Source organism: Elephas maximus, chromosome 20 (assembly GCF_024166365.1).
Source record: "Elephas maximus indicus isolate mEleMax1 chromosome 20, mEleMax1 primary haplotype, whole genome shotgun sequence".
Classification (NCBI taxonomy): domain Eukaryota; kingdom Metazoa; phylum Chordata; class Mammalia; order Proboscidea; family Elephantidae; genus Elephas; species Elephas maximus.
Window position 1 is genome coordinate 76850057 of NC_064838.1, and position 67226 is coordinate 76917282.

The 67226-nt window shown below is 38.0% G+C and overlaps 2 protein-coding genes and 2 pseudogenes across 2 annotated transcripts; all 4 read left to right on the forward strand.

Moving 5' to 3' along the window:
• Positions 1 to 13186: 13186 nt before the first annotated feature.
• Positions 13187 to 14118, forward strand: LOC126063712 (olfactory receptor 5D13-like; annotated as a pseudogene).
• A 1201-nt stretch (positions 14119 to 15319) lies between these two features.
• Positions 15320 to 22514, forward strand: LOC126063713 (olfactory receptor 5D13-like). The gene is given in 4 exon segments (XM_049862112.1): positions 15320 to 15460; positions 21049 to 21118; positions 21600 to 22279; positions 22281 to 22514. Coding segments are annotated over 4 exon segments (1125 nt in total).
• Positions 22515 to 26363: 3849 nt separating this feature from the next.
• On the forward strand, positions 26364 to 27308 carry LOC126064078 (olfactory receptor 5D14-like; annotated as a pseudogene).
• A 3379-nt stretch (positions 27309 to 30687) lies between these two features.
• LOC126063714 (olfactory receptor 5D18-like) lies at positions 30688 to 56549 on the forward strand. Its single transcript, XM_049862113.1, has 2 exons — positions 30688 to 30781; positions 55609 to 56549. Exons 1-2 carry the CDS (start codon positions 30688 to 30690, stop codon positions 56547 to 56549), a joined length of 1035 nt encoding a protein of 344 aa, XP_049718070.1.
• Positions 56550 to 67226: the final 10677 nt, after the last annotated feature.

Here is a 67226-nt window from a genome sequence, read left to right on the forward strand (position 1 = left end):
GGGCTGTGTGTTGCTGTGATTCTGAAAGCTATACCAGCAGGGTCACCCATGAAGGACAGGTTTCAGCTGATCTTCCAGACTAAGACAGACTAGGAAGAAGGACCCGGCAGTCTACTTCTGAAAAGCATCAGCCAGTGAAAACCTTATGAATAGCAGCAAAACATTGTCTGATATAGAGCCAGAAGATGAGCTCCCCAGGTTGGAAGGCACTCAAAAGATGACTGGAGAAGAGCTACCTCCTCAAAGTGAGTCGACCTTAATGATCTGGATGGAGTAAAGCTTTTGGGACCTTCATTAGCTGATGTGGCAAGACTCAAAAGGAGAAGAAACAGCTGCAAATATCCATTAATAATGAGAACCTGAAATGTAGGAAGTATGAATCTAGGAAAATTAGAAATCATCAAAAATGAAATGGAAGGCATAAACATCGATATCCTAGGCATTAGTGAGCTGAAATGAACTGGTATTGGTCATTCTGAATTGGACAGTCATATAGTCTACTATGCTGGGAATGACTATGATGGGAACTTGAAGAGGAATGGTGTTGCATTCATTGTCAAAAAGAACATTTGAAGATCTATCCTGAAGCACAACCCTGTCAGTGATAGGATAATATCCATACACCTACAAGGAAGACCAGTTAATACGACTATTATTCAAATTAACACACCAACAACTAAGGCCAAAGATGAAGAAATAGAAGATTTTTATCAGCTGCTCCAGTCAGAAACTGATCTAACATGGAATCAGGATGCATTGATAATTACTGGTGATTGGGATGCAAAAGTTGGAAACAAAGAAGGATCAGTAGTTAGAAAATATGACCATAGTGATAGAAACAATGCTGGAGGTCGAATGGTAGAATTTTGCAAGACCAATAACTTCTTTACTGCAAATAACTTCTTTCACCAACATAAACAGCAACTATACACATGGACCTTGCCAGATAGAACACACAGGAATCAAACTGACTGCATCTGTGGAAAGAGATGATGGAAAAACTCAATATCATCAGTCAGAACAAGGCCAGGAGCCAACTGTGGAACAGACTATCAATTGCTCATATGCAAGTTCAAGCTGAAACTGAAGAAAATCAGAGCAAGTCCACGGCAGACAAAATATGACCTTGAGTATATCCCACATGAATTTGGAGACCATCTCAAGAACAGATTTGCCCCATTGAACACTAGTGACCGAAGACCAGATGAGTTGTGAAGTAACATCAAGGACATCATCCACGAAGAAAGCAAGAGGTCACTGAAAAGACAGGAAAGAAAGAAAAGACCAAGATGGATGTCAGAAGAGACTCTGAAACTTGCTCATGAAAGTCAAGCAGCTAAAGCAAAAGAAAGAATTGATGAAGTAAAAGAACTGAACAGGAGATTTTAAGAGGCATCTCAAGAAGACAAAGTAAAGTATTTTAATGACATGTGCGAAGAGATGGAGATAGAAAACCAAAAGGGAAGAACATGTTCAGCTTTTCTCAAGCTGAAAGAATTGAAGAAAAAATTCAAGCCTTGAGTTGCAATAGTGAAGAATTCTCTGAGGAAAATATTAAATTATGCAGGAAGCATCCAAAGAAGGTGGAAGGAATATACACAGTCATTAAACCAAAAAGAATTAGTTGAGGTTCAACCATTTCAAAAGGCACCATATGATCAGGAACCGATGGTACTGAAGGAAGGAAGAAGTCCAAGCTGCTCTGAAGGCATTGGCAAAAAACAAGGCTCCAGGAATTGATGGAATATCAATTGAGATGTTTCAACAAACAGATGCAGCACTGGAAGTGCTCACTCATCTATGCCAAGAAATATGGAAGACAGCTTCCTGGCCAACTGACTGGAAGAGATCCATATTTATGCCTATTACCAAGAAAGGTGATCCAACTGAATGTGAAAATTATAGAACAATATCATTAATATCACATGCAAGCAAACCTTTGCTGAAGATCATTCAAAAATGGCTGTAGCAGTATATTGATAGGGAACTGCCAGAAATTCAGGCTGGTTTCAAAAGAGGACGTGGAACCAGGGATACCATTGCTGATGTCAGATGGATCCTGGCTGAAAGCAGAGGATGCCAGAAGGATGTTTACCTCTATTTTACTGACTATGCAAAGACATTTGACTGTGTGGATCATAACAAATTATGGATAACATTGTGAAGAACTGGAAATCCAGAACACTTAATTGTGCTCATGAGGAACCTGTACATAGATCAAGAGGCAGTTGTTCCAACAGAACAAGGGGATACTGATTGGTTTAAAATCAGGAAAGGTGTGTACCAGGGTTGTATCCTATCACCATAAAAAAAACCTACTTTATATACTTAGTGAATAATCCGAGAAGTTGGACTATATGAAGAAGAACAGGGCATCAGGTTTGGAGGAGGTCTCATTAAAAACCTGCATTATGTAGATGACACAACCTTCCTTGCTGAACGTGAAGGGGACTTGAAGCACTTACTAATAAAAATCGAAGACCACAGCCTTCAGTGTGGATTAGAGCTCAACATAAAGAAAACAAAAATCCTCACAACTGGACCAATGCGCAACATCATGATAAATGGAGAAAAGATTGCAGTTGTCAAGGATTTCATTTTACTTGGATCCACAATCCAAACCCATGGAAGCAGCAGTCAAGAAATCAAAGGCACATTGCGTAGGGTAAATCTGCTGTAAAGGACCTCTTTGAAGTGCTGAAAAGCACCAATGTCATCTTGAAGACTAACATGCACCTGATCCAAGCCATGGTGTTTTCAATCGCATCATTTGCATGTGAAAGCTGGACAGTGAATAAGGAAGACTGAAGAAGAATTGACACCTTTGAATTGTGGTTTTGGTGAAGAATATTGAATATACCAAAAAAAACAAACCCAAAACCAAACCCAGTGCCGTTGAGTCGATTCCGACTCATAGCGAGTGTATAGGGTAGAGTAGAACTGCCCCATAGAGTTTCCAAGGAGCGCCTGGCGGATTTGAACTGCAGACTCTTTGGTTAGCGGCCGTAGCACTTAACCACTACGTCACCAGAGGTGTTCCTTCTTTTGGAAGCCCATGATGAAGTAATATATCATGGGCTTCCAAAAGAAGGAACAAATCTGTGTTGGAAGAAGTACAGCAAGAATGCTCCTTAGAAGCAAGGATGCCTAGGCTGCGTCTTACATACTCTGGACATGTCAGGAGGGATCAGTCCCTGCAGAAAGACATCATGCTTGACAAAGTCTAGGGTCAGCGGAAAGAGGAAGACCCTCAAAGAGGTGGATAGACATAGTGGCGGCAGCAATGAGCTCAAGCGTAACAATTGTGAGTATTGCGTAGAGCGTGGCAGTGTTTCGTTCTGTTGTGCATGGGATCCCTATGAGTCAGAACTGACTCGACGTCACCTAACAACAACTTCAATTTAGTCTATACATTTTTTTTGTATTTTTTTCAAGGCATGTGTTATTAAAAGAAACATTTGTTTTTATTTACCATTATTATTTGTTCGTGTATTTATGCATTAGTTTACACTTTCATATAGTTACTTACTACACAACTTTGGTAGCTAAAATTTTCAGTGCAGTGATTGACAAAAATAAGGACAGCCTGCAATATTACGTTTTCTGCGATTTCAAATATGTAAATATATACATTTACATGTTTTTTGGTATTAAAATCACATATTTTCATCAAACTGTAATTGTACCAATTACAGTTATTGGGTAGATTCTTTTTAAAAATTTTTATTGGGTTTTAGGTGAAAATTTACAGCACAAATTAATTTTTCATTCAAAAAATTTTACACAAATTGATTTGTGACATTGGTTGCAATATCCACAATGTATCATCACTTTCCCCCTTTCCCTTTCTACACAGGGTTCTCTGTGTCCATTCATCCAGTTTTCATGTCCCCTCCTGCCTTCTAGTCTTTGCTTTGGGCAGGTATTGCCCATTTGGTCTTGTATACTTGATTGAACTATGAAGCACATTCCTGACAAGTGATATTGTGTGCACAGTGATTAAGATTGGTAATCAAAAGATTGGCAGTTCAAGTCCACCAGCTGTTCTTGGAAATTTAATTTTTTTATTAAGTAGGTGATAATTTTTTTTTTATAAGCCCTCTTCAAACTATTAAAAGTATAAATAAGAAAGGAAAGCATTTATATTATAATAAAATGCTCTTCACGGGGTAACTGATATTTTGAATCCCAGAGAGCATGGTGGAACGTTATCAGTGCATAGAAAGAGGTAGGAGATACATCAGAAATCATGAGCAACAAAATTATATGAAGATTAGCAAATGGGTGATGGGGGATGTCCCAAGCATTTCTGGGCTTCAGTGAACAACTAGCCTCATAGATATAAAGGGTATAATGAGATTAATTTTCAAAAGCCCAATATTATTGAGAAGTATCTATAAATATTGAGGGGGGTGGTGAGTTTCAGATTCAGAAAGATTCTGGAGTTCCCCTGTCTGTTCTACTCTGTCCTACAGGTTTGCTTTGAGTCATAATCCACTTGATGACTATGAGTTTTAATCTTTGGCTGCAACAATGGACTCAAGCATAACAATGATTGTAAAGATAGCATAGGACCCTGCAATGTTTCCTTCTGTTGTACATAGGGTCACTATGAGTTGGAACTGACTAGACAGCACCTAACAACTATCTTTGACTGAAAGGTAAATTTCAGGAGTGGTTTCAGTCCTGAGTTAGCAAGGTGTCTGCAGGCTACAGTCTTGGAGGTTCCCCCACTCTATCAGACCAGTAAGTCTGGTCTTTTGTGTGTGTCTTGGCGGGGGGGTTGAATTGTGTTCTATATTTTTCTCCTGCTCTCAGAGACCCTCTATTGTGATCGCTGTGAGAGCAGTAAGTTGTGGTAGCCAGGCATCATCTAGTTTTTCAGGGCTAGACTGGTGGAGGCTGTGGTTCATGCTTGGTTCATTAGTCCTTTCATCTAATACTGTCCTTGTGTCTTTGGCTTTCTTCATACTGTTTAGGCCAATAGATGTATATTAGATGACAAGTGGCCAGCTTTTAAGATCTCAGATGCTACTTCACCAAAGTAGGATGTAGAACATTTTATGAACTATGTTATGCCAATTGAGTTAGATGTCCCCTGTGATCATGGTCCCCAGCCCTCAGCCCCAGTAGCTTGGTGTTTAGATGTGTCTAGGAAGTTTCTATGACTTTGCTTAGGTCAAGTTGTGCAGACTTCCCTTGTATAGTGTGTTGCCTTTCTCTTCCCCAAAGTTAACCTGCCTACTATTTAGTTAGTGATTTCCCAGCCCCACCCCTCCCCCATTCATAACCATCAAAGATTTTTTTTTGTCCTGTGTGTAAACCTTTTTTAAGTTTTTATAACATGGTCTCATAGAATATTTGTCCTTTCATGATTGACTCATTTCACTCCACATAATGCCTCCAGATTCATCCATAATGTGAGATGTTTCATTTATCATTTCATAGTATTTCGTTTGTGTGTACATACCATAATTTGTATATCCATTCATCTGTCATGGACATTTAGGTTGTTTCCATCTTTTTGATATCGTGAATAACGCTGCAATAACATGGGTCTATTTGCATGTGTCTATTTGTGTGATGGCTCTTACTTCTCTAGGTTATATTCCTAAGAATGAGATTGCTGGATGGTATGGTATTTCTGTTTCTCGCTTTTCAAGGAGGTGCCATATTGTGTGTGTGTGTGTGTGTGTTTTTTTTTCTTCCTTCCATAGTGGTTGTACCATTTTATATTCCCACCAACAATGCATAAGAGTTCCAATCTCTTTGAGAGCTCTCCAACATTTTTTTTTTCTTTGATTAGTGCCAGTAACGCTAGGGGTAGTGTTGATTTGCATTTCTCTAATGGCTAATAATTACGAGCATATCCTTATGTGTCTGTTGTTAGCTGCCTGAAGTTTTTTCTTTGGTGAAGTGTCTGTTTATACCCTTTGTCCATTTTTTTAATTGGACTATTTGCCTTTTTGGTGTTGAGGTATTGAAGTATTTTATACTTTTTTTTTCCCCTAGTCTGTAGGTTCTCTTTTTACTGTTTTGGTAAAGTATTTTAGAGAGCATAATTGTTTAATTTTTAGGAGCTCCCAGTTATCTAGTTTATCTTCTGGTGCATTGTACAATGTTGGTTATGGTTTGTATTGTATTTATGCCGTGTATAAGGGCCCCTAGCTTTGTCCCTGTTTTTTCTTCCATGATCTTTATTGTTTTAGGTCTTATATTTAGGTCTTTGATCCATTTTGGGTTAGTTTTTGCGTATGATGTGAGGTATGTGTCCTGTTTTATTTTTTTTACAGATGGACATCCAGTTTTGCCTGCACCATTTGATAAAAAGACTATTTTTCCCAACTTAATGGACTTTGGTCCTTTGTCAAAGATCGGCAGACTGTAGGTGGATAAATTTATATCTGGGTGCTCAATTCTGTTCCACTGACCTGAGCAAACACAAGGATTTACATGTTCAGTCAACAGTTCAATTCCACAGAACCAATTAAAAGAAGAATTTGTGCCGAAAGAAGTGAGATATAAACTTGAACAGATGAGACGATTCAAATAGGACTTTGAATGTAATAGGAATAAACATAAAATGAAAACCTTTGTCAAAAAACCTAAATGTATAAACACTACTGGGGTTGTAGCTTACTAGCAACACAGCAAAAAGACTTAGAGGTGTCAGGTAACTAAACTCTATCTGCTTCTAATATTTGCTTACAAGTTGTAATTTTACAGGGAAGAGTATGTTTTGTTCTCAGTGCTACATTCAAGCTCCGACAGGCCAGTGTAAACATAAATATTAAGAGTATACAGAAAAGGCAAGGCTAAAATTGTGCCAGTTTTTCCAATATGCTCAAGGTGGTAGGGTCATTTCTATTGTGACTGCAGGCTGATTTCCAATGTTCAGTACTTTGAGATTATGTTTATGTCATTTTATTTTGTATTTATCCTCTGAGGAAAGGTAGCTTTTTGTTGTTGTATTCTTTATTTCTGTTTTCTTAATATTGCATATTTTACAGTTCATAATTTCTGATAAGTACAATATTGTTTTTCCTTCTTAAATATAGAAAAGTAGATAAAATAAGCAGATGATATTTACTTTTATCATAGATACAGATGTAGATATAGATAGATGGTAGATAGAAATAGGTAGATAGACTAATACCAGACTAATACACACACAGGAAAAAAAAAATTAAGAAAATCCCAACCATACTTCCTCAGGAGGCTGTTAGTTAACTTTTGGAATCTTTAGAGATTGTCATAGGGGGACATTGAGGGGACACAGACTAGACAATTTGAACATTGATCTGTCCAAGTCAAGCATTTCATGAATTTTTGACTACAGGTATTCTTAGAAAAGTTAACACTTTAAAAATAGTCATACAGAATTGGGAATGACTTCTCAGAATCTTTTTTCTCTGAGGAAATTTACTGCTGCTATTTTCTCTTCATTATTTTAAAAATAAGAAACTCCAGGATGGAAACACACTGTTAATAGTCACCATGGCAAGCTTTGTTGAGTGATTTCTGTTATAATCTGTTCTATTGCCTTGAACTAAGGTATATTTTCCTCTTACTCCTCTTTTCAATGTAATTGACTTTAAAAATGTAATTTACGTAAGTATAGTAGTATCTTATAATTATTGATCGTTAATAAGTGGGAGAAAATGTAAGCATTTTGCATGCATATGTATGTGTGTATGCGTATATATGTACAAATATTTAATTTGCAAGACATAAGAGAACAACTACATGCTTTGTTTAATAAATAAGGGAACTAAGATGTAAGGGTAAAGGGAATTATCCATGTTTAACCTATTTAAGGTCTAATTATTTTCTCCTTTAAATTTTTTGTTGATATTATGTGTGTTCACTAACGAAGGGATGTTGGTTAAAGGACCAATTCAGAATATTTTTTATGAGTTACAGATTTTGATATCCATTATCTTGAATCACATATGTCCCAGTGGCTTCTGGATGACATAAATCTTGCTGATATGAGCCAATGATAAAATCATTTTTTAAATTTTATTTCTTGAAAATTTGGAAAACAAGAGGTAAAACATGAAGATACCTGGCAGTGACTGCATATACATCTTATTCTAGTCTCCTTCTCAGCCTTTTTATTTTTTGTGAAAATTTTCAAAGCTTGGTACAATGCATTTCTTACTGCAAAGGCAATACTTACAGCCCAAATACATAAAACCAAGGTTTTTTTTTTTTTTTATCTCAGGAAAACTACCACTACAATGCATTCTTCGTTAATACAAAAGTAGTACTTAGAGGCAAAATAAATAATGCTGTAGGAATTTGAATTTCAGGAAAATTACCACTACTATGTATTCTTCCCCATAGCAAAAGCATTACTAACAGATAAGCAGCAGAAACAACTGTCCTGGAATACTAAAATCTACTCCATCTGTTACATGTGGAAGCAATGATTGGGCCTTAGGATTAAATGTAGGGTAAGAATAACTTATAGGCATTCCAATCTCTTGAAAAGTACCACTGCAATGCATTATTATTTATTGGAAAGTCATTATTTACTGTTCATAATGTAGAAAAGAAAGGAGCCAGTAGTACCTGGAAACGATGAATGGCATAAAGGAGAAAATGACCACTATGACTGAAGTTTGTCAATAGCTTATTCTTGTGATAAGTACATTCTCACAAGAACATAGTAAATGGGAAACATGGTGAAGAGGCTTATCTCAAGTAAATAAATGCATACCTGTCAAAAGTTTAGAAAATTCACACATCCAGGAGGCATCACCTAAAACAATGCTCAATCTACACAAAAATAAAGCTCACACTCATATTGAGCTTTTCCTTCATCTCTTTCCATAGATGTAGTCAACTTGATTCCTGTGTACACCATCTAGCAAGGTCCATGTGTACAGTAGCTGTTTATGTTGGTGAAAAAAGGTATTTGCAACAAAGAAGTCATTTGTCTTGCAAAATTCTACCATGCAATCTCCAGGATCATTTCTCTCACCAAGGTCATATTTTCCAACCACCGATCCTTCTTTGTTTCCAACTTTTCGTTCCAATTACCAGTAATTATCAATGCATCCTGATTCCACATTCGATCAATTTCAGACTGCAGAAGCTAGTAAAATTTTTCAATTTCCTCATTTTTGGCCTTAGTGGTTGGTGCATAAATTTGAATAACAGTTGTATAAACTGGCCTTCATTGTAGGTTTATGGGTATTATCCTATCACTGACAACACTTCAGGATAGATCTTGAAATGCTCTTTTTGATGATGAATGCAAAGCCATTCCTCTTCAAGTTGTCCTTCCTGGCATAGTAGACCATATGATTGTTTGCTTCAAAATGTCCAATATCTGTCCATTTCAGCTCACTCATGCTTAGGATATTGATGTTTATGTTTTCCATTTCATTTTTGACAATTTCCAATTTTCCTAGATTCATACTTCATACATCCCATACTCCAATTATTAATGGATGTTTGCACCTGTTTTTCTCATTTTGAGTCAGGCCACATCAGTAAATGAAGGTCCCAAAGGTTTGACTCCATCTATATCTTTATGGTTGACTCTACTTTGAGTGAGCAGTTGTTCCCCAGTCGTATTTTGGGTACCTTCCAACCTGGGGGGCTCACCTATGGGCACTATATCAGAAAATGTTTCACTGCTATTCATAAGGTTTTCACTGGCTAAATCTTTTCAGAAGTAGACTGCTTTGTCCTTGTTCCTAGTCTTAGTCTGGAAGCTCAGCTGAAACCTGTCAGCCATGAGTGACCCTGCTGGTATTCGAATACCGGTGGCATAGCTTCCAACAACAGATCAATGGGCAAGCCCCCACAGTATGACAAATGACAGACACATGGAATATATGCATATGAATAGATTGAAAATAGAATGGCTTGATTCAATTGTACCTTAGTCATCAAAGTGATATGTTTGCTTTTTAAACTTTAAAGAGATGTTTTGCCACAGATTTTTCCAATGCAACGTCATTTCATTTCTTGAGTGCTGCTTCCATGGGTATTGATTGTTGGTGTGTTAGTATTACTAAACTCCAGACTGTGTTTAAATCTCTCAAGTTTTTCCATCAATGTCCTCTCTCTGTTTCATGATCCAGTTCAGCGTATCACATGGCATTTAGCTATAGTCTCTCCAGTGTCATCTGGTCTGTGACAGTTTCTAACTTTTTTCTCATTTTTCTTGACTTTGAAAATCCTAAAGAGCACTGGCTAGATATCTTATAGAATGTCCCCAAATCTAAGTTTGTCTGATGGCTTTCTGTGATTAAGTTGGGATTTTGAGTTTTGAGGAAGACTTTCACAGAGGTTAAGTGCCTTTATCATCACATCATATCAGGGAGTGCATGATATGCTCATGGCATCACTCATGATGGTAACCTTCATCATTTGGTTAAGGTTGTTTTGCCACATTTCTCCACTATAAACTTAAATGTAGAATTTCAAATGCAATACAGTTAATAGCAGCTATTTATTTTTTATATGTTCTTTTTTCAAACTCTGTAGTTCATGTTTTCTTAAGGAAATATGAATTCTTTTAATAATTTAATTTCTAAAGGAAGACTAATGGAATAGATTCAGTAATTATCCTTAATTATTTTAAAGAAAATACATCCACCACAAGGACACAAGAGAGAATTTCAACTAATTGCTTGGTTTGTGGCTCACTGAGTAATGTTTTAGTTATGATTCTCTAGGGTCTATATCTCCATGGTCATGGCAACCCAAACCCCCCATGCCATCGAGTCAATTCCGACTCATAGTGACCCACGGTCATGGCAGCAGATATAAATCCCAGAGACTGGGAAGTTTTGGACTGTGGATTTGGGTTCAGTTTTTTTTTTTTTTTTTCTTTTTAATCTCTGATATTTCTTATATCTGGGAAATAAAATGCCGTTTTCCTGGCACACTCATTTAAATGTACTGTCACTTGTATTACAAACCTCAGGTCTGTTAGTTTTTTAAAGAATGTTCGATTACTAAGAAGAAAAATGCCTGAAATTCATTAATCTTAAAAGGAAATCCTCATTAACATAATTAATCAAAAGCTCCTGGTTTCAGGTCAGTTCAGTTCTCTTCTGGTATTTTTCTGTTAAGGTAGAAAACATGGAACTCCAGCTTATATGGATTAAAAATGTAATAGATCCCTTTTTATGATTGGACCTGATTGAATTTTCACTAACAGGGCATGAAATGGTCCTGAGAATTATACTGTGTGTTGCAGAAACTGGCAGTGGTGACACTATTGAGAATTAATAGAGAAAAGTGGCAGAAGACTTTGGAGAGGTTTGCTGATTTTGAACTCCCCTCGTCCTAGTTTCAATTTGAATAAAATCCTAATTCTAATCCATGGGTTTTCAACAAGTTTATTTGAAATTGCTAGGGCACAATGTCAAAGTTTTCTCTGTGTATCTTTTTGTTATGGACCTAATAAGTGTTTTAAGTAGTAGCAGGGATAGTAGCCATCTCCCTAACTTGCCAGGGTTTTGCCTAGTTAAAATAGGGTACATGTTCAAATGCTGAGGGAGAGCGTAATTATTAAAATAGCATGAACAATAATGGATGTTTAAAATGTATCTGCCCAGTCCCTTTTGTTATTGGGAAGAATATGCTCACGACAAATACTCTGTGTCGGGGCTACTTGTAGTGCATGTAAAGTAGGCACTCCTGGGGCTGAGTCCAGGCAAAGCTATAAAGTTGAGACAGATCACTGATGCGTTTTTGCTCCAGCCTCATGTCTATATCCTGGGGACAGTCATTTTGTGATGTTACTGTTCCCTTTGCCAAGTTTGTCTCATCATAAAAGAGGGCTTGCTTCTTATTGGTTAAGAAAATATATAATTTGCAGTATAGAATTTTTTTTAATGGAATTATTGTTGGTGAATATAAGATAGATGTGCTTTCTTGAAACTATGTATATATGTATGTGTATACACACATATGCATATGCATAAGAAAGAAATTACTTTAATTAATTTTTACTACTCATAAAATTTTAATTAATTAAATTTAATTAATAATAAAAGTTAAGCACAACAATCAATAGAAACCCCATAAAATATTCAGGAGTCAGTGTACCACTGATGGAGGTTTTGATGACAGAGACTACATGAGCATCTCAGGGATGAGATTATGTGTAGAAATCTGAACTATTAAGTGAAAAGTTGGGCTAGATACATTTTAAGGTATATTTCAACTCAAAAATTCTATAAGTATTTAATTCCATGCTATGCCTAGACAAGGTGGAAAATTTAAAAGTAAATAATTCTAAAATTTATAAAGGTTCTTTGTGCTTTTGTTATACCACCCTTGATTCTGGTTTCTTTAATTTTCTTATATGCCCTATATGTATATGTTAGTTTCATATTAATAATACTAACAAATACTAGCTTTTAAATAGTTATATGTATATGTAATTTATATAGTAACATATAATAAGGAGTAATATATTAAAAACCCACTGCCGTCGAGTCAATTCCAACTCATAGTGACCCTGTAGGACAGAGTAGAACTGCCCCATAGAGCTTCCAAGGAGTGCATGGTGGATTCGAACTGCCTACCTCTTGGTTAGCAGCTGTAGCACTTAACCACTATACCACCAGTGCTTCCTAAGTTATAGAGAGAGAGAGAGAGAGCCCTGTTGTTGTAGTGGAAACTTTGGTGGTCTAATGATTGACCTTAGAAACTCTCCTTGGAAACTCTATGTGGCAGTTCTACTCTGTCCTATAGGGTCGCTATGAGTTGGAATCTATTCAGTGGCAAAGGGTTTGGTTTTGGATTTCCTTGGTGTCGTGGTTGAGAGATCGGCTGCTAAACCCTAAGGGGCAGTTCTACTCCGTCCCATATTGTCACTATGAATCTGAATCAACTTAATGGCAACAGGTTTTTTTCATTTATATATTTTTCACACCAGTGTTTTTCACAATTTAGCATGCAACAAAATCACCTGGAGGCCTGATTTTGCCCCAAATTATGAGTCCCATCTCAGAGTTTTTATTTAGGAGGTTGGCAGTAGGGCTGAAGAATTTGCATTCCTAATAAGTTCCCAAATGATTCTGATGTTGCTGATTTGGGGGCCACACTTTGAGACTCACTGTTTCATATCACTCCCCACAGAACCGCATGAAACCTCTTTCCTCTCTCTGCTTCTTCCTAGTCAACTTGTGTTTTTTCTCCAATGGGAATCATGTTATCGGAAGGAAATCAAAGTATCATACCCACGTTTATACTGTTGGGTTTTTCAGAATACCCAGAACTCCACGTTCCACTCTTCCTGACTTTCTTGTCCACCTACACAGTCACCGCGGTGGGGAATCTAGGCATGATAATTATCAGGATCAATCCAAAACTCCACACGATTATGTACTTTTTCCTCAGTCACTTGTCTTTTGTGGATTACTGTAGTTACACCCAAACTGCTGGAGAACTTGATTGTGGAAGACAGAACTATCTCTTTCTCTGGTTGCATCATGCAGATTTGTCTTGCTTGCATGTTTGGAGTGACAGAAACATTCATGCTAACGGCAATGGCTTATGACCATTTTGTGGCAGTTTGTAACCCCTTGCTGTATACTACTACTATGTCTCAGAAGCTTTGTGTTCTGCTGGTGGCTGGGTCCTACACATGGGGTATAGTGTGCTCTCTAACACTCACATACTTTCTTCTCACATTATCTTATTGTGAGTCTAGCATTATAAATAATTTTATCTGTGACCACTCTGTAATTGTTTCTGTCTCCTGCTCGGACCCCTACATCAGTCAGATGCTGTGTTTTATTGTTGCCATATTCAATGAGGTGAGCAGCCTGAGGATCATCTTTACTTCCTATGTATTCATTTTTATCACTGTCATGAAGATGCCTTCTACAAGTGGACGCCATAAAACCTTCTCTACCTGTGCCTCCCACCTGACTGCCATCACCATCTTCCACGGGACCATCCTTTTCCTCTACTGTATCCCTCACCCCAAACTTCCTGGCTCATAGTAAAGTGGCTTCTGTGTTTTATACTGTGGTGATTCCCATGTTGAATCCCCTGATCTACAGCCTTAGGAACAAGGATGTGAAGGACACATTCAGAAAATTAGTTAAAACAAAACTCCTTTTTCAATCACCGTGATATTGCTAGGTTCAGTATTTTACATTCCAAAAATAATTTGATTCATTGTGCTAAAGATTGTTCAACTCGTGTAGTATAATTTACTATTCAGATTATTTTACCCAGTAGCCTGTGAGTTAATACATCTACAGTAGTATATGTATGATTTCATGATGACTGATGTTCCCATACATCAATGTTTAGTGAAATAGCTCTAAAGCACATGTAAACCAAAAATTAAAAAAAATAATAAAATAAAATTCTCAATTTGTTGCAATATATGTGAATTATTTTAAAATACTTAACCATATATGGTGTAATTTTTTTATGTGTGTTCCCAAAGTAAATCAAATTCCTAGTTTATCAAATATGCACAAATCCAGGATGTTCCCCTTAAATTCTAAACAGAAATTCTATCCTCTAGAGGTGGCTTTAACAAGTGCTTCAGCTTATGGTGTCTTGTACACAAGGCAACGTTTTGATGGTTATTACACTGAATAGCAGAATTCATCTTTATTAAACAAAAAAATATGGCCTGCTCACGAGGAAACCCAATTTAATGAAAGTATTGTTTTGCCAGCCTAATATTCATTTTATCATTTTTTTTCTAAAGAAAGTATTTGAATAATTAAAAGAGTAAGCTATTGGAGTAAGGAGATACCTATAGATCAATGGAATAGAATACTGTCCAAATATACTCATATATTCTTTCTCATTTAAATTTCAAAGGAGAAAGGATACTTTTTCAACAAAATAGTGTTGGAACAATGAGATACTCCTATTGAAAAACTAACCTTAGGTCTTACCTCACACCATACACAAATATTAATTTGAATTAAAAGTTATAGGTCATAGACACAAAGATAAAAGCTAAAACTTAACAGAAATTAAAAAATGGCAGAAATATGGGAAAATTTTTGAACACTTGGTGTCAGGACTTTTTTACACAGAACAAAAAGAATGAATTAAAAATTGATAAAATTAATTTTATCAACTTGAAAAATGACTGCTCTTCAAAGACACCATTAAGAAAAAGGAAAGATCGGCCACAAACTGTGAGAAAATACTTGCAATATATAAGCCTGACGATTGATATATATGCAGAACATATACAGAAGTTATCCAACCAGCCAATGAGCACTTGAAAAGCTACTCGGCATCATTAGTCATCAGTGCAACGCATATTAAGGCTAAAATGAGACACCACTACTTACCCATTAGAATGGCTAAAGTTAAAAAGATTGAAATGTCAAACATTCCTGTGAACACGGATGAGGTGGAATATTCATGTGCTTCAGATGGAAATGTAGCAGGTAAAATGTATTTGAAAAATAGTTTAGTGGTATCTTACGAAGTTATACAGGTACTTTACATAAAATTGAGCAGTTTCTTCCCTAGGTGTTTATTTACCTAAGAGAAATGAAATCAAATATTTTAACTTAGGAGAAAATGGTTCTTGTTAATGTATGCAATTATATAGTGGAGGAAAAAAAATACCGTGGTGTGTGTGTTTGTAGGTGTGTGTATGTGTGTTTGTTTTCCTGTTATGAATATTTTTTACTCTTTTCTTAAGTGATATTTCAACAAGAGGTACATTTTCTTTCATGATGAGTTATCAAGCACAAACAGGAGAAGGCAGGAAGGATAAGACAACCTCTAGTCATTTTAATCCAGGGAAAATGAAATATAGTGGCTGGAAGGCACACAACAACAACAATGCCTCCAAAACCAAAAAAACAAACCCACTGCTGTCGAGTCAATTCCAACTCATAGCGACCCTGCAGGACAGAGTAGAACTGCCCCATAGAGTTTCCAAGGAGCACCTGGTGGATTCAAACTGCTGACCTCTTGGTTAGCAGCCATAGTCATTAACCACTATGCCACCAGGGTTTCCACACACATAAATAACATATATGTCTATAATAGGTAAATCTGCACCTGCGTTGTGCCTTTGCTGACCTTGATCTTCTCATAATTCAAATTCATCTAGGTTAAGAAGTTTTGGGAACTGTACTGATGAGGTATAATTCCCCTCTGATGTAAGTGTCTTGTTGAGATCAAAGGTGGAGTTGTGGTTTGTCTAAAAAGGGATGGCTTTTCAATTGCCATTACTTCTGATATAAGACAGAACACCTATATAACTCAATGTTTGGATCAGGACAAGAAAAACAATTCTTGCTTTTAAACGGACAGAATTTAGAACAGCAATCACTCATAAAAGTATTACAAGGTCCACTGGAGTAAAAAAAGATGCCTGAAAAGAAAAGAGAAAAAAAATCAGATCGGTTCATTTTTGTGGTGATACTAGTTTCTTATGACCCACTTTTCCTTCCGACCCTAACCACTCAGAGTTAGGTCAGGTCTCAAAGATAAAGAGCACAGTCCTCCAGACTCCATGTCTCCTCAAGACCTCAGATATCAGCAGCAAGTTAGGGGGTCTGCAGGCCCCTCACATCTAACCTGTTAACTCCCACAGCTCCCTGAGTTTCGAGAATTTGCTAAACTGACACACAGGACTCAATTCCAGTTTCATTACAGCAAAAAGGATCAAAATGAAGAAGCATATAAGGAAACGTCTGGATTTGTCATTGACTGCTAACCTAAGGGATGGCAGTTTAAACCTACCTAGCAGCTCATGGAAGAAAGACCTGGCAAACTGCTTCCATAAACATTGCAGTCAACAAAACCATATGGAGTAGTTTTACTCTGTAAGACATGGAGTTGCCATGAGTTAGAATCAAAAGGACGGTTTTTTCAGGGAAGGAGAGTTCTTAACACCCACATTGTAGGTTGTTAAGGAAGAAAACCCAGCTAAGTTGTGCATGAACATCTGCCCTACAGAAACTATGCAGTCATAAATATGTGTTGATTGAAACCATTAAGTTTGTGTAAATTTGTTATACAGCATAGAAAACTAGTACCTTCAGTGACACAGAAGGCTGTCAACTTTGAGTGGGACCCAGTATAGGAAAGGGCTCCATGGCTGGACCAGGTTGTAGAAGTGTCAGTGGTGAGATGAGTCACCGTGTGGAGCTGATGTTAATCCTAGTGGGAGAATAACAGTGCAGGTTCCTAGGATTCCGGAGCAAGCCCATGCTATCTACAATAAAGAATTTCATACCTTTTGAGAAATAATTCCTGTCATCTTAATGGGTTGTGGTAGAGACTCTGACAAGAGTTAGTTTGAGTGTCAGGAGTCCACAGAAAGCATAATTTGCTCTAACTGGGGTGGCATTTGGGAGCAGTAGAACTAAGTACAGACAGAATGCTCCTTAGGATTGAGGACGGTGAGACTTTGTCTTACTTACTTTGTGTATATTATCAAGAGGGACAGATCCCTGGAGAATGACATCATGCTTGGTAAAGTAGAGGGTCAGCAAAAAAGAAAGACCCTCAGTGAGATGGATTGACACAGTGTCTGCAACAATGGGCTCAAACATACCTACTATTGTGAGCATGGCAGAGGACAAAGCAACATTTTTTTCTCTTCACTATGAGCCAGAAGTGAATTGAGGGCAACTAACAACAACAGAATTAATTAAGCTGCTTTTCTTTTTTGAAATTAAAGAAGGTGTGGACATCAAAAGATTTTATGATTCCATTATACCACTATAATCTTGGAAAATGTGAGTCCATGTTTTGAAGAGACACAAATTAATTCCAAGTGAGTGGATCAAGGGTTTACAAGGATAATGATGATTATCTGATGTTAAATTGAAAAGCTAGAATGCAGTTTGCTTTGTCTATACATCCCAACATACATACAAACACACACACACACAAAGACAGAAAAGTCACTCAACAAATATCAACAGCAGTTATCTGAATTGTTGCATTTCAGTTGATTTTTACTTTCTTTTGTGTTTTACTGTAGTTACCACGTATTCTAAGTCAACTGGCGTATTTTATTTAATTGATTTTTTAAAAGAAATTCATGAAGCACGTTTGACGTGGCATTGTTTCCAGTGATTTGGAGGAAATTCTGTTCTTCCAGAATGGCTCATGGGAGAGTATTTCATCTAATTGATGGGTTTATGTTCTGAGAACAAGCATATCAGTAAATACTCTCTAGTGCCTAAATTACCAAGGCTCTGGAAGCATACATAAGCCTTACATTTTGTTCATAGAGTTCAGATTCTAATCCTCCCTGTCTCTCTCTTTTTCTGTGCTCTCTTGAGTTTTTCTGGGTATTAAGAAAGGAAAATCATATTCCTGGAAAATTCATTGAAATCTATTGTGGACTCCTGCTGTATTTACCTACTTAATATTTTTAAGAATGCTTGAATTCTGAGTGGGGGCTGTCCTGGAGAGTATTAGTAATAGGATCTGGATCTTCAGATGAACTGTCTTCAGGTCGGGTGATGTATCCTGTGTTATCTTTCAGAAGTGCATGGGGGGCTTTGAGGTTCTGCAACCTGTGAAACAAGGAACTCCCTGTGTTATTTTAAATGCCATATTATCTACCAGGTCCATGTACCTGTAGATTCAGGTTGCTAAGCTCTACTCCCTTCCTCCTTCCCTGAGGTGTCATTCTGAATTCTTCTTTAAAACTATCCATCATATGCCTGACATAATACAGGCACACTGAAAATATAGTTAAAACCAAAAAAATCAAAATGTGGATATGTTCTCAAAACCTCACTATATTGTAAAGAAAAGAATACTATGCATAAAAGAATCATGAACATAATACATCATAAAATTTTGTTTTCCTAAAAGTAATGTCTGGAGGTATGTAGAGAACATGGAAAATATTTCTGGATTAAAGACAGAACGTCTCCTTGTGGTATTCATTTTGATGTAACATTTTATCTGTTACAAATGCTGCAGTAGTAGACCAGAAAAGAGACTTTTCAAACTAAAAAAGAATAATAAAATAAGCAAATGAATGAATGAGTATGTGTTGTTGATGCCGGCCTGATACTATTGGCATGACTGCAAAAGGACGAATAGTGGGGAAGAGCTAGAGTAAGGCTTTAGGTAAATAGAGCAGAGAAAGTCAGATTTGTTGTGATAGGTAATAAAGAACAAGTGAGGTCTTCCGAGCCATAGACTCTCATAATAACCACAGTAATCCAGGGCGAGAGAAACTGATGATTTCACAGTGTTGGGTAAGATCACTACAGGGAGTTGGACCGTGCATCAGCTACCACAATGCATCAGATGAGTGGTTGATGTTTGATATCCCTACTGTAGGAACCAACCTGAGATGAGAAAAGGAGGACCAGAGAGAGCCAGATAGTGATACGAAATCAAAGGGGAGAGTAGGGAAAATATATTGAAGGGTAGGAATTGTTGACTTAAGGTTATAGAGGCCAAAAGTCCAAATTGTACCCTCTTGTCTATTGCTAGAAACTTTGGCCTTTCCTCTATTTCTAATCAGTTTTATAATAATATAAAAGTTTAAAAATCATATCAATTCATAACAACACTAAAAATTAAACAAATGGAGAAAGTGGGGAGCCTAGATTTATTGAATTCCACAACTATTACACTGAGTTAAGTATTTACCACTATTTTCCAATTTAACACTCTCACTCTTATGAGCTATGTATTATTTAATCTTTTTTTTTTTTAATATTACTGGTAAAGAAACTGAGGCTCAGAAAATTTGAGTAATTCATAAAAGATCACATAAAAAAAAAAGCTGATGGCAATTCTGAACCTGAAATTAATTTTTTTCCAAAGCCCATCCTTTTTCCATTATGCTGACTCAGGGGCTCTTTGTCAATCTCCAGCCTATTCCTCTTCCTCATATAGGGAATACATTTTTTTTTTTTTGAGTCAGAAATAATCTTTTAACTCTAAAGAATATAATAATTCCTTTCAACCTTGAGCTATACAAAAACACTGGCATGCTGTCTTTATTTACGGAATTCACATTAAGAATCTCTTATTAACCTGGAAATTTCAGAGGTGTGTTTCTTCTTGGTTACTCTTTTTTTAAATTACTATTGGCCCATTCCATGTTTCGATTATAAACTGTGGTTACAAGATATTTCATTTTCTTTCAAAATAACACTTACAAAGATTACCTAAAAAAAGATTATCACAAATGTAGCTTTAGTCAAAATCCCTGAAAAATAACTATAAAAGTAGTATTCCTGTGAGTCAGAGTGGACTGGTTAGCAATGAGCATATAACTATTGGTAAACGTGCTCTGGAAAATATGAAGAACATGGGGAAATACACTGTACCTTCCCCTCTTATTCAGGGAATCTATAAGCATTGAGGTAACCCTGGTGGCGTAGTGGTTAAGTGCTACAGCTGCTAACCAAAGGGTAGGCAGTTCGAATCTGCCAGGGACTCCTTGGAAACTCTATGTGGCAGTTCTACTCTGTCCTACAGGTCTCTCTGAGTCGGAATCGACTCGACAGCACGGGGTTTGATTTTGGTTTGGGTATGAGCATTGAATGAGATCATATTCCCGGTATTGTTGTCAGTTATAAATAAATAAATAATGGAGAGTTAAAAATGGTGCTGAAGTGGACTGCATGAGTATTTGAAGGGTATCAGATGACTAAATAAGAAAGGACTAAAATGAGAACGAAAACACAGGACTGAAAGAGCAATATGCCAAAAAAATGTAAGCTCATTGTTTTTACCAGGGTATTACATTAATTTTAGAACCCTAAAGTAGTTGTACATTCAGGAGAGAATCAAAAATAACTTGTAGATATACAAGGCTGTATCTCCTTTAAGCAGGTCTGGTGCAGCAGTGGCTAAGTGCTTGGGTGCTAACTGAGAAGTGAGTGGTTCGAACTCACAAGCCTAACAGCAGGAAGAGATAGGACAGTTTGTTTCCTTAAAGATGACAGCCTCTGAAAACCTGTGCCAGCCATTCTACTATGTCCTTTAGGGTCACTATGAATAGGACTCGACAGCAATATGCGATCTGTGTATCCCCTTAAACATCCATGTATTTTTTGCAAAATTCAAACAATATTGTAGGCATTTACAAATGCTGTTTTCCCGAGCCAGGCTATCTCTTATGATTCTCAGTCTCAGTATTCTAATGATGGTGGTCTTATGTCTCCTACCTCTCCAGATCTTACCTTTATAATTTTCCTTTTAGCACTAAATTTACATTCATTGTTTTCTTAGTGCTATTAATAAACATGAACTTTTAGAATGACAGAATGGTGAAATGCCCATGTTTTCTGAAACTGCTATCCTGAAGAAAACTACTTAAGTTCTGTCACTCGAGAACAATTTCCTGGGTTCAAAATCCAGCTCATCACTGACTATACTGTGTAATCTCAAACAAGCTCCTTAACTTACATATACCTCAGTTTTCTTATGGAAATTATGGGGCTACTTGTTTTATAGTTTATGGTGTTACTTGGAGATGTAAATTAATTAATTAATACACTTTAATGTTTTAGCTCAATGTTTGAAATGGTAAATGTTATATAAGTATGTTATCATCATTAATATTGTTACTAATTTTTATTATCTTTACTTCAGAATTTCTTTAGTAACAATCATGGTGTTAACCGAAGGAAATCAGAGTACTGGAGCCACATTCATCCTCTTGGGCTTCTCAGAATACCCAGACCTCCAGGTGCCCCTCTTCACAGTGTTCCTGGCTATCTACATGATCACTGTGGTGGGGAACCTGGACATGATTGTGAGCATTAGGATCAACCCCAAATTCCACACCCCCATGTACTTTTTCCTCAGTCACTTGTCTTTTGTTGATTTCTGCTACTCCACTATAGTTGCACCTAAACTATTAGAAAACTTGGTTGTGGGAGACAGAACCATCTCCTTCACAGGGTGCATCATGCAATTCTTCTTGGCTTGTATATTTGCAATTGCAGAAACATTCATGTTGGCAGTGATGGCCTATGATCATTTTGTGGCAGTTTGTAACCCCCTGCTTTACACTGTCGTCATGTCCCAAAAGCTCTGGGCATCATCAGCCAGTGGGCCCTATGCATGGGGTGTAGTTGCTTCCCTGACACTCACTTATTTTCTTCTGGCATTATCCTTCTGTGGTTCTACTATCATAAATAACTTTGTCTGTGAGCACTCTGTCGTTGTTTCTGTCTCCTGCTCTGATTCCTACATCAGCCAGGTGCTTTGTTTTGTCATTGCCATATTCAATGAGGTGAGCAGCCTGGTGATCATCCTCACTGCTTATATTTTCATTTTCATTACTGTCATAAAAATGCCTTCCGACGGGGGGTGCCGAAAAAGCCTTCTCCACCTGTGCCTCCCACTTGACCGCCATCACCATTTTCCATGGGACTGTCCTTTTCCTCTATTGTGTACCCCATTCCAAAACCTCATGGCTCAAGGTCAAAGTAGGATCTGTGTTTTACACAGTGGTCATCCCCATGGTGAACCCCCTGATCTACAAAGATGTGAAGGAGACTGTCAGAAAGTTAATGAGCTACACAATACAATCTTGAAGATTGATTTATTTCTGGAGAGAATTTGCTCTATGATGTTGTATATTGATTGTTCAGTGTCCCTAGAAGAGATGCTAATTCAGATTATCTAGTCAATATACCCATCTAAATTTTACATCTATTGCAATATACCAGTTATCTGATAATTTGATTTCTAATCACTTGAATCTTTAGTAAAATAGTTTTGAATCATATGTGAAGTGAATCAAGTGTAGTGGATTGAATAGTGTCTCCCCCCAAAATATTCATATTCACCTAGAACTTCAGAATATGACCTTTTTGGAAATAGGGTCTTTGAAGACATAGTTAAGCTTAAGATTAAAATACAATCGTATCTCCTTAAAATAAAAACTGATTGCCACGGAATCAATTTCCACTCATACCAACCCTATAGGACAGAGTAGGACTGCACTATAGGAATTCCAAGGCTGTAATCCTTATGGAAGCAGACTGCTACATCTTTGTCCTGTAGAGCAGCTGGTGCATTCAAACTGCCAACCTTTGGGCCATGTTCTTAACTGCAGTGCCACCAGGAATCCTTCATACTCTCTTAGGCTGGGCCATAAATCCAGTGAGAATCTCATTATGAGAAGTAGCCAAGGACACAGTCACATAGGGAAGAAGGCCATATGGAGATGGGGGCAGAACTTGGAGTTATGCTGCTACAAGCCCAGGAACACAAGGAACCATCGGAAGCTGGAAGAGTCAAGGAAGAATTTTCTCCTAATGCCTTCAAAGAGAGCATGTCCCTGCCAGTACCATGAATTCAAACATTTGGCTTCCAGAACTGCAAACAAATTAATTTCTGTTGTTTTAAGCTACGAAGCTTGTGGTGATTTCTTTTGGCAGTCCTAAGAAACTAATACAATAAGTAAACTTCAAACTGTAAAACTCAAATTCCTTGATTCACATATTGACATCGTAAATGATTAAAACACAAAAAAAGTTCTTCAATCCGACTTAAGCAATATGGGTGTCATAGTTACAGAGAAATCCTGAAAAATTATAACTGACTAGGGGTATGCATATAGAAGAATTAGCAATAAGAGCCTGGAGGCACTATCCCTAAACTTCAACCAAGTTCTTTATTCCTTTTTCCCCAAGGCTGCACACATGTTTGTTATCGTACAGGAAGTGATGGTAAACATGATATCACTGAGTGTGAAGACAAAATGTTGATTTTTATGTGACGGTCCTGATGGGTAACAAAAATTAAAAATCATAATTATGAACCTCACAGTCTGATGTGTCAAACTCTCTCCTTCCTAACACCAATAGCCTCTTAGTAACATCATTTTAGAAAGAATACCAGCTACTAAACACATAGAACCTTAAATGTTGATATCGACCTTCTGATATCATACATATCAGAGCAAAGAAACACACTGAAAGAGACAGAAAAGCAGAAAATGGACATGTAGAGGCAAATGTAAAATAACCAGCATGATAAGATATTAAAACATGTGTTGACTTAATGGATGAATGAGTTAAACGAATTAAATATACCAAAAAAAAAAAAAAAAAACCCGTTGCCAGTCAAGTCAATTCCGACTCATAGTGACCCTATAGGACGGGGTATAACTGCTCCACAGGGCTTCCAAGGAGCACCTGGTGGCATCGAACTGCTGACCTTTTGGTTAGCAGCGAAACTATTAACCACTATGCCACCAAGATTGTTAAAAAAAAAAAAAAGCACCAGATCTTACCATCTTACCAATGTGGTTTTAGCACTTAGCAGTGGTTTTTACACCTCAATGTTTATACGTGTCACCCAAGCTCCTTCTTAAATGTGGGTATGATTGTGTCTCATTCCTTGGAATTCTGATTTGAGCCTAGGAAAGTTCATAACCTAGAATTCTAGGCAATTGTATTATAGATGTGGTAAGAATCTTTGATGTGAGAAATCCTGCCTTAGCTTAGTTTTATTAATCCCATAGGACATTTAGTAATGTGCAAATAAAGCCTGGTAGGCAACTTCATGCTGCAACTTTTCTATGTGATTACAAGGAAATTTCAGTCATTAACAGTGGTACAAAGAACCTGGCACTTGCCTTAATTAATTGGCTTGAGGCACAGACGCTAGGGATTCCCCAGAGTTGGAGTCCCAAGGGCTGTAGAGGTAGACGTAATAGCTGCAATGCTCCCGAAATACTCGGCTTACCAAGAAACAGGACAGTGGTGGCCTGTTTCTCTGCAGCAGGTGAGTTGCCTCAGGTTTTTTAATGAACCGGTGAAAATATTATTTTCCTGATGTGATAACTGTGATCTTCTCTGATTTTTCTTTTAATATTACGTCACTGTAACTGCTAAGTCCGAGCCCCATCATATTAAAGAGAGAAGTTAATATGGAAATATTTATATTTATTATCCATTGACAGCAGTTTCACACACAAAAAAAATAGGAAAAGCTTTCTGTTTAAAAATGGATATTTATCCTTATCCTCTTTATAATGCACCTTAAATTGGTATATAAATTTTTCTAAGAATTGAGTTAACAAGTTATAATTCATATGCAAACATAAATTTCTAGTTAATCCTGTTATAACTCTAATTTGATAAATCTTGGAACCGCTAAAATATATATATACATGCATGTATACATGATACATGTGTGCATGTGTGCATGTACACATGTATGTGTGCATATACATATATATTTATCAGCTGCTGTTGAGTCGATTCCAATTCATAGCAACCCTGTAGGGCAGAGTAGAACTGCCCCATATGATTTCTAAGGCTGTAAATCTTTATGGAAGCTGACAAGTATATCTTCATCCCATGGAGAAGCTGGAGTTTTGAATCGCTGACCATTCAGTTAGCACCCGAGCACTTTAACCACTACTCTACTCAAACCAAAACTGAACCCATTCCCATCCAATTGATTTGGACCCATAGCGACCCTATAGGACAGAGTAGAACTGTCCCATAGAATTTCCAAGAAGCAACTGGTGGATTCAAAAAGCCCATCTTTTTGGTTAGCAGCCAAACTCAACCACCGTGCCACCTCTACTCTACTCATATATATATATATATATTTATTTATTTACATAAAATATATATATAAAATAAACATATACGTATTTTTTTTATATATATGTATAATGCCTGGGTTGTAACAGAAGATAAGCCTTACATCAAGCTAAGCCATAAACCCTAACAAAGTGGGCACTCCACTCATGTCAAAAGGAAGTCATTATCCCCCTTAGCCTCAACCACTGGGCAATCAAGATATTCGAAAGGAGTAGTAGCCTTCATGGAATAAAAAGTGCTAATGAAATTGCACTGCTTTTTTCCTAGGTTCTTTAGTATTTTATTTTCTCCTTAAAATACAAGCATATTCCTTTAAATATTTTAATTGATTTGAGAATACAGGCAAAATATAGCAGCAGTATATTTTATTCTTTGAGACAAACATTTTACATTTTTTTCACAGAATCTTGCTAGCTTATGTACTGTATGTATGTACTATATGTACGTATGTATTTGCTTAGTGTCAGTTATGTGCATTTGATGGTACTATGCAAGGTGTGCATGCAAGAAAAGAGCTAACCTACGTGTAAATATAACTCCTACACACTCAATATCACAAGTATTTCTATGGAAACCCGTATTCTAATATTTCAAAGGGCAATGCAAATTCATAAATGATTTAGACTTCAGCTTGGTTTGGCATACACATAGCAGCTATTTGCATAAAGTGTTCCTCATGGAAAGAACTAGTTCCAATAACTCTTTATTCTCACTTTCTTTTCTCTACCATAACAAAACGTATTTGTCATTCACCCCCATAAACCTTCTCCTTTGACAGGAACAATGCTCTCCTCCCACCCCTTTCCCTTCCAAGGAAGTATGGTGATGGCTGAAAGAAACCTGAGTGTGGAGACAACCTTTGCCCTCTTGGGATTCACACATTATCCAGAGCTTCAGATTTTCTCTCTTCCTTGTGTTTCTGATCACGTACATTGTCACCGTGGTAGGGAATCTTGGGATGATAGTGATCATCAAGATTAACCCCAAATTTCACACCCCCATGTACTTTTTCCTTAGTCACCTTTCTTTTGTTGATTTTTCTTACTCCTCTATCGTTACTCCAAAGCTGCTTGAAAACTTGGTCATGGCAGATAAAAACATCTTCTACTTTAGCTGTATGCTCCAGTACTTCCCGTCCTGCACTGCAGTGGTGACTGAGTCCTTCTTGCTGGCAGTGATGGCCTATGACCGCTTTGTGGACATCTGCAATCCTCTGCTCTATACAGTGGCCATGTCACAAAGACTCTGTGCCCTGCTGGTGGCTGGCTCATATCTGGGGGGGATGTTTGGCCCCTTGGTACTCCTTTGCTATGCTCTCCTTCTAGACTTCTCTGGACACAATGAAATCAACCACTTTTTCTGTGAGTATACTGCTCTCATAGCTGTCTCTAGCTCTGATAAATGCATTCCTCACCTTCTGCTTTTTGGGTTTGCCACCTTCAATGAGGTGAGTACACTACCAATCATTCTCACTTCGTATGTTTTTATTTTGTGACTGTACTAAAAATCCGATCTGCCAGTGGACGTCGCAAAGCCTTCTCCACCTGTGCCTCCCACCTGACTGCCATCACCATCTTCCACGGGACCATCCTTTCCCTCTACTGTGTGCCTAACTCCAAAAACTCTCGGCAGACAGTCAAAGTGGCCTCTGTATTCTACACAGTGGTCAACCCCATGCTGAACCCCCTCATCTACAGCCTGAGGAACAAAGACGTGAAAGATGCCATCTGGAAGTCAATAGGTGTAGAAGTCCTATTTCACTGACCCAAACTCAAAACACGGTTGGAGTCCCAATGAGCAACTGGGCCAGAGCCTACAATGCTTCTAAAATCTGTAGGATGTATTTGTACAAGATGTTTATGAATGTTTGTCATGTTAATATATTGTGAATTGAGAAGTTCAAATCCCTTGAATATGCCAAAGAAGTTTAATTCTGGAGTGAACTCCACAGGATTTTGATCCATGGAGTATCTATCTGCTTCTTCAAATTTTCTGAAAACTAACCAAATACTGCAAATCACAATAAAGACAAATAACAATAATAATAATATGATACTATTATTAATAATAACATATTTCTTTGATGCTTTTTATGTGATAGACACTGAGTTGTTTTGACAAACTTTATCACATTTAAGACCCAAGTAATTACATAACATAGCATACTATCAATATCCTGTTTCATATATGAGGAAACAAAAACTCTTAGAGGTTAAATTCCTCAATACTATATACCCCAATGGTTAAGCACTCGGCCCTAACCCAAAGGTCAGTGGTTCAAACCCACCAGTGGCTCTGTGGAAGAAGAGATATGGCAATCTACTCCTGTAAAGATTAGAGCCTATGTTTCAGGAAAAGACAACTTTCAGGGCAGTCAGTGAGACAGAGGCGTAATATGCTGACTATGCTACCTAGTTTTTATCTGGATTTCTAGACTAACAGCTGTGGTTTTGAGGAAAAACATGTTTTTCCTTGATGGTCAAAACAGGGATGTGAAACCATATGCCCCGAGCGGTTTTAACCAAGTGACTGTCTGCACCCCTCAGAACACATGTACTCAGGAAGAGTGCTGTCTGGGTGCTGTTACCAAGATACTTTTGCAAGACAGACAAAGAAAATACATGTAAGCATCCTGTGACCATGATCTAAGCATCCTGTGAAACTATTTGTAGTCACTAACTATATTAGTAATAATCAATAACCAACCAGAATGTGGTTATTACAATATTTATTGACTGTCCTGTAATTGCCCTCCCTATGGTTTAGTTCCTCTTTTTACCCCATAAGAATACATGTATAAAGAACCTGCCCCAGGACTACCTGGTTCCATTTTCAATAAGCTATGGAATTCCCTAATTGCAATTGTTTTAAACCCTTAAACCTCTCTGTTTTAACTTGAAGCAGCATTCAAGTTCTTTTCTACAATGCTAGGAAGACTTATGGAGCAGTTATAATCTATCCTACAGGGTTCCTAATAATCAAAATTGACACAACAACATTAACAGTAAGAGACGGTGAAATCTCAAAGAAGAATTTATTCTGAAAGACCATTTACTTAATGCAACATAACCTCAAGATGTTCTGGAGAGTACATGCAAACATTTTTACTTCTATGTGTTGTATTCTATGAGTTCATAAATCCCTTTCATGATCTGTAGAATACATGGCTGAGCACCTACTTTTTAAGCCTATGGAGTTCTTTGGTAAAGTGGTCTACCAGCTTTAGTGCATTTAGCCTCAAGATGAGTGCCTTTTGATATATGTAAAATTCAAGAAACCAGAGTTGGAGGCTCATTACTATGTAGATTGAGCATTGTATTAGGTGATGCATCCTGAATGTATGAATTTTCTAAACTTGTTACCATTTTTCCTTTATTTCTGTGAAATAAGCCTCCTTACTATATTTCCTGGTTACTGTGTTCTCGTGAGAATGTACTTATCCCAAGAATAAGCTATTCTTAGTTTTCATTAATGACCGAAGACCAGACAAGTTGTGGAGTGACGTCAAAAATATCATATAGGAAGAAAGCAAAAGGTCATTAAAAAGACAGGAAGGAAAGAAAAGACCAAAATGGATGTCGGAAGAGACTCTGAAACTTACTCTTGAACATCAAGTAGCTAAGTAAGCTGAGGAAGTGATGAAATAAAAGGGCTAAACAGAAGATTTCAAAGGATGGTTCAAGAAGGCAAATTAAAAAAAAAAAAATTAAAGTAGTATAATAAAACGTGCAAATACCCAGAGATAGAAAACCAAAAGGGAAGAACAAGCTCAGCATTTCTCAAACTGAAAGAATTGAGGAAAGAATTCAAGCCTGGTGTTGCAACATTGAAGGATTCTGCAGGGAAAATATTAAATGACGTAGGAAGCATCAAAAAAGATGGAAGGAATATACACAGTCACTATACCAAAAAGAATTGGTCAACATTCAACTACTTCAGGAGACAGAATATGATGAAGAATTCATGGTACTGAAGGAAGATGTTCAAGGTGCAATGAAGGCACTGGCGAACAACAAGGCTCCAGGAAATTGGCAAAATACCCATTGAAATATTTCAACAAACAGATACAGTACCAGAAGGACTCACTCGTCTAAGTCAAGAAATTTGGGAGACACTTACCTGACCAACCAACTGGGAAAGATTCATATTTATGCCTATTCCAAAAAAAGAGGATCCAAGTGAATGCAGAAATTATGGAACACTATCATTAATATCACATACAAGTAAAATTTTGCTGATGATCTTTCAAAAGTGTTTGTAGTAGTGCATCAACAGGTAACTGCAGGAAATCAAGCCACCTTCAGAAGAGTATACAGAATGAATTATATCATTGCTGATGTCAGAAGGGTCCTGACTGAAAGCAGAGAATGCTAGAAAGATGTTTTCTTATGTTTTATTGACTATGCAAAGGCATGCAACTGCGTAGATCATAACGAATTATGGACAAAACTGTGAAGAATGGGAATTCCAGAACACTTAATTGTGCTCATGAGTAACCTGTGCATAGATCAAGAGGTAGTCATTCAAACAGAACAAGGGAATACCTCATGGTTTAAAGTAAAGAAAGGTGCATGTCAGGGTTGTATCCTTTCACCTGCAACTGGTCAAGTGAATGTAACTGGTATTTAGGACTACCTTCTTCCACTCTGCTTTCAATATTCCCTTTGCCCTCAGCAAGCACCTCAGCTGGTAGTGGTTCTTTGCCTAGTGGGGTGACACAAATCTTCATTCCAAAAGGGTCTGGGCCATTCATAGTCATGTCAGAATTGGGTTGCCATAGTTTTCCATTAGCTTTAATCACGGGGCATAGTAGTACTAAGAGATGCCCTTACAGATCTCCTGCATTCTAGACATACTCTTCTTTACCTGCATTATGTAATAACAATGCAATTTTCTCTCCTTAATCAGGATCAGTCACACCAGACAATACGGCGACTCCCTTTTTTGCCTATTGATCCACAGGCATAAGGAGAACTAATATGGCCAGCTGGCATTCTTAACTTCCAGTTCAATGGGATCAGTGATGTGTCTCCAGGTGGGAGCATTCCTGTCCTGGGGACAGGAAGCAAAAATTTTGTGAGTGGGTCACTAGAGGTAATAGTGAGTGGTGCCACTCCCATTTCCACCCCTGATTCCTGGAACCATGAATCCTGGCTGTGGAAGAAACAACACCATGTATTGGATGCTGGTTAGGAGCATATACAACCTCCTGGGGAAGATGGCCTCAACCCTGCAAGGTATTGCCACCTAGCTGGTGTCATAATTGTGTCTTTAGAAGGCCATTCCATTATTCTATCAAGCCAGTTGCCTCAGTTTGATGGGGAACATGGTAAGACCAGTGAATTCCATGAGAACAGGCCCATTGTTGCACTTCATGTGCTGTGGAGTGAGTCCCTTGATCTGAGGTGATACCATGTGAAATACCAAGACAGTAGATAAGATAATCTGTAAGTCCATGGGTGGTATTTTTGGCAGAAACGCTGCGTGCAGGGAAAGAAATCCATATCCAGAGTGTCTATTCCAGTAAGAACAAAACACTGCCTTTGCCATGATGGAAGTGGTCCAAAGTAACCAACCTACCACCAGGTGGCTGGCTTATCACCTCGAGGGATGATGCCATATCAGGGATTCAGTGTTGTTTTGTCCTGCTGGCAGATTGGGCACTCAGCAGTGGCTGTAGCCAAGTCAAACTTGGTGAATAGAATTCTGTTTCTGAGTCCATATATAACTTCCATCCCTGCCACCAAGGCCACTTTTTCTTGAGCCCATTGGGAAATGATGGGAGTGGCTGGGGAAAAAATGAAGACTTTTTCACAGAACATGTCTTCCAATCCACTTCACATTAAAATCCTCCTCTGCTGAGGTCACCCTTTGATGAACATTCACATGAGGCACAAATATCTTCACTACTTTGACCCATTCAGATAGGCCTATCTGCATATCTCCTCCCCATAACTCCTTGTCTCCAATTTTCCAATCATGTTCCTTCCAATTCCCTGACCATCCAGGCAAACCAATGGCCTCAGCCCATGAATCAAAACATAATCAAATGCCTGACCATTTCTCTTTCCAAAATGCAATGGTGGAACAGGAACAAGGTAGACATTTCCGTTACGAATTGGAGGGAAAAAAGGGTAACAGGCACAAAGCAAGCCAGCAGAATACATTACATTAGTTCTCAAGGTTTAAAAATAATCCTCTGTTCTCTGAGTCCATTTATACACCTGTCCTGCACCCCAGACTCTGGGTGTTAGCAACACTCTCTGGATTCTGGGAGGACGTTCCTTGGCCCTGGGCTTTAGCTCCACTTTTCAGGCCCATTGGAACAGCAACTCTGCTTCCTCTACTGTGGGTGGCCTCATTTGTCTAGTCCTTCTGAGTGGTGACACTACCCCCTCAGCCCTGGCAGGCCTCATTCTTCTGCCCCTTGGGCATGGCATCCCTGCCCCTTCAGATTTGGGCAGCACACCCACCTCCATCCTGCTGGGACAAGTGAACAGTGGCCCCACACTCTGGAACCAAGTTGGTGAAGACCTTACTCTTTAAAACCTAAGAGACTGTAACTTCACCCTTTTAGATGCCAGAGGCTAAGGCAATGTTCTCCAGGAGGCTGTATATGCTCTAAGCCAGTGTTCGATATATGATGGTGTTTCTCCCATAGCCAGGATTCACAGTTCCAAGAATCAAGGAGTGGGTATAAGAATGGCACCACTCACTATTACACCTCAAGCTTTTAAAAACTTAGACACTACTCATTTTACTAGAATTCAGATCACGATTTTTGTGAAATGTTACGCCAGTTCATTGAGTTGTCCCAGGAAACTATAGTCCTAAGCCTGAAAACCCAGCAAATCAATGTTGAAAGGTGTTTGGTTATGTGTGTGGAGTATTCATATTTTTGTCTTCAATGAATATATGTGCCTGCACCCACATTTTTGTATTTACACATACCTATTTTTTTTTTTATAGATACCTCTCAACTCAACAGCAGTGGGTTATAGACACTTCTATCTGTTTTCATGTATGTACACACATATACGTACTCATACATCAATTTTCCTATATCTAGCATATGTGCTCAAACATTCTTTTTTACTTTGGTTGTAATGTGCTGACTATATTCACATTCAAGGCCACTTTTCTCATCACTGAAAATAACTAGTCTCTGCTACATAAACCTTATTTTCCCTAACCCCTTCCCTGGTAACCATCAATGGATATTGGTCTCACTATATTTATCTGTTCTTGTCATCTTATAAAGGAAGGACCATACAATATTTGTTCTTATATGCTTGATTTATTTCGCTTAGCATTATAACTTCCTGATCCATCCATGCTATAATACGATTCATGGACTCATTTTCATTATGGTTGCACAGTATTCCATTGTATGTATGTGCCACGATTTGTTTATCAATGGATCCTTTGTTGGGCAATTCAGTTGTTTCCATTTATTTGCTTTTTGAATAAAGCAGCAATGAACGGAGCTGTGCATATATCTACTTGTGCCATTATTTTTAAGTTTGTATGGTACACGCCCCCGACATGTCAGTTTGTCGGACTGTCAGAGCTTGGATATTGCTGTGATGCTGGAACCTATGCCACCAGTATTCAGATACCAGCAGGGTCATCCATGTCAGACGGGTTTCAGCTGAGCTTCCAGGTTAAGACAAACTAGGAAGAAGGACCTGGCAGTCTACTTCAGAACAGAATTAGCCAGTAAAAACCTTATGAATACCAGCAAAACACTTCTGGTATAGTGCCAGAAGATGAGACCGCAAGGTTGGAAGACACTCAGAAGACAACTGGAGAAGAGCTGCCTCCTCAAAGTAGAGTCGACCTTAATGACCTGGAGTCAAGCTTTTGGAACCTTCATTTGCTGATGTGGCATGACTCAAAATGAGAAGAAACAACTGCAAACAGCCATTAATATCTGGAATATGGAATAAGAGAAGTATGAATCTAGGAAAATTGGAAATTGTCAAAAATGAAATGGGATGCATAAACAGCAAAATGCTAGGCATTAGTAACTGAAATGGTTTGGTATTGGCCATGTTGAATCAGACAATCATATGGTCTACTATGCTGGGAATGACAACTTGAAGAGAAATGACATTGCATTCGTGGTCAAAAAGAACATTTCCTGATCTATCCTGAAGTACCGTGCTGTCAGTGATAGGATCATATCCATACATCTATAAGGAAGACCAGTTAATATTACTATTATTCAAACTTATGCAAAAACCAGAGGCCAAAGATGAAGAAATTGAAGATTTTTACCAGCTTCTGCAGTCTGAAATTGGTTGAACATTCAATCAGGATGCACTGATAATTACTGGTGATTGGAATGCAAAAGTTGGAAAAAAAAAAAAGGATAAATATTTGGAAAATATGGCCTTGGTGATAGAAATTATGCTGGAGATCCTGGGATAGAATTTTGCAAGATCAACGACTTTTTCATTGTAAATGTCTTTTTTCACCAACATAAATGGCGATGATACACATGAACCTCACAGATGGAATACACAAGAATCAAATTGACTACATCTGTGGAAAGAGATGATGGAAAAGCTCAATATCATCAGTCAGAACAAGGCCAGAGGTCAACTACGGAACAGACCATCAACTGCTCACATGCAAGTCCAAGTTGAAACTGAAGAAAATTAGAGCAAATCCATGAGAGCCAAAGTACACCCTTGAGTATATGCCACCTGAATTTACAGACTATCTCATGAATAGATTTGACACGTTGAACACTAACAGATGAATAGCAGACAAGTTGTGGAATGACTTCAAGGACACATACCTGAAGAAAGCAAGAGGTCATTAAAAAGACAGGTTAGAAAGAAAAGACCAAAATGGATGTCAGAAGAGACTCTGAAACTTGCTCTTGAATGTCTAGCAGCTAAAGCAAAAGGAAGAAATGATGAAGTAAAAGAACTGAACAGAATATTTCAAAGGGCAACTCGAGAATAAAAAGTATTATACTGATATGTGCAAAGAGCTGGAGATAGAAAACCAAAAGGGAAGAATTCATTTGGCATTTCTCAAGCTGAAAGGACTGATGAAAAAAATCATGCCTCAAGTTGCAATACTGAAGGATTCTATGGGGAAAATGTAAAACGATGCAGAAAGACTCCAAAGAAGATCGAAGGGATACACAAAGCCATTATACCAAAAAGAATTGGTTGATGTTCAACTGATTCAAGAGGTAGCATATGATCAGGAACTGATGACACTGCAGGAAGAAGTCCAAGTTGCACTGAAGGCATTGGCGAAAAACAAGGAGCCAATGACTGAGGGAATATCAATTGAGATGTTTGAACAAACGGATGCAGCATTGGAAGCACTCACTCCTCTAACTTCCAAGAAATTTGGAAGACAGCTACCTGACCAACTGACTGGAAGAGATAAATATTTATGCCTATTCCCAAGAAAGGTGATCCAACAGAATGTGGAAATTACAGAACAATATCATTAATACCATACGAAAGCAAAATTTTGCTGAAGATTATTCAAAACCAGTATATCGACAGGGAAATGCTAGAAATTCAGGCTGGATTCAGTAGAGCGCATGAAACCAAGGATATCATTGCTGATGTCAGATGGATCCTGGCTGAAATCAGAGAATCCCAGAAGGATATTTACCTGTGTTTTCTTGACTCTGCAAAGGTATTGGACTGTGTAGATCATAACAAATTATGGATAACACTGGGAAGAATGGGAATTCCAGAACACTTAATTGTGCTCATGAGGAACCGGTACATAGATCAAGAGGCAGTTGTTTGGACATAACAAGGGGATACTGAGTGGTTTAAAGTCAGGAAAGGTGTGCATCAGGGTTGCATCCTTTCACCATACCTATTCAATCTGTACACTTAGCAAATAATCTGAGAAGCTGGACTGTATGAAGAAGAACGGGGCATCAGGATTGGAGGAAGACTCATTAACAACCTGTGTTATGCAAATGACACAACCTGGCTTATTGAAAGCGAAGAGGACTTGAAGCACTTAGGGATCAAAGACCACACCATTCAGTATGGATTACACCTCAACATAAAGAAAACAAAAATTCTCACAAGTGGACCAACAAGCAACATCATGATAAACTGAGAAAAGACTGAAGTTAAGAATTTTATTTTACTTGGAGTCATAATCAATATCCATAGAAGCAGCAATCAAGAAATCAAAAGATGCATTGTTTTGGGTAAATCTGCTGCAAAGGAACTCTTTAAAGTGTTGAAAAGCAAAGACGTCACCTTAAAGACCAAGGTGCACCTGACCCAAGCCATGGTATTTCCAATCGCATCATATGCATGTGAAAGCTGAACAATGAATTAGGAAGACCAAAGAAGAATTGATGCTTTTGAATTGTGGCATTGGCGAAGAATATTGACTATGCTATGAACTCCCAAAAGAATGAACAAATCTGCCTTGGAAGGGGTAGAACCAGAATGCTCCTTAGAAGCAAGGATGGTAAGACTGCAACTTACATATTTGGACATGTTGTCAAGAAGGATCAGTCCCTGGAGAAGGACATCATGCTTGGTAAATTAGACAGTCAGTGGAAAAGAGGAAGACCCTCAGGAAGATGAACTGACACAGTGGCTGCAACAATGGGCTGAAGCATAACAATGATTGTGAGCATGGCACAGGCACAGGCAGTATTTCATTCTATGGTATATAGGGTCACTATGGGTTGGAATCGACTCGACTGCACCTAACAACAGGGTACATACAGTGGTTAAGAGCTTGGCTGCTAATAAAAGGTCAGCAGTTCAAATCTTGTTTTATTGCACTGGCTAGGACTTCCAGTAGAATGTTGAATAAGAGTGATGATAATGGGCATCGTTGTCTCATTCTCTTTCTGAAAGAGAAGACTCAGGCTTTTTTCTTTCAGTGTAAAGGTGGCTGTTGTTGCTGCATATATGCCCTTAATTATGTTGAGAAATATCTCTTTTCCTATTTTTCTGAAGCTTTTTTTAATCAGAAAAAGGATGTTGAATTTCATCAAATGCCTTTTTCCATAAATTGATATGATCATGTATTTATTTTCCTTTTTTTTTTTTATGTTGTGGTTTAAACTGATTTTCTAATGGTGAACCACCCTTGTAATACTAGTACAAATCTCAATTTATCATGGTCTATGATTTTTTTTTTATATGTTGCTTAAGTTTGCTGACTAGAATTTTGTTGAAAAGTTTTGTATATATTTTCATAAGGATATTCATCTGTAATTTTCAGTTTTCATGATTTCTTTACACAGTTTGTGTATCAGGTAATGCTGGCTTCATAGAGTTTGGTAGTTTGATAGTGTTCCTCTTTATTTTTTTTAAATAATTTTTATTGTGCTTTAAGTGAAAGTTTACAAATCAAGTCAGTCTCTCACATATAAACTTATATACACCTTACTCCATACTCCCACTTACTCTCTCCCTAAGGAGTCAGCCCGCTCCCTCCTTCCAGTCTCCCCTTTCGTGACCATTTTGACCGTTTCTAACCCCCTCTACCCTCCCATCTCCCCTCCGGACAGAAGATGTCAACATAGTTTCAAGTGTCCACCTGATGCAAGTAGCTCACTCCTCATCAGCATCTCCCTCCAACCCATTGTCCAGTCCAATCCATGTCTGATGAGTTGGCTTAGGGAATGGTTCCTGTCCTGGGCCAACAGAAGGTTTGGGGACCATGACTGCTGGGATTCTTCTAGTCTTAGTCAGACCATTAAGTCTGGTCTTTTTATGAGAATTTGTGGTCTGTATCCCACTGTTCTGCTCCCTCAGGGGTTCTCTGTTGTGCTCCCTGTCAGGGCAGTCATCAGTTGTGGCTAGGCACCATCTAACTCCTCTGGTCTCAGGATGATGTAGTCTCTAGTTCATGTACCCCTTTCTGTCTCTTGGGCTCTTAATCACCTTGTGACATTTGTGTTCTTCATTCTCCTTTGATCCTGGTGAGTTGAGACTCATTGATGTATCTTAGATGGCCGCTGGCAACCATTTAAGACCTGAGACGTCACACTTCAAAGTGGGATGCGGAATGTTTTCTTAATAGAATTTATTTTGCTAATTGACTTAGATGTCCCCTGAAGCCATAAACCCCAAACACCTGCCCTTGCTCCACTGACCTTCGAAGCATCAGTTTATTCAGGAAACTGCTTTTGGTCCAGTCCAGTTGTGCTGACCTCCCCTGTATTGAGTGTTGTCCTTCTCTTCACCTAAAGTAGTTATCTACTATCGAATCAGTAAATAACCCTCTCCCACACTCCCTTCCTCAGCCCTCTCATAGCCACAAAAAAATGTGTTCTGAGTTTAAACTATTTCTCAAGATCTTATAATATTGGTCTTATACAATATTTGTCCATTTGCATCTGACTAATTTCACTTAGAATAATGCCTTCCAGGTTCCTCCATGTTATGAAATGTCTCATAGATTCATCACTGTTCTTTATCGATGCGTACCATTCCATTGTGTGAATATACCATAATTTATTTATCCATTCATCCATTGATGGACACCTTGGTTGCTTCCAGCTTTTTGCTATTGTAAACAGTGCTGCAATAAGCATGGGTGTGCGTATATCTGTTCGTGTAAAGGCTCTTATTTCTCTACAATATACTCTGAGGAGTGGGATTGCTGGGTCGTATGGTAGTTCTATTTCTAGCTTTTTAAGGAAATACCAGATCCATTTCCAAAGTGGTTGTACCATTTGACATTCCCACCAGCAGTGTGTAAGTGTTCCAATCTCTCTGCAGCCCCTCCAACATTTATTAGTTTGTGTTTTTTGGATTAATGACAGCCTTGTTGGAGTGAGATGGAATCTCATCGTAGTTTTAATTTGCATTTCTCTAATGGCTAATGATCAAGAGCATTTCCTAATGTATCTATTAGCAGCCTGAATACCTTCTTTAGTGAAGTGCCTGTTCATATCCTTTGCCCAATTTTTAATTGGGTTGTTTTTCTTTTTGTGGTTGAGTTTTAGCAGAATCATGCAGATTTTAGAGATCAGGTGCTGGTCAGAGATGTCATAGCTGAAAATTTTTTCCCAGTCTGTAGGTGGTCTTTTTACTCTTTTGGTGACGTCTTTAGATGAGCATAGGAGTTTGATTTTTAGGAGCTCCCAGTTACCTGGTTTCTCTTCGTCATTTTTAGTAATTTTTTGTATTTTGTTTATGCCTTGTGTTAGGGATCCTAACATTGTCCCTATTTTTTCTTCCATGATCTTTATTGTTTTAGACTTTATGTCTAGGTCTTTGGTACATTTGGAGTTAGTTTTTGTGCATGGTGTGAGGTATGGGTCCTGTTTAATTTTTTTTTCAGAAGGATATCCAGTTATGCCAGCACCATTTGTTAAAAAGACTATCTTTTCCCCAATTAACTGACACTGGGCCTTTGTCAAATATCAGCTGCTCATATGTGGATAGATTTATATCTGGGTTCTCAATTCTGTTCCATTGGTCTATGTGCCTGTTGTTGGACCAGTACCAGGCTGTTTTGACTACTGTGGCTGTATAATATGTTCTCAAATTAGGTAGAATGAGGCCTCCCACTTCGTTCTTTTTCAGCAATGCTTTTCTTATCTGGGGCTTCTTTCCCTTCCATATGAAGTCAGTGATTTGTTTTTCCATCACATTAAAAAATGTCGTTGGAATTTGTAACAGAAATACATTGCATATATAGATAGCTTTTGGTAGAATAGACATTTTTACTGTTAATCTTCCTATCCCTGAGCAAGGTATGTTTTTCCACTTATGCAGGTCCCTTTTAGTTTCTTGAAGTAGTACCTTGTAGTTTTCATTGTGTAGGTCTTTTACGTCTTTGGTAAGCTTTATTCCTAAATATTTTATTTTCTTGGGGGCTACTGTGAATGGTATTGATTTGGTGATTTCCTCTTCGATGTTGTTTTTGTTGGTGTAGAGGAATCCAGCTGATTTTTTTATGTTTATCTTGTAACCTGAAACTCTGCTGAACTCTTCTATTAGTTTCAGTATTTTTCTTGAGGATTCCTTAGGGTTTTCTGTGTATAAAATCACGTCATCTTCAAATAGAGATAATTTTACTTCTTCCTTGCCAATCTGGATGCTCTTTAATTCTTTGTCTAGTCTAATTGCTCTGGCTAGGACCTCCAACACAATGCTGAATAAGAGTGGTTATAAAGGGCATCCTTGTCTGGTTCCCATTCTCAGGGGAAATGCTTTCCGGCTCTCTCCATTTAGGGTGATGTAGGCTGTTGGCTTTGTATAAATGCCTTTCATTACGTTGAGGAATTTTCCTTCAATTCCTATTTTGCTGAGAGTTTTTCTCATGAATGGGTGTTGGACTTTGTCAAATGCCTTTTCTGCATCGATTGATAAGATCATGTGGTTTTTGTCTTTTGCTTTGTTTATTATGGTGGATTACATTAATTATATTTCTAATATTGAACCAACCTTCAATAAAATTTTTTTTTTTAACCTGGTATAAATCCCACTTGGTCACAATGGGTTATTTTTGTGATATGTTGTTGAATTCTATTGGCTAGAATTTTGTTGATGATTTTTGCATCTATGGTCATAAGGGATATAGGTCTGTAATTTTCTTTTTTTTTTTTTTTTTTTTTGTGGTATCTTTACCTGGTTTTGGTATCAGGGATATGCTGGCTTCATAGAATAAGTTAGGGAGTATTCCACCCTTTCCTATGCTTTGAAATACCTTTAGTAGTAGTGGTGTTAACTCTTCTCTGAAAGTTTGGTAGAACTCTGCAGCGAAGCCTTCCGGGCCAGGGCTTTTTTTCGTTGGGTGTTTTTTGATTACCTTTTCCATCTCTTTTTTTTGTTATGGGTCTATTTAATTGTTCTAATCGTGTTAGTTTAGGTAGGTAGTGTGTTTCTAGGAATTCACCCATTTCTTCTAGGTTCTCAAATTTGTTAGAGTACAATTTTTCATAGTAATCTGATATGATTGTTTTAATTTCAGTTGGGTCTGTTGTGATATGGCCCATCTCATTTCTTGTTCAGGTTATTTGTTTCCTTTCCTGTATTTCTTTTGTCAGTCTGGCCAATAGTTTATCAATTTTTTTAATTTTTTTCAAAGAACCAGCTTTTGGCTTTGTTAATTCTTTCAATTGTTTTTCTGTTCTCTATTTCATTTAATTCTGCTCTAGTTTTTATTATTTGTTTTCTTCTGGTGCCTGATGGATTCTTTTGTTGTTCTCTTTCTATTTGTTCAAGTTGTAGAGACAGTTCTCTGATTCTGGCTCTTTCTTCTTTACGTATGTGTGCATTTATTGATACAAATTGACTTCTGAGCTCTCCTTTCGCTGTGTCCCAGAGGTTTTGATAGGAAGTGTTTTTGGTCTCATTGCATTCTATGAATTTCTTTATTCCCTCTTAATGTCTTCTATAACCCAGTCTTTTTTGAGCAGAGTATTGTTCAGTTTCCAAGTATTTGATTTCTCTCCCCTGATTTTTCTGTTATTGATTTCTACTTTTATGGCCTTATGGCTTGAGAAGATGCTTTGTAATATTTTGATGTTATGGATTCTGCAATGGTTTGTTTTAAGAGCTAATATGTGATCTATTCTAGAGAGTGTTCCATGTGCACTAGAAAAAAAAAGTATACTCTGCCGCTGTTGGGTGGAGTGTTCTGTATAAGTCTATGAGGTCAGGTTGATTGATTGTAGCACTTAGATCTTCCGTGTCTCTATTGAGCTTCTTACTGGAATTCCTGTCCTTCTTCGAAAGTGGTGTGTTGAAGTCTCCTACTATAATTGTGGAGGTGTCTATCTCACTTTTCAATTCTGTTAAAGTTTGTTTTATGTATCTTGCGGCCCTGTCATTGGGTACATAAATATTTAATAAGGTTATATCTTCCTGGTCAATTGTCCCTTTAATCATTATGTAGTGTCCTTCTTTATCCTTTGTGGTGGATTTAACTTTAAAGTCTGTTTTGTCAGAAATTAATACTGCCACTCCCACTTTTTTTTTTGATTTTTGTTTGCTTGAAATATTTTTTTCCATTCTTTGAGTTTTAGTTTGTGTCTCTAAGTCTAAGGTGTATCTCTTTTAGGCAGCATATAGAGGGATCGTGTTTTTTTATCCAGTCTGCAACTCTCTGTCTCTCTATTGGTGCGTTTAGTCCATTTATATTCACTAGGTGGTTTGGGTGGAGCTTCAGCCCTCAGTTCCCTGCTGTGGATCAGTGAGGGCTCTGTTTAATAGGTAGAGAGGTATCAGACGTCCAGAACTTGTCTTTCCACTGCTCAGCTAAAACAATTACAGTCAGATCTCTATCAGAATTGCCTTTGCAGTATAATAGCCACCTTGCTGTCTGTAGGGATGAAAGCCAAAGACTGTGGATCTCTTATGCTTGGCTGGAGCTCGTTCTGTATTTTTATTCCAGTTTAGGGAAGTCGGGGAAGGATTTTTCCCCCCTGGGTTGTTAATTGCTTCTTCTCTCAGGCCAGGAGAATCGGTTAGGGAAAAAGAAAAAAAAACCTGCAGAGCACTTCCCTCGCTGGCCCAGGAAATTCCAATTTTAACGAAGCCACCTGGGGCAGGGAGGGGGGGCATTAGATAGATAGGAGAAAGTAGGGCAATATAGACAAAGTTACTTATCTTGCTTTGTGATGACTGTTTTATCTGAGATTCCAGAGGGGCATGTAGCCTGTGTGCATTGGCTGGGTCAAGATTGCCCCTGAGGGTCAGGCCTGCATCCTGTGCTTCCGCCTTCTCAGGAAGACGTGATCAGCTCCTCTGCTCCTAGTCCAAAGCCCAGCACCAAGGTTTTCTGGCTGGGATGCTGCACCCCAGGCTCCAAAACCAGTTGCTGTTTCCCCATGATTTCTCCTTCCCCTGTCAGCTGCGTCGTTGTGCAGCCTGCATGCACTGGCTGGATTTCCGCTGAGGTTACTTCATGGGGCTAGGGCTGCGTCCCAAGCTTGCAGCGTCTCAGGAAGCCATGATCAGCTCCTCTGTGCTTAGTCCAAAGCCCAGCGCCAAGGTTTTCTGACTGGGATGCTGGCTACAGGCTCCAAAAACAGTCACTGCTTCCCCGTGGTTGCTCATTCTCTTGTCAGCCACATCAGTGTGCAGCCTGCTTGCTCTGGCTGAGTCTCTACAGAGTTTACTCCAGGGGGATAGGGGTTAGGGCTGTGTCCCATGCTTGCCCTGTCTCAGGAAGCTGCAATCAGCCCCACCACTCTGGCACCAGGGAACTGCGAGGGCTCAAGGCTGTGGCGCGGAATGACAGTTCCAGAAGCGGTCGCTTCTTCAAGGTGCGGCTTTTTGCTCCCCTGTCACTCAGGTCAGCTCCTTAGTTCTGTGTTTGATGGTCAGGGTTCGTAGATTGTCATGTTTGTGCTGGATTCACTTGTTTTTCCAAGTCTTTGTTGCAAGAGGGACCTGAGGTAGTCCTACCTACTCAGCCATCTTGGCCCCGCACCTCTTTATGTTTTTAATGAGATTAAGTAGGATTGGTGTCAACTCTTATCTGAATTTCTGGTAGAATTCTCCAGTGTAGCCATCTAGTCATGGGCCTTTTTCTGTTGGCAGATTTTTGATGATATCGTCTGTCTCTTTTTTTGTCATGAGTCTGTTTAAATTTTCTACCTCTCTTTTTGTTAGTTTGGGTAGGTAGCATTTTTCTAGGAATTTGTCCATTTCATGTATGTTTTCAAATTTTTAGTGGTACAATTTTTCATAGTAATCACCTTCATAGTAATGACCTTCTTTATATCTGTTGGATCTGTTATAATGTCACTAATTTCATTTCTTCATTAGGTTATTTCCCTCTTCTTTTTATTTTTTGTCAATCTAGCCAGCGGTTTGTCTATTTTACGTGATGAGACTTTTTGTTTTCTTCCTTCTTTATTCTCAATGTTTCCTTTTGGTTGCCATACATATTACATTACACAACTTACAATTACAATAATATTTAACATATGAATAACGTTTAACATATAGCCTTAAACTAGGAAATCTGTTCCTGGTATGCACTTCCCTCCTGCATTTATGTTGGTGTGTCTCCATTAACATCAATATACAAATTTTTTTTTATTAGTTTACTTTGTACTTACTTCTTACAAACTTGATGTTGTGCTGTTTGAAGGATTTAATCATTGAATTTATTCCCTAAAAATATCATATACTTGGTCCTAATGATTGCATTTCTTGTTGCATTTTTTTGGAGAACTCTCTTTCTTATTTTTTTAATTTTCCTCCTAGATATAGAAACAAGTATTTATTTAACGTTCTTGACTTTCTATTTGGAGTATTCTCTTGAATAATACATACAGAGCTGCTCTTGTTGTTTTTGTTAGGTGCTGTCCAGTTGGTTCTGACTCATAGCAACTCCATGTATAACAGAATGAAATACTGCTCAGCCCTGAACCATTCTTACAATTGTTGCTATGTTTGACCCCATTATTGAAGCCACTGTGTCAATACGTCTTGTGGAGGATCTTCCTCTTTTTACTTACCCTCTACTTTATCAAGCATGATGTTCTTCTCCAGGGACTGGTCCTTCCTGACAACATGTCCAAAGTAAATGCCATGAGGCCTCCCCATCTTTGCTTCTAATGAGCATCCTGGCTGTAAGTTTTCCAAGACAGATTTGTTCATTCTTTTTTCAGTCCATGGTATAATCAATGTCCTTCACCAACACCATAATTCAAATGCATCAACTCTTCTTCAGTCTTCTCTGTTCATTGTCCAGAATTTGCTTACCTATGAGGCAATTGAAAATACCATGCTTGAGTAGGGCACTCCTTAGTCTTCCAAGTGACATGTTTGCTTTTTAACAGTTTAAGTAGGTCTTTTGCAGCAGATTTACCCAAAGCAATGTGTCTTTTGATTTCTTGACTGCTGCTTCCATGGATATTGATTGTGGAATTGAAAAATGAAATTGAAATGAAATTCTTGACGATTTAATCTTTTCTTCGTTTATCATGATATTGCTTATTGGTCCAGTTGTGAGGATCTTTTTTTATTATTTTTATTCTGTCTTAGATTATTTACAGAGCAGTTTCTCATTAAACAATTAATACACATATTGTATTGTGACACTGGTCCCTGACAACATGTCAACACTCTCCACTTCCTGAACACAGGTTCCCCACTGCCAGCTATCCTGTCTCCTCCTACTTTCTCGTCCTTCTCCCTGGGCTGGTGTGCCCTTTTAGTCTCATTTTGTTTTATGGGCCTGTCTAATCTTTGGCTGAAGGCTGAACCTCAGGAGTGTCTTCAGTACTGAGTTAAAAGGCTGTCTGGGGGCCATATTCTTCGGGCTTTTCCAGTCTCTTTCAGACCAATAAGTCTGGTCTTTTTTCGTGAGTTAGAATTTTGTTCTACATTTTTCTCCAGCTCTATTTAGGACCTTCTATTGTGATCCCTGTCAGAGCAGTCAGTGGTGGTAGCCAGGCATCATCTAGTTGTGCTGCACTCAATCCGGTGAAGGATCTGGTAATTGTGGTCCATTAGTCCTTTGGAGTAATCTTTCTCCTGTGTCTTTGGTTTTCTTCATTCTCCCTTGCTCCAGACAGAGTGGGAACATTGGAGTATCTTAGATGGCCCCTCACAAGCTTTTAGGACTTCAGATGTTACTTAGCAAAGTAGGATGTAGAATATTTTCTTTATAAACTGTCTTTTGCCATGTGAGTTAGATGTCCCCCGAGACCGTGGTCCCCAGCCCTCAGCCCAGTAATTCAGTCCCTCAGGGAGTTCGGATGTGTCTGTGAAACTTCTGTGACCTTGCCTTAGTCAAGTGGTGCTGACTTCCCCAATATTGTGTACTGTCTTACCCTTACCAAGTTATCACTTATCTATTGTCTATTTAGTATTTTTCCCTCCCCACCCAGGCCTCCTTTGTAACAATCAAAGTTAGTTTCTTTCTATGTGCAAACCTTTTCTTATTTTTTTGTAATAGTGGTCTCATACAGTATTTTTCATTTTGTGTTGACTTATTTCTCTCAGCATAATGCCTTCTAGATTTATCCCTGTTGAAAGATGTATCATGAATCTTTTTCTTTATGTTATGGTACGGTATAATCCATATTGAAGGCTGTAGTCTTTGATCTCAGTCACTGAGTGTTTCAGGCCCTCTTCACTTTTAGCAAGCAAGGTTGTGTCATCAGTGTATCATGAGCTTCCTCCAATCAGATGCTCTGTTCTTCTACATATAGCCCAGTTGCTCAGATTATTTCCTTGCCACACAGATTGAGTAAATATGGTGGAAGAATACAACTCTGACACCTTCCTTTCCTGATTTTAAACCTCCCAGTATCACTTTGTCCTGTTCAAACAATTGCCTCTTGGTCTATGTACAGGTTCTCCATGAGTACAAAGTGTTCTGGAATTCCCATTCTTCTCAATTTTACCCATAATTTGTTATTATCCACACAATAAAATGTCTTTGCATAGTCAGTAAAACAAAGGTAAATATCTTTCTCGTATTCTGCTTTCAGTCAAACTCCATCTGACAATAGCAGTGATAGCCTTTGTTCCAAGTCCTCATCTGAATCCGGCTAAATTTCTGGCAGTTCCCTGTCCCTGAGCCCCTGCAACTATTTTTGAAATATGTTCAGCAAAATTTTACGTGTGTGTGATATTAATGATATTGGTCCATAATTTCCACAGTTAATTGGATCACCTTTCTTTGGAATGTGCACAAATAGGAATATCTTCCACTTGGTTGACCAATTATCTATCTTCCAAATTTCTTGGCACAGGTGAATTAGTGCTTCTATAGTTGAAACTTCTTGTTGAAACCTCTAAATTGGTATCCCATCAATTCCTTGAGCTTTGTTTGTTGCCAATGTATTTAGTGTAGCTTGGACATCTTCCTTCATTGGTCCTTGAGCGTATGCTACCTCCTGAAATGGTTGAATGTTGGCCAATTATTTTGATATGGTGATTCTGTGTATTTCTTCAGTTTTCTTTTAATGCTTCTTGTGTAGTTCAGTATTTTGCCCACAGACTTTTTCGTTACTGCAACTAGAGCCTTGATTTTTTTCTTCAGTTCCTTCATCTTGAGAAATGTCAAGCATGTTGTTCCCTTTTCTTTTTCCTTCATACATCTGTCAATTTGTCCTACTGCGTTAGCTTGTATGTTGCTGTGATGCTGCTAGATATGTCATCAGTATTTCAAATACCAGCAGGATTACCCATGGTTCACAGGTTTCAGTGGAGTATTCCAGAGTTTGAGGGGGCATAACAAAGTTTATTAAGAAAATGTTCTACATCCCACTTTGGGAGTGGCACCTGGGGTCTTAAAAGCTAGCAAGTGGCCATCTAAGATGCATTAATTAGTCCCAACCCACCTGGAACAAAGAAGAATGAAGAACACTAAAGTCACAAGGAAAAGATGAGTCCAAGAGACAGAAAGGGCCACATAAACCAGAGACTCCATCAGCCTGAGACTGGAAGAACTATATGGTGCCTGGCTACCACCAATTACCTCCTTGACAGGAAACATATCAGAGAGTCCCTGATGGAGCAGGAGAATTTGAAGTGCAGAACTCAAATTCAGATTCTGGTAAAAAGACCAGACTTAATGGTCTGACTGAGACTGGAGGGATCCCAGAGGACTTGGCTCCTGTACTCTCTGTTAGCCTAAAACTAAAACCATTCCTGAAGTCAACTCTTCACACATAGATTAGATTGGACTATAAGACATAAAATGCTACTGGTGAAGAGTGTACTTCTTAGCTCAAGTAGACACATGAGGCTAAGTGGGCAGCTCCTGACACAAGGCAAAATGAGGAGACAGAGGAATAAGAGAGCTGGTTGAATGGACACAGGAAATACAGGGTGAAGAGGAGGAATGTGCACTCACATTACAGGGAGAGCAACTAGGGTCACATAACTATGTGCATATAAGTTTTTGTATGAGAAACTGATGTGATCTATAAACTTTCACTTAAAACACAATTAAAAAAAAAAAAAAAAAAGAATTCCTGGTTGGCAATTGTTTCCTTTCAGTATTTTCTGTATGTCTGTCTCTCCATTGTCTTCAGGCTTCTAGAGTTGCTGGGGAGAAATCTGCAATAATTGTCATGAAAGCACCTTGGTATGTTATTTTATGCTTTTCTCTTTCTGCTTTCAGAATTATCTCCTTGTACTTGGTTTTCAAGAATTTTATTAGGATATGGTGTGGAGTTGCTCTTTTTTTTGTCTCATTTAGTTGGGGTTTGTGTAGCTTTCTGTATGTAGAGGCTTGGTTTTCTCTTCAGATCTGGAAAATTCTCTCAAATTACATCTCGGAAAATCATTTCCATGTATTGTTGTCATGGTGCTCTGGTATTCAAATAATTCTAATTTTAGATTTCTTAACTGAATCTCATATTTCCTTTAGTGTTTGTTCACTTTTCTTTGCTCTTTTCTCTTGAGACTTGGTAAGTTCAGTTAATTTGTCTTCTAATTCATTTATTCTATCTTCCATATGTTCAACTCTATTGTTGAGGGTTTCTCTTGCTTTTCGTGATTTATTTGTTTTATTCTTCAGTTCCAGAAGTTTTCTTTTTTGATGTTTTCGGTTTCCACATTGAGTCTTGGACTTGTTGTTCCATTTGTTTCCCTGTCTCTGCTAATTCATTTTTTTTGTGTGCTTTTTGCTTTCTTTAAACATATTTTTCACCATAGACTGATGATTATCAATTCTTTGTGTTAGTCTGGCCTCCACAGTAGAATTTCCCTTTTCTTCTTGTTTTGCTTTTGACTGGTTTTTCTTCTTTTATGATTTTGGATGTTTTACTATTTTTTTTGTTGAACTTGCACCATTTGGTTATCTTTGTTATTTTATGTTAAATATTTATTTTTGTTTCATGGGAAAACTTTTTGGTTGTACTCACTGGTGTCCCAGGGCCAAGTGCACCAAACAGAAGACCAGGACCCTCACCACCAGCTGCTCCTTGGGACAAAGGTGTAGTAGCCTGCCTCTACAAAGACTTACAGCATTGGAAATGACATAGTGGAGCTCCACTCAGCCTCACAATATTGCTATGAGTCAGAATTGACTCATCAGCAGTGGGCTTGGCATTGTCTTCTGAAATCTGCTAGACAGCACTCTTATCCTTAGGCTTTTTTCATTGCTGACCCAGTAATTCTGAATGCTTGAACTCTGGAATTCAATAATCATGTGTGGGAGGGAGTTGTTTAGCTGTCCTCAGATGCTGATGTAAGTGGTGGAGTTTGAGTGTCTTTGGCAAAGATGGGCTCTCTGTATATTTCCCCCATGAGTGCACCTGCCCACAGTGGAACAATTTTCTTTCTGTTTTTCCCTGTCAGTCTGAAGAATTCCTCTAGCCCTACCACACTTGCTGTTCCTCTGGTCATAGGTAGTTCCTGCCCATGTTGGGGCTCATTGAGATTCAACAGCACTTTCTCACTTCACCATGGTCTCCCTTTGCCTCTTTCCAATTGCTTCTCCAGAGAACTCCCAAAGGCATTTTATGCACCTTTTAAAAAATTAGGCTACTGCTTCCTCATATTAGTCCCTTTTCTGTGATTCCTGTTAGGGCTGTTTCCCAGCTCTATCCCAAAATGACTCCAAAGAGTGAGCATTTCAAATGTTAGTGTGTAGCTTCTCCCAGGTTCTATGCTCTCTCTGCACCTCCTCTTCCCCATGTCTAGACTTAACCCAACTCTTCTATACCTCAGATGCTGTCTGGAGTTCTTGATCCGGCTCCAGAAACATTTGCTTTGGCTTGGAATAATTATATCATTAGATTGTATTTTTGTTTGCTTATGAGTGTGGGTGTGTTTAATTAATGAATTTATTTTTATTGTGTTTGGATAGTATACTTGACAAAGCAATAAGTTGACAGCACTTTGTTGCTAGTCAAAGTTATTTTGAAATTATTTCGAAAATAATTGTTTTGGAATGAATTAAATCCCAAAACGTTGGCACTGGGCTTGTAATAAACCTGTATCATGAAGGCTAGTTTATTTTATGAGACACAATGCCTTGTCTCTTTTTTTTCTGCCTTAAGAAAACCACTTAATTCTGTTTCATCTGAGGATGCTTGTAATGAATCTGTTTAAACTGTCACTTTCAGAATCAATAAATTTTATGATAGTGTGATTTTTTTCTCTCTCAGTTCAATGTGAGCAATGCTGCCAACTCATCTTAGAAAAGGTCTTTCTGATTTGTTAACTTGACTGTAAAGTTATTCTGTTGTATGTCGCTAGTGATTTCCAAACATGTGGAGGAAGCATTCAGTCTCTGTTGGGAGACACAGGTGGATGTGTTGTGTGATAAAGGGAAATAATTCTTGTCTGAAGGTTTTGTCATTGGATTGTGCAGATCTTATGATTGAGCACCTTTGCACTTGAAACAAGTGAAAATGTTGAGAAAGAGTGAGGAAAAGGATCATTATGCCACTGTATAAACAAGAAGCAACATCATGATAAATGGAGAAAAGATTGAAGTTGTCAAGGATTTCATTTTACTTGAATCAACAATAAACACCCATGGAAACAGCAGTCAAGAAATCAAATGACAAATTGCATTGGACAATCTTCTGCAAAAGACATCTTATAAACCAAATCAAAAAACCAAATCCATTGCCGTCAAGTCAATTCTGACTCATAGCGATCCTGCAGGACAGAGTAGAACTGGCCCATAGAGTTTCCAAGTAGCGCCTGGTGGATTTGAACTGCCGACCCTTTGGTTAGCAGCCACAGCACTTAACCACTCCACCACCAGGATTTTGGACATCTTATAAAGTGTCTATTATTAAAATAGTGTTGTCTTTTGACAAAGAGATGTTCAAGAGCCATATGGCGACCTTTCCTTAGCCATATGAGGAAAAGATGAATTTGGATCACTTTCTTACTCCACACATCAAAACAGGTTACGAAAATAAGGTTTAAAATTTAGATTATGTGAATATACAGAAACTTCATAACAAAAACAAGAGAGAATAAATTAAAATTAAAAAAGAAAAAATGAGAAATCACCAACTCAATCACAGAGTTGAACAGAAAATGAAAATTAGTCCTATAGAAAAATGGACATAAGATACGATTAAAGAGTCCACATTAAAGAAAAACAAATAGTTCTAAAAGGTATCAAGAGTTGTTCAACTGGACTCATAATAATAGAAGCACAAATGAAAACTACACTTAGACATCATTTCTCACCTATTAGAATAGCACATAGCATTCAGTCAACTTATATTTAATAATTACTTCTCCTACTGATACACATATCTTGAGCGTCGAGCAGCTAAAGCAAAAGGAAGAATTGATGAAGTAAAAGAACTGAACAGTAGATTTCAAAGGGCCTCTTGAGACGACAAAATAAAGTATTATAATAACATGTGCAAAGAGCTGGAGATGGAAAACCAAAAGGGAAGAACACGCCCAGGTTTCTCAAGCTGAAAGAACTGAAGAAAAAATTCAAGCCTCAAGTTGCAATAGTGAAGGATTCCATGGGGAAAATATTAAATGATGCAGGAAGCATCAAAAGAAGATGGAAGGAATACACAGAGTCATTATACCAAAAAGAATTAGTCGATATTCAACCATTTCAAGAGGTGGCATATGATCGATCAGGAACCGATGATACTGAAGGAAGAAGTCCAAGCTGCTCTTATGGCACTGGCAAAAAACAAGGCTCCAGGAATTGATGGAATATCAACTGAGATGTTTCAACAAACAGATGCAGCGCTGGAGGTGCTCACTTATCCATGCCAAGAAATATGGAAGACAGCTTCCTGGCCAACTGATTGGAAGAGATCCATATTTATGACTATTCCCAAGAAAGGTGATCCAACTGAGGGTGGAAATTATAGAACAATATCATTAATATCACACGCAAGCAAAATTCTGCTGAAGATCATTCAAAAATGGCTGCAGCAGTACATCAACAGGGAACTGCCAGAAATTCAGGTCAGTTTCAGAAGAGGACATGGAACCAGGGATATCATTGCTGATGTCAGATGGATCCTGGCTGAAAGCAGAGAATACCGGAAGAATGTTTACCTGTGTTTTATTGATTATGCAAAGGCATTTGACTGTGTGGATCATAACAAACTATGGATAACACTGGGAAGAATGGGAATTCCAGAACACTTAATTGTGCTCATGAGGAACCTTTACATAGTTCAAGAGGCAGTTGTCTGGATAGAACAAGGGGATATTGATTGGTTTAAAGTCAGGAAAGGTGTGCATCAGGGTTGTATTCTTTCACCATACCTATTTAATCTGTATGCTGAACAAATAATATGAGATGCAGGACAATATGAAGATGAACGGGGCATCAGGATTGGAGGAAGACTCATTAACAACCTGAGTTATGCAGATGACACAAACTTGCTTGCTGAAAGTGAAGAGGACTTGAAGCACTTACTCATGAACATCAAAGACCACAGCCTTCAGTATGGATCACACCTCAACATAAAGAAAACAAAAATCCTCACAAGTGGACCAATGAGCAACATCATGATAAATGGAGAAAAGAATGAAGTTGTCAAGGATTTCATTTTACTTGGATCCACAATCAATAACCATGGAAGCAGCAGTTAGAAATCAAAAGACGCATTGCACTGGGCAAATCTGCTGCAAAGGACCTCTTTGAAGTGTTGAAAAGCGAAGATGTCACCCTGAAAACTAAGGTGTGCCTGACCCAAGCCATGGTATTTTCAATCACATCATATGCATGTGAAAGCTGGACAATGAATAAGGAAGACTGCAGAAGAGTTTATGCCTTTGAATTGTGGTGTTGACGAAGAATATTGAGTATACCATGGAGTGCCAAAAGAATGAACAAATCTGTCTTAGAAGAAGTACAACCAGAATGCTCCTTAGAAGCAAGGATGGCGAGACTGTGTCTTACATACTTTGGACATTTTGTCAGGAGGAATCAGTCCCTGGAGAAGGATATCATGCTTGGCAGAGTACAGGGTCAGTGGAAAAGAGGAAGAGCCTCAACGAAGTGGATTGACACAGTGGCTGCAACAATGAGCCAAGCATAACAACAATTGTAAGGATGGCGCAGGACCAGGCAGTGTTTCGTTCTGCTGTGCATAGATTCGCTATGAGTCAGAACTGACTCAACGGCACATAACAACAAAATAACAACACTGATACACATAACTGATAACTGTGGGAGAGTATGGGAATGTTCAGGAGACTGGGGAAGATGACTTTGAAATATATATTGTTGCTTATAAAATGTCCCTAATGATACTATAATATTCCTCCAGGTTTTCTAGTACAGCTGAGAAAGGTAGTTAGTTTTAATTGTTTATTTTTAGAGAATGAGGCAAGAGATAGTCTCTAGGGTTCAAGACTCAAGGTTGTGAGTACAGATGTAATACGGCATACACTTCACTCCCATCCAAGTTTCCCAGATGCAGGAGAAGCCTTCCCTTTGCCATTAGCAGGTTTGTTTTAAAATTCTAAAGTCATAGTGTTATTAACTTCAATGTCGTGTATCTAGGAAACAACTAATGGGTAATATGTAACCTTTAGATGTAGAGAGTTCATGAGGAATATAGAGCCATAGCAAAAGGTGCATATCTGATCATACAAGGAACAGAATGTGCACTCTTTATGCACAGCTGTGCGTAGAGGACTTGACCCCTCAGTAATAGTGCCCTGGATGACAGATACCTGAGGTGGGGGAATAGATGTGCCCTGACAGTTTTGGGAGTGTGTGTTTTCTTACTTTTGTAAATTTTTGGAGCAGTCGTCAAGGTACAATAGACAGGCATTTAAGCAGAATGGAATAATCAGTGATTAGACAGAATCTTTTAAAAAAAATGGTATTTATCTAGCAATTTATCAATCAACTTATCTGTCATCTATCTATCTATCTACCTATCAATCTATCTTTCAAGCTTTAATTAAGATTATAAAGCATGTCATGAAGAACAGGTGTCTACTGAGACCAAAAGAACAATGAAATGGGAGGAAATTATATGGAAGAAGATTTTAGCTCTCCTATCTTTATTTCCTGGACTAAATGAGAGGATATATTTATTATTAATTTAGCATCCATATTTAGGAGAAAAAAGGGCAATGATGTTAAAGACATGAGTTTGATCAAAATTAAGGTTTAAATGGCTTAGATAAATAAAATATGGTGTTAAAAATGTTATGATTAAAATTACTGTATGTGTGATGCTTTGGCTTTTGAGCACTCAGATTTATACAGGAACATGATAGGATCATTGAGGATCTCAGTCCAGCACAAGACCTGATACCTTTATTTCTTGGCCATTTGATAATGATTTGTTAGGTTTCAGAATAAGAGATAAACTTATAAGAAATCATAGACAGAAAAAATTTCCAAGTATGTTGGGATGTGAGAGGTGCTGGCAACCAATTCTAGAAATACAATGATTCCTTTATATCACTGTTTTTACATGAAATGACTTAAACATGCACTACTACTCCATGCTTTTATCTTCTACAGACATAATATAGGGACAGAATGAGTATTCTAGGTGTGTTGAAGGAAGAGAAGTAAGTTGGAGATACTTTGGGAATGGGAATTTCTCAGTCAAAGTGTCTTTATTCCTGGTGTATAAACATCTCTAAATCCCATTATTTGTGTATCATCTGGATGCTGCCCTCAAGTATATCATTGTGGCACATAACAATGTCAGTGGAATACTCACCATATTTAGAGTCCCTAGTTTGCTCACAAATTAAAGGGAGTGATCATTGATTAAGGAAATATATTAGTAGGTAGATCTATAAAACGGACCAGTGTTTGGGTCGGGAAATGCATACATGGTTGGGGGTCATAGGCTGGTCTTGATCTGCAGGTCACTGGGAAAGTCAAGGCTTCTTCTGGTTTGTATTATGCTACCTCTAGAGTAAGTATGTGGACCAGAATATTTTTACTTTATCATCTGTCCTAATTTCTTTCTATTCCTGAAGCAATGAGAAAGAATAGGAACTTAAAAAAAGAAAAAATACCCTACCGGACAGAATAGAAGTGCCCCATTGGGTTTCCAAGGCTGTAAATCTTTCCAGAACAGAGCGCCATAGCTTTCTCCTGCAGAGCAGCTGCTTGGTTCAAACCCCTGAGACTTTGGATAGCAGGGAGTACTTTTAATCACTGAGCTGCCCAGGGTCCTGACTGGAATTTAGGATTTCCTAATTGGAAAAACATTAAAGAAAAGAAAAAAAAAAGCCAGCTTGGAATCATGATGACCCCATATGTGTAAGAGTAGAACTATCCTCCACAAGGTTTTCAAAGGCTGATTTTTCTGAAGTCACTATCCCTCTATTCAAAGGCTCCACTGGGTGGACTGGAACCTCCAAACTTTTGGATAGGCAGCCAAGGGCATTAACCATTGGCACCACTTAGGCTGATGAAACAAATTAATTAAGATTTATTTTGGTATCAGGTTTACTGTGTCAGAAAGAAAAAACAAAGGCTAGCATACCGTGCAGCATTAACAATAAAAAAAACAAATGGGAAGTGTTAAGGCTGTCCATTCTTTATGTCATAGTGTGTACATGTACTGTGTTAGTTGATAAAATAATTTAGACAATTCTGATTTTTGTTATTGACTGTGGAGCGGACATAATTTGTCACTGCATCAGGTGGGGCTTGTCTTTTATGAGCTTATAATATTCAAGGAGAACTGAAAATGTTAAGTGATTTAAAATTACCATATAATCCCAGGAGGCTTGGTGGTATACTGGTTAAGAGATTAACTGCTAACCATAAGGCTGGCAGTTTGAATCCAGCTGCTCCTTGGAAACTGTATGGGGCAGTTCAATCTGTCCTATGGAGTCACTATGTGTCAAAATTGTCTTGATGGCAATGAATTTTTATACAATCCCTAAATCTCATCTTATATATTCATAAATACAAAAAACTAGACTCAAGACCTTAAATAAATAAAATTTGGTTCAATAGTTTTTCTTAAGAAAATTTAAAAAAATAGTTATCATGTTTTAAAATTTTGGTTTAGCATTTATTAGTTAATAAACACATAGATTCTGAAAGAGACATCTTTTCCAGTCTTAGCAAAGGATAGTTGACTAAGCTTCCTGTATCATTACTATGTTTATTTATTTATTTATTTATTAATTTCCAGGATTGACTTTTGGATTCCAATGAACTGAAGTCACGTTAGTGCCAGAGAGAAATAGAAGCACAGCCACGTTCACCCTTTTGGGCTTCTCAGATTGCCCAGAACTGCAGGTTCCCCTTTTCCTGGTATTTCTGGCCATCTACAGTGTCACTGTTGTAGGGAATCTTGGGATGATTGTAATCATCAAAATTAACCCCAAACTTCACATCCCCATGTACTTTTTCCTCAGCCACCTCTCATTTGTGGATTTCTGCTCTTCCTCCATCATTGCTCCCAAAATGCTGGGGAACCTAGTGGCAGAAGACAGAAGCATTTCATTTTTAGGATGTGTAGTACAATTCTTTTTCTTTTGTACCTTTGTGGTGACTGAAATCTTTTTATTAGCTGTAATGGCCTATGACCGTTTTGTGGCCATTTGCAACCCTCTGCTCTACACAGTTGCCATGTCCCAGAGACTCTGTGCTATGCTGGTGGCAGGATCATATACTTGGGGAGTAGGGTGTTCCTTGATACTCACATGCTCTGCTTTGAAATTATCTTTTCATGGTTCCAACACAATCAATCACTTCTGCGAGTTCTCCTCGCTTCTCTCCCTTTCTTGCTCTGATACTTCTCTCAGCCTGTTGTTGCTTTTCATCTTTGCTACTTTTAATACGGTGAGTACATTACTCATCATTCTCACTTCTTATGTGTTTATTGTTGTCACCATCTTGAAAATGAGTTCAGCCAGTGGGCGTCGTAAGGCATTCTCTACCTGTGCCTCTCATCTGACTGCCATCACCATCCTCCATGACACCATCCTCTTCCTCTACTGTGTGCCCAACTCCAAAAACTCCAGGCACATGGTCAAAATTGTCTCTGTGTTTTACACAGTGGTGATCCCCATGTTGAATCCCTTGATCTACAGTCTCAGGAATAAGGATGTCAAGAATACAGTCAGCAAGTTAATGGACACTAGAGTCTTTTCTCATTGAGCATATTATTTTAGTAGAATTTGTCCCTAACCTTTAAATAAAGTGTGTCCAAAAAGGCCTTTTTAGAAGATACATTTAAGATTAATACTTAATTTTGCACAATGGCAAGTACGTGGATATTGTTTCAAAAAGACTAAATTTGGCTTTGTCTCTTCATTGCAGGAAAAGTTCAGCATCTCTCTCATCTTTAGTTTTAAACCTATGCAAATTGTGAGAACATTAACTGGTTCATAATCTGATAGTGAGGAACAAAAGATAATATAGATATGTGGGGCACCTTGCATAATCTGAATAAACATTAATTTCATCCCACTTTCTCATTAAGTACTTGAAATATAGTAGTTTCTCAGCAAACACACATTTTTTGATGACATATCTACAAATGGCAGTAAAGGTAAGACATAGGCTTTGTCCTCAAGGAATGCATAATTTGGTGGTAATGCTGGTGCAATAAAGAACGGGGCTGTTGTAAAAGGCAGGCTAGAAGAAATATCTTAAAAGTTTTGAGCAAAGAATAGTTCAAATCCATTTAGAGACATTAGAAATAATCTTCATAAAAGAGGTATTATTTGAAGTTGGCCTGGAGAATGGGCAGGATTTTAGGAGACACATTTCAGTGAAGAAGGCGTCTTATTCAGGAGAGAATGGAATAAACAATCTCGAGGAAATAAGAATGTAACATTGAGTCAATCAATTATTATCGAGTGAATACTGTGTAATGTATGTGTGTGCTTGCACCCGTGTGTTCGTGTGTAGGATGTTATATTCAGGTTATTTTGGCATGACTGCAAAGTTGAATAAATATTGTCTATACCCTGTGTTTTCAAAAGAGCTCCGGTGTGACAGAATGATAAGTTTGATAGGCTGCACCACAGGCTTAGAAATGGATCTCAGAAAACCATTATATGCAAAAAGTAGCCACATCAAGTGCCTGCCCTATTTGTTTGTTAGTTTGCCCACCCAGCCATCGCAAATGTTATGTATAATTTATTTATCTATTTTTTGAACATGGGCGTAATTACTGAATCCTGCTCAACAGAACTCTCAATTTGACCAGTTTGCCAACGCAGCCTACGTTTGTGAATTATTTTGGCTAACAGAGGTGGCAAAAAAGGCATTGAAGCAAATTCCAAACCTTTGAGAGATTTCGGGATTTTACACCCACTATTGAAACCTGGGAAGCTGCCGTATGAACAAACACAGATTAGAATATTGAGTAAAGAGAGAAAAATAACCCAGTTGCCCACTCCTTCCATTATACTCTCTGACACTTAGCCCACCACCAGATTCAAGGGTGAGAAACTCTTATGTCAGCTGACCTGCCAGTTGATCTCATAGACCTAAGTAAGCTGAGCTCAGATCAACCAAACAGACCAAATCAGCAGAACTGCCCCCCTGACCTGTATAATACTGAGCAGTAATAATGATTGTTGTTTTAATAAATACGTTTTTGCATGTTTTCTTTGTATAGTCGGTAGAGTCACTCACTTTCTCAGGTTCTGGCAAGGTTACCAAAAACATATTCCCATGGTTTATCATATGACAATTTAGGGTATTGGTTATTCTTCCACTTAGAGACCCCTTGCTTAAGATAATGCAATTAAAACATTCAGAAAATATTAAAATATTATAATTTCATTGAAAATTGATAATATTTTATAAAATGAAATTATCCTGTATGCTTTAAATTCATTTACATCCAGGGCTTGGAGATTCACATTGAGATTATTCAATTCATGGATTGTGATCATGACATGAATCTCATTCAATATTTTAAATTTAATCAACCTTTAAGCACACGTCCCATCTCTTTAAGATAAATACATAAACAAGATAGCTTTGTCGTGTTTTGCCTACAAGATTTAAGGAATCACTGCCAGTTATGTTTTTTTTTTTTTCCACATTCTTGTAGAATTTTGCTATCATTAGACCCTCTTTCTCAGGAGACATGCATTCTGTAACAATAGTTTGTGGTTGAACTTTGGAAAAATAATCTAGTAAACAAGTACTGTCATTTATTATATATCAGAATCCAACGTATCATCATATGGGTTAAAACATGTGTCTAATAGCAATCATTTCCATGGAAAGAAATATGCATAACAAAGATAAAGCCATTTTCTTCCTAGAATGCATTGTGCAGTTCTATTTGTTTTGTAATTATGCAAACACTGAGGTCATCCTGCTGGCCGAGATGGCCTACAACTGATTTGAGACCACCTGCAACATACTGCTGTACATGGTCCTCATGTCCCAGAAACTCTGTAAAGAGCTGTTGCCTGGCTGATACTTCTGAGGAGCCACATGTTCTCTGATTTGCATGTGTTTAGCTCTTGAGATCCTGTCCTAGCTCTCAAACATGAATAAACGCTACTTCTGCAATCAAACCCTTTCCTTATCACTTGCTTGGTCTGCTGTCTCTATAAATGAACTGCTGTTGGACATTTTCAATTCCGACTCATAGCCACCCTATAGGACAGAGTAGAACTGCCCCATAGAGTTTCCATGGAGGATCTGGTAGATTCGAACGGCCAACCTTTCGGTTAGCAGCCGTAGCTCTTAACCACTATGCTACCAGAGTTTCCATTGTACATTGTGGCTGCTGTCAATGAGATCATCACTATCATTACCATCCTTACCTCCTACTTGTTTATTCTTATCACCATCTCGAGGATGTGCTCTGCAAAGGGAAGACATAAAGCCTTTTCCACCTGTGCCCCCCACCTCACAGCCATCGTTGTCTTCCATGGAACAATACTTTCCATTCATTTCAGGCCCAACCCTGGCAGCAGTCTGGACACTGACAAGGAGGCCACGGTGTACCATACTGCAATGATAACCCCGTTGAACCCCCTGACTATAGCCTGAGAAACAAGTATGCGAAAAAAGCTGTCAAGAAAATGGTGGAATTCAACTTACTTTCGGAGGAAACATTTTCTTCACTGGACTTAGGGTTTCAAAAGGGACCTTTAAGGAGGGGTTTGAATTTGGAAGGAAATGAATGAAACGGACAAGGGAGGAGGATCCAGGGTACTATTCATACTTCTTTGTTTTCTACTGAGCTTTAAGGCTTAGCATAAAATTTCCAGTATCATACAGAAAGTAATTCAAATGCATCTGCTGTTTCCCCCCTATCTCTAAATGCTAAGTGTTTTGGTTGAGTCTGTGGGATTGTATTAGTCCTTACTTTTTTTGTTTTGTTTTGTGATTTTCTAACAAAATGCTCATAAAGACACTTAACTTTTCAACACCGTTAATACTTCTAATAATTTTTAATGAACTTACGTCTTTTTTCATCTAGGGAATGATATACGTTTGTCTGATACAATCATGCACTTTTTTTTTTTAATTTGGAGAACGTTCAAATGAATGAAAATATCTTTAACATTTCCCATAATGCACCGTGGAAAAAAATGGTAAAGGGACCCCAAATTCCTTGCCTCAGTCATCCTATAATCCAAGGGCTATGTGATTCACTGTGAGAGGCATATTTGTAGATTTGCCAGCCTATTCAAGGAAGGAGGAGCTATACGTAGACCTCTGGGCAATATTCCAGAATTGTATCTATTATTATTATTATTATTTTATTGATTTTTTTCCTGAAAATTTGCATAGCAACTTAGGTTTCTGTTTTAAATTTTCTTACTGTTTTATCCTGGTCAGTAGAAAATTTATTCAGTGACATTAGGTACATTCATCACAATGTATTAACATTCTCCTTAATTGTGTTCTGATTGTTCCACTTCTAGCACTCTAGTTTCCCTTCCCCCTTACCTTCTCATTTTTGCTTTTGAATAATTGTTGACCTTTTGGTCTCATACTGATGATTTTTTAGCAGATCACTGATCATACAGGTAATATCCTTTATTTTGTGTGACACTCTGTTATTTAGCTAAAAGTTGATCTCAGGGGATAGATTCAGTTCTAGGTTTAAAGAGTGTCTCAGGATGACAGTCTCAGAGAATCCTTTGTTTTCTGTTGTTCCAAGTTGTCTGGTTTTGCAGTTTTGTTTGTGTGTGTGTGTCTTAGTAAAAATTTGAGTTTGGCTCCATGGTTTTCTCTCATTCCATCTGTTACCATCTATTGTGACCTCATTCAGAATGGTCAATGGTGGTAGCCTGGCACCATCTAGCTCTTCTGGTCTCAGGGTGGGTGAGGTTGTAGTTCATGTAGGTTTGGTTGTTCTCTGCTCTTTTGGTTACTTTCTGACTGTTTTGCTCCTGGTCAGTAAAGACCTGTAGTTTGTGTCTTAGATGGCTAATCACAGATTTTAAGACCACAGACATCTTCACTTCTCTAGGATTCAGATCATTATTTTTGTGAACTATGTTATGTCAATTGACTGAATTGTCCCATGAGATTATGGTCCTAAAACTTCAAATCCAGGACACCAATGTTGGCAGTTGTCTGGTTATATATGAGGATTTCCCCTATTTGTGTCTTCAATGAATATATGTGCCTACACCCAAATATTTGTGTTTACACACACCTATAGATACTTCTATCTGTTCTCACCTACGTACAAACCTATGCTTACACATATAATGATTTGCATATTTCCATCGCTATGTGCTCAGTCTTTTTTGCTTTGGTTGTGCTGTGCTCACTACCTCCACATTCACTGCCATTTTTCTCTGTACCCAAAATAACTAGCGTGTTAATTTTCCACCATTTCCCTCCTTGGAAACCAACACTGGACATTGGTCTCTTTATATTTATCTATTCTTGTCATCTTAAAAAAGAAGGATCAATCATGGGGAGCCCTCAGGCACCATTCCAGTTAGTGGTGTTGGTGGGCTGGTAATAGCATTTGGCTGCAGTTTCCTCAGGAGAAGCAGCCAGCCACACAGCCTACTCACACCTCTGGAACAGAAACAGAACAGTGCTCTCAGCAAAAGCTGAGTACTTGAGTATATTTTACTGAGCTCCCCGCCCCCCCCCCCGTTCCCAAGATGGCTTCAGTGGCTGACTTGCCTGGGCCTGAGAAACGCCTAGTTGAGTGCCTACAGCCATCCTCCTGGCCATGGAGAAGGAATAAGTTTGCAACTGTGGGAAAAAATAAATTGCCAGATCCACTAATTGGGGGAGTTCAGGACAGAAATTGCTCCTGTCCAGGCATAAATGGTCCATGGACTTTGAGTACCTTTCCCCTCTACATGGACCTGTGTGGGCTTATTTCAGGAGACTAGATTCCAACCATTTCAGTTGTGTGGTGAAGCGGTGAGTGTTTCCTGTTTGACATTGCCTTGCCTATTAAACAGGGTCCTCACCTACCCACACCAGAGGCCTAAGGACTGGTAGCTCCACTCAGGTCACACAGCCACCCACGACAGGTGTCCAAGGATAAATGATACCTCCCAGTCCTTATGACCAAAAAAATTGGGTGCCCATGGTCCTTCTGTAGAACCCACCTACCTGTACACCCTAGAGAACAGGGACACACTTTCCTCAGAGACACAGAGGGGTTGATTCTCAGCCCCTGCCTTGTTCAGAGTGTGACCCCCTATTGCAACCAGATACTGCTACCTACACCAACCACCCCTGTCCCTCTAAGACTGTAGGACAGAGCCTGTAGCACACACTTCCCAATCAGATACCTGGACACTTGAGCTGAATTCATATAAGAAAAGTGAATGGACTCCTAGACTGATATACCTGATAACAGCTCTAAACATCTGGGGACAGGACATCAGAGCTCCAAAGGTGAAAATCATCAAGCTAGGTCACTCAAGCAAACTATTTGGGCATATCAAAACAAAACAAAGCAAGAAGCTACAACATAGTAAGCAAACATAAAAAGAACTAGTACAATAACTTATAGATGACTTGGAGACAAATGTCAATATCAAGTCACGTAAAGAAACAAACCATGATTACCTCAACAAACTCTCAGAACAAAGAATCAATGGATCTTCTAGATGAAAGTACACTCCCGGAATTACCAGAGGCAGAATACAAAAGATTAATATACAGAGCCCTTCAAGATATCAAGGAGGAAATACGGCAATATGCAGAACAAGCCAAGGAACACACAGATAAAGCAACTGAAGAAATTAGAAAGATTATTCAGGAACATAATGAAAAATTTAATAAGCTGGAAAAATCCATAGAGAGACAGCAGTCAGAAATTCAGAAGATTAACAATAAAATTCCAGAAGTAGAAAACTCAATAGAAAGTCAGAGAAGCAGATTTGAGCAAGTGGAAGGCAGAATTTCTGAGCTTGAAGATAAAGCACTCGGCACTAATATATTTGAAGAAAAATTAGATAAAAGAATTAAAAAAAAATAAAAAACCTTAAGAATCATGTTGACCCTATCAAGAGAAATAACCTACAAGTGATTAGAGTACCAGAACAGGGAGTGATAACAGAAAACACAGAGAGAATTGTTGAAGATTTGTTGGCAGAGAAATTCCCTATTGTCATGAAAGATGAGAAGATCCAAGATACTTATCGAACTCCACATAAGGTAGATTTTAAAAGAAAATCACCAAGACATATTATAATCACACTTGCCAAAACCAAAGATAAAGAGAGAATTTTAAGAGCAGCTAGGGATAAATGAAAAGTCACCTACAAAGGAGAGCCAATAAGAATAAGCTCAGACTTCTCAGCAGAAACCACACAGGCAAGAAGTCAATGGGCTAACTTACACAAAAATTGTAGGAAAAAAATTGCCAGCCAAGAGTCATATATCCAGCAAAACTGTCTCTCAACTGTGAAGGTGAAATTAGGACATTTCCAGATAAACAGAATTTTAGGAAATTTGTAAAAATCAAACCAAAACTTTAAGAAATACTAAAAGGAGTTCTTTGGTTAGAAAATCATTAATATCAGGCATCAACCCAAGACTAGAATACTGGGCAGAAAAATTAGATGTCAACCCAGACAAGGAAATCAAAAAAATAAATCAAGATAAAAAAAAATGCTCAAAAACAGTGTAACAGTGAAGTTATCATGTAAAAGAAGATGACATTAAAACAATAAAGAGAGACTAAGAAATGTAGTCATAGAGCTTCCATATGGAGAGGAAGATAAGGCAATACAAAGAAATAAAAGAAAAGTTTAAATTTAGAAAAATAGGGGTAAATAATAAGGTAACCGCAAAGGAGACAAACTATCCTACACACCAAATTAAAATACAAGAAAAAAATAGAGACTCAGTAGAAATAAAATAAAAAAATACTGATATAAGCAATGGACAATATGTAAAGATAACCTATTTAACAAATAAAATTCAGTGGGAAAAAGAAACTGCCAAAAGCACACAAAAAAATGACCTCAAAATGATAGCACTGAATTCATAAATATCCATAACTGCAATGAACGTGAATGGACTAAATGCACCAATAAAGAGACAGAGAGTGGCAGAATGGATTAAAAAACACAACCCATCTATATGCTGCCTACAAGAGACACACCTTAGAAACAAACAAGCTAAAACTCAAAGGATGGAAAAAATATATCAAACAAACAACAATCAAAAAAGAGCAGGAGAGGAGAGGCGGAGCCAAGATGGAGGACTAGGCAGACGCTACCTCGGATCCCTCTTACAACAAAGACACGGAAAAACAAGTGAATCGATCACATACATAACAATCTATGAACCCTGAACAACAAACACAGATTTAGAGACGGAGAACGAACTAATACGGGGAAGCAGCGATTGTTTCCAGAGCCTGGAGCCAGCGTACCAGTCAGGTACGGCACAAGCACAGAGACCTGCTCCACGCCCCTGAACTAACCCTGGGAGGGGGACCAGCCAGTTCCACGGGCGGCGTGGGACGCAGCCGGTAGGAGAAGTCCCCGGGAGGCAGTGACTGGTCTTGGAGCAGAAAGAGCAGCATCCGAGCCAGGGAACCGTCCCGCAGGGATTTGGACTGGACTCAGCGGATTTTTTGGAAAAACTAGTTTCCCAGTGATGGCTCGGAGACAACAATCCATATCAAACCACTTAAAGAAGCAGACCATGACAGCTTCTCCAACCCCCCAAACAAAAGAATCAAAATCTTTCCCAAATGAAGATACAATCTTGGAATTATCAGATACAGAATATAAAAAACTAATTTACAGAATGCTTAATGATATCACAAATGAAATTAGGATAACTGCAGAAAAAGCCAAGGAACACACTGATAAAACTGTTGAAGAACTCAAAAAGATTATTCAAGAACATACTGGAAAAATTAATAAGTTGCAAGAATCCATAGAGAGACATGTAGAAATCCAAAAGATTAACAATAAAATAACAGAATTAGACAACGCACTAGGAAGTCAGAGGAGCAGACTCGAGCAATTAGAAGGCAGACTGGGACATCTGGAGGACCAGGGAATCGACACCAACATAGCTGAAAAAAAATCAGATAAAAGAATTAAAAAAAATGAAGAAACCCTAAGAATTATGTGGGACTCTATCAAGAAGGATAACCTGCGGGTGATTGGAGTCCCAGAACAGGGAGGGGGGACAGAAAACACAGAGAAAATAGTTGAAGAACTCCTGACACAAAACTTCCCTGACATCATGAAAGACGAAAGGATATCTATCCAAGATGCTCATCGAACCCCATTTAAGATTGATCCAAAAAGAAAAACACCAAGACATATTATCATCAAATTCACCAAAACCAAAGATAAACAGAAAATTTTAAAAGCAGCCAGGGAGAAAAGAAAGGTTTCCTTCAAGGGAGAATCAATAAGAATATGTTCTGACTACTCAGCAGAAACCATGCAGGCAAGAAGGGAATGGGACAACATATACAGAACACTGAAGGAGAAAAACTGCCAGCCAAGGATCATATATCCAGCAAAACTCTCTCTGAAATATGAAGGCGAAATTAAGATATTTACAGACAAACACAAGTTTAGAGAATTTGCAAAAACCAAACCAAAGCTACAAGAAATACTAAAGGATATTGTTTGGTCAGAGAGCCAATAATATCAGATATCAGCACAACACAAGGTCACAAAACAGAACGTCCTGATATCAACTCAAATAGGGAAATCACAAAAACAAACAAATTAAGATTAATTAATAAAAAAAATAAATACACATAACAGGGAATCATGGAAGTCAACAGGTCAAAGATCACAAGAATCAAAAAGAGGGACTAAATACAGGAGGCATTGAACTGCCATATGGAGAGTGACACAAGGCGATATAGAACAACACAAGTTAGGTTTTTACTTAGAAAAATAGGGGTAAATAATAAGGTAACCACAAAAAGGTATAACAACTCTATAACTCAAGATAAAAACCAAGAAAAGCGTAAGGACTCAACTAACATAAAGTCAAGCACTATGAAAATGAGGATCTCACAATTTACTAAGAAAAACGCCTCAGCACAAAAAAGTATGTGGAAAAATGAAATTGTCAACAACACACATAAAAAGGCATCAAAATGACAGCACTAAAAACTTATTTATCTATAATTACCCTGAATGTAAATGGACTAAATGCACCAATAAAGAGACAGAGAGTCACAGACTGGATAAAGAAACACGATCCATCTATATGCTGCCTACAAGAGACACACCTTAGACTTAGAGACACAAACTAAAACTCAAAGGATGGAAAAAAGTATATCAAGCAAACAATAAGCAAAAAAGAAGAGGAGTAGCAATATTAATTTCTGACAAAATAGACTTTAGACTTAAATCCACCACAAAGGATAAAGAAGGACACTATATAATGATAAAAGGGACAATTGATCAGGAAGACATAACCATATTAAATATTTACGCACCCAATGACAGGGCTGCAAGATACATAAATCAAATTTTAACAGAATTGAAAAGCGAGATAGATACCTCCACAATTATAGTAGTAGACTTCAACACACCACTTTCAAAAAAGGACAGGACATCCAGTAAGAAGCTCAACAGAGACACGGAAGATCTAATTACAACAATCAACCAACTTGACCTCATTGACTTATACAGAACTCTCCACCCAACTGCTGCAAAATATACTTTTTTTTCTAGCGCACATGGAACATTCTCTAGAATAGACCACATATTAGGTCATAAAACAAACCTTTGCAGACTCCAAAACATCGAAATATTACAAAGCATCTTCTCAGACCACAAGGCAATAAAACTAGAGATCAATAACAGAAAAACTAGGGAAAAGAAATCAAATACTTGGAAAATGAACAATACCCTCCTGAAAAAAGACTGGGTTATAGAAGACATCAAGGAGGGAATAAGGAAATTCATAGAAAGCAATGAGAATGAAAATACTTCCTATCAAAACCTCTGGGACACAGCAAAAGCAGTGCTCAGAGGCCAATTTATATCAATAAATGCACACATACAAAAAGAAGAAAGAGCCAAAATCAGAGAACTGTCCCTACAACTTGAACAAATAGAAAGTGAGCAACAAAAGAATCCATCAGGCACCAGAAGAAAACAAATAATAAAAATTAGAGCTGAACTAAATGAATTAGAGAACAGAAAAACAATTGAAAGAATTAACAAAACCAAAAGGTGGTTCTTTGAAAAAATTAACAAAATTGATAAACCACTGGCTAGACTGACTAAAGAAATACAGGAAAGGAAACAAATAACCCGAATAAGAAATGAGAAGGACCACATCACAACAGAACCAAATGAAATTAAAAGAATCATTTCAGATTATTATGAAAAATTGTACTCTAACAAATTTCAAAACCTAGAAGAA

Bases quoted from the DNA above. Each gene is read 5' to 3' on its own strand.
- LOC126063714 (XM_049862113.1), top strand. From the start codon at position 30,688: ATGAATCCTGGCTGTGGAAGAAACAACACCATGTATTGGATGCTGGTT. The intron at 30,782-55,608 runs GTATTGCCACCT...AATGAACTGAAG, and splicing joins GATGGCCTCAACCCTGCAAG to TCACGTTAGTGCCAGAGAGA.